Source organism: Salvia miltiorrhiza, chromosome 5 (genome assembly GCF_028751815.1).
Source record: "Salvia miltiorrhiza cultivar Shanhuang (shh) chromosome 5, IMPLAD_Smil_shh, whole genome shotgun sequence".
Lineage (NCBI taxonomy): Eukaryota > Viridiplantae > Streptophyta > Magnoliopsida > Lamiales > Lamiaceae > Salvia > Salvia miltiorrhiza.
In genome coordinates this window covers 20990456-21062544 of record NC_080391.1, presented here as the reverse complement: position 1 = coordinate 21062544, position 72089 = coordinate 20990456, and the positions used below count along the sequence as shown (strand labels likewise).

The 72089-nt window shown below is 35.5% G+C and overlaps 3 protein-coding genes and 1 long non-coding RNA gene across 5 annotated transcripts; 3 read left to right on the top strand and 1 right to left on the bottom strand.

The window, feature by feature from the left end:
* Positions 1 to 29812: 29812 nt before the first annotated feature.
* LOC130986669 (uncharacterized) lies at positions 29813 to 34684 on the top strand. Its single transcript, XM_057910135.1, has 3 exons — positions 29813 to 30335; positions 31191 to 32772; positions 33141 to 34684. Exons 1-3 carry the CDS (start codon positions 29975 to 29977, stop codon positions 34276 to 34278), a joined length of 3081 nt encoding a protein of 1026 aa, XP_057766118.1. The 5' UTR covers positions 29813 to 29974; the 3' UTR covers positions 34279 to 34684.
* A 3276-nt stretch (positions 34685 to 37960) lies between these two features.
* On the top strand, positions 37961 to 40809 carry LOC130986667 (probable mediator of RNA polymerase II transcription subunit 26c). Of its 2 annotated transcripts, XM_057910134.1 has the most exons (9): positions 37961 to 38822; positions 38905 to 38973; positions 39108 to 39190; positions 39314 to 39384; positions 39544 to 39602; positions 39757 to 39790; positions 39888 to 40027; positions 40335 to 40422; positions 40518 to 40809. In XM_057910134.1, exons 1-9 carry the CDS (start codon positions 38334 to 38336, stop codon positions 40625 to 40627), a joined length of 1143 nt encoding a protein of 380 aa, XP_057766117.1. In that variant the 5' UTR covers positions 37961 to 38333; the 3' UTR covers positions 40628 to 40809. The 2 variants fall into 2 exon arrangements, with proteins under 2 accessions (XP_057766117.1, XP_057766116.1); XM_057910133.1 differs by having other exon boundaries at positions 37974 to 38822; positions 40335 to 40809.
* A 1445-nt stretch (positions 40810 to 42254) lies between these two features.
* LOC130986666 (uncharacterized) lies at positions 42255 to 44983 on the top strand. Its single transcript, XM_057910132.1, has 6 exons — positions 42255 to 42419; positions 42525 to 42625; positions 42782 to 43109; positions 43194 to 43360; positions 44253 to 44522; positions 44626 to 44983. Exons 2-5 carry the CDS (start codon positions 42548 to 42550, stop codon positions 44517 to 44519), a joined length of 840 nt encoding a protein of 279 aa, XP_057766115.1. The 5' UTR covers positions 42255 to 42419; positions 42525 to 42547; the 3' UTR covers positions 44520 to 44522; positions 44626 to 44983.
* Positions 44984 to 52424: 7441 nt separating this feature from the next.
* On the bottom strand, positions 52425 to 55358 carry LOC130986665 (uncharacterized). Its single transcript, XR_009089338.1, has 3 exons — positions 55160 to 55358; positions 53251 to 55060; positions 52425 to 53164 (listed from the first exon to the last, which is right to left on the bottom strand). It is a non-coding gene; the product is annotated as an uncharacterized LOC130986665 (long non-coding RNA).
* Between the last annotated feature and the right edge of the window lie 16731 nt (positions 55359 to 72089).

The following is a 72089-nucleotide window of genomic DNA, read 5'->3' as shown; positions in this document are numbered from 1 at the left end:
TAAGCCTGCAACACCTATTCTGAAGGACAAGAAGACCAACTCTCCATTCATCAAAGGAGAATGAAGACAAAGAACCTGAGCTGTAGGGGTGTGCAGCAGGTCGAACTCGGACCGACCCGCCGAGTTTGTAGACCCAAAATTTTTAGAAAAACGGACCGACCCGGACCAAAAAGCGGGCCAACCGGGGACCGGACCGAACCCGAGCAACGGGTCCGATTTGGTCCGGATCGGACCCGCTAATGACCTAATTTTTTTTATTTTTTTTCCCTATTTTTCCACCTATTATATGAAGTAAACGAAGCAAAGTAATTATATGAAGCAACTTCAATAATTTTCTTCAATAAGAAGCAATAGGAGGCCAACAGCATGGCTGCACGAATTAAGCATGAATCGAGACTTAACATTGGGCATCAGAATCGAGACTTACCGGAGGAGGCCGTGGCGAGGCGGCGAGGGCCGAGGGGTGGTCGCAGGTCAGCGTCTGGGCAGGGGAACACCGCGCTGGGCGCGCGGAGTCAAGGCAACCGGCAGTGGGTGCGCCGCGCGCGGAGTGGCTGTGGTCGGCGGCGAGGTGTCTGGACTCTGGGCGCGTAGGGGGGAGACCGAGAGTCGGGCGTCACTACGTCTGCGCGTCAAGCCTAGGCTCGCAGCGGTGCTGGGCGTGGTCAGTCCGGTAGGCGGGGCGGCGGGGCGACAGGTTTGAGTGGAGTGGATGGGTGCGGCGGGGGGGTTAGGTTAGAACTTGGGTTTGATTTGATTCAAAATTCAAATTGAGGAGTCAGTAATAGTATTCTTAGGGTTAGATAAGTTAGATTAATATTATATTATTATTATAAATATTCATTATTAAATATAAATATTAAATATTAAATTTTTAATAGCACGGGTCGGTTCCGGGTTCGCCGAGTTTCGACCGGGTTCGACCCGGACCGACCCGAAAAACTTTCGATCCTCAAAATAAGACTCAACCCGGACCAAACACCTATAGTGGGCCGGTTCGGTCCCGTCGGTCCGGGCGGGTCCGGGTTGGGTTTGCACACCCCTACTGAGCTGATTTGGACCACGTCTCACAACGGCAGAATTCGAAGAGGGGATCTCCACCAACGAATCTATTTTGTAAAGCTGCCTATAAATAGCTCAGGAAAACACCCAAGAAAATGGGGTTGCAAATAGAGAGAGAGAATCTGATTCAATCATCAATGTTAAAGCTACATCGAAAGATCAACTCGAGCTTAACCACCATAAGCATTGAATCGAAGAAGAGCTAGAGCAATCAGAGATAACCCAATCAGTGCAACTGATTACATAAACTCTCTTAGTACATCTAGGCAATTAAACAAGATATATCCTTAGCCTAGTTTATGATTACTTGAGAGTTTGTTCTCAGTAATCCTAGTTGGTTTATTACATAACCTTTTCTTTAGAGTGAGAAGAGCGATTGTAATCGAGTTCGAGACTGAGACCGAACTCAATGGTTGTTTAGTACCAGCAAACTAAACAGTTAGGTTCCTGGGCACCCGCAAGCTAAGGGAGTTCCAGACCAGTGTTCTGACTCAGAGATCTTAGCCAAGCGCTGCAAAGGCATTATTGTCTTAGCGTGCTAAGAGAAGAGCGAGAAATCCAACCCAGTTTGTTGGTACTGAAAATTGTTTTTCAGTTCAAGGTTTGTTGTGCACCCGTAAGCACTAGCCCAGAGTGTTTGTCAGACTGATCATCTGACCGTGGACGTAGGAACTTGTTTTTTGAACCACGTAAAAATTCTTGTATTCTTTATCTACTTTCAGTTATTCTTATTTGCGCTAAAATTATTTACAACTGAATCTGACTAACTGAAAAGTGAAACTAAGGATTTCATTAAGTGACAAACTTTCTAAAGGCTATCTGAACTAAGTTTAAATTTCGCTGCTAGTGTTATTAGTTTAACTGATAAATCTCCGGATAATTAGTAAGATTCATAACACTCCTCTGTTTACGTTCAAACTCGACTGAGGCCTTATCTGGACTGAAGTTATCTGACTATTTCAGTTAACTGAAGTCATCCACTTATATTAATATCAGTATCAGTCGCTAGCATATCTTCAGCTGAAAACTGTTTTGAGACTTAACTGAAACCTTCAATTGATATTCTATCCAAAGCTTTTCAGTGTCAGTTAAGTTCTCTTATCTGTTTAAACATCAGTTTTCGCGAAGAATTCTCCTACAGGTGTATTCCCCCCTCCCCTCCCCCCCCATACACCTATTCAATGACCCTCCGAGACCCAAAAACAGCTTATAAGCTGTAAAAATAAACTCCAAGAGCTTATAAGCTCCCCAAAAAATAAGTTTCTCTACCCCAACTTATTTTCTCATTATCTTATAAGCAATACTCATTTAACAAAAAATACTCAACTATGATTTTTTATTTTCGTTATATATCATTCTAATTTCATTTTTCTTCGATTTTCTTTCTCTAACAAAATTTTTCTCACACTAACTAAAAATTCTCTCTCTAGCTTATAAGCTCAATTAACCAAACACTTTGACAACTTATAAGTTCTTAAGAAACTACATCTTATAAGCTCTTGAAACATCTTATAAGCTTCAAGAACTTATATACTCTTTAAAATAAGCTTAGCCAAACACCCTATAAGTTCGGTGAAAGATTTTTCTTGAAAAACATTAAGAAGAGTTTTTTTTTATGACTTTTGGGGAAGGGGGAAGCGGTCGGATTTGAACCCTAGACCTCAATGTTTGCAGACAAGAGTTTGCATCGCTTGGTATCCTTTGAGGATAACATTAAGAAGAGTTAATATGCAATAGTCATTTTTATTGTAAAGATAAAAATGGCCATAATTAATATATAAAGTAGTCATTTTTGTTTAAAGTACTATTATATCCTTAATTACCAAATTTAAGACTAAATTCACGACCAACCATATTTTTGGTTGTAGATTGTTCTATTTATAAGTCATGAATTAAGGGGTAAATAGTAGTGGTGCTTATTTTTTATTTTTTAATGACTAATGTTTATCTTTATTGTCTTAAAATACAAGGTTAATTTTTATTTGGATTTTTTTGAATTATTTAATTAAAATGTTAGTTATTAAAAAAAATTAAACATAAATCAAAATAATTAATGCTCCTTTGGTCGGCTTCAATAAATTTGTGAGGCGCGAAATCTTTTATAAATAAAATTTGAAGCTCGCGGTTGCATATAAATAAATAAACTAAATTTGCGCACATTAATATTTAGTTCATCAGTTGTGTTTGGTTTGATCTGTTCGACTAATGCCCCTATATGTGCGTAGATATATAATTAGGTTATCTAAGGTCATTTCTTAATAGGAAATCACTACCAAAGAATCTAACAAATGGGATCCCAAATTACACTACGTTTCAGCACAAAATCAGTTAAACGAATTTATTCGTAAATGGACACCATATTTCATTCAATTAAATTCACATTTTACTTCATAATTAGTACATCATCTCGTTGGATCACGATATATTTTATTATTTTTAAATTTTCAAATTATATAAAAATATTATTATTTATGATTTTGATTAATTAGTAACAAAAAAATTATGTTACTTTAGATAGGGTTAATGGCCGGAAAATACACGAACTATGATTACCGAATTTGCATTTTGCACATGATTATAGTCAACGTGTGTATCTTCGCCTAGCCAAGGTTCACCGCTTGGTTTCCGAACCTCCTGTCTTCCCCACTCGTGCTCTAGCACTTTAACCTTCGTCTTGTTCTTCTCTTCTCTGCTCTTCAGCTTCTTCTTGCTTCTCTTCTTCAAATCTGCACAAAAGAGAAAGAAAACAAGTAAAGGTGATAAAAGAAAAGGACGAAAGAAAGAGAAGAAGATAAAAAAAAGGGAGAATTCAGAGAAGGGGAAAATGTGTCCTCGGGACACTGTTGGGCTCAGATTTTCCCCTGTACTCGGCTAGCCCTTCCGGCAGCTGTACAATCATGGCCAACAGGAAATGGAATGTGGTGTGGCTTCACAGATCTCAGCGCAGACAAGTCACCAATAGCAGGAGCCAAAGATCAGGCCTCCGATAACTCAAGAGCAACTGATCAGGTAACCACCAAACAGGGCTCCGATGGACTGGAAGGCCCGGTGATACCACCACTCACACAGGGAATCCCGAATTATCAAGAGAACAACACACAGAAAGGAATAGCAGAGCCCTTCTTGCCTTTGATAATTCGTTATCCCTGGTTGAATGACCATCAAGGGTTAAAAAAGAAGGGAAGAAGAAGCTGGACAACGGTAAAGAGTGGAGTGCCATAATGGTGATGAAGAAACCAAGGAGGTGGGCGGTGGAGCGGCGGAGGAGATGGAGAGTCAGGGAGAGAGAGGACTTAGGGTTTGAGAGAGAGCGGCGCAGAGCGAAATAAGAGAGAGTGAGAACTTGGGGTGGGGGTATATCAGGAGAGGGTAGTGGGCTAGGGTTAATAGTGGGCTTGGGTTGGGCCTGAACAATAAATGAGAAATGGGCCAACATCCACATTTCCACCTTTGGCACATTGATCATTTTGTCACCAGGGAAGGGCCATCCATTGGAGTTGTCATCACAGCCCCTATTTTTACCCTTAACCTATCACACAGACAGGAAAGAGAGGGTGAGAGATAATATTAAGCATATCATTCCCAATCTCAAGCCACAGAGACCAACCCAAGATGAAATCACCATTTCTCAAACCCAAAAGTAGGTTATCATTGAAGACTCAACAGACACAACAGACAGCAGAACAGACTAAAAACATGCAGAGCAGACAACAGACAAAAGACAAGCAAAACAGAGTAAAACCATAGAGCAGAGCAGAAGACAAGACCAGACCAGAGCTCAAAACAAAAAACAAGCACAGAGCAGAAACATAAACAAGGACAAACAAAAGACAACACAAAAGACCAGAAACAAGCAACCACAAAGGCTGAACTTGTCACACAGACAAGATTCTAACCCAGACCAATGTTCAAGGTCTTTTTGCAAGATTCCAGCTTTGCAACTAGTAGGCACTTAGTGCCCATATCTGCAGGGTTGAATTCTGAGGGTATCTTATCAAGTATAACCTCTCATTTTTCAACAATGTCCCTGATGAAATGAAATCTGACATCTATATGCTAGGTTCTATCATGAAAAACAGGATTTTTGCATAGTTGTATAGCAGACTGACTATCAGAGAAAAGCACAGGTTTATCATCAATGAATTTTATTTCAGATAAGACACCATTTAACCAAATTGCTTCTTTCACAGCCTCAGTGGCAGCAATGTATTCAGACTCAGTAGTAGACAATGCAACTATACCTTGCAGTTGAGACTTCCAGCTGATGCATGAACCACATAAGGTAAACACATAAGATGTGGTAGATTTCCTATGATCTCTGTCATTAGCATAATTAGAGTCAACATAGCCAACACATTTAATACCATCTTCAGCTTTAGCAAAGGTCAGACCTTGATTCATAGTAGATTTCAAATATCTGAAAAGCCATTTCATAGCTTCCCAGTGTGGAAGTCCAGGGTTTGCCATATATCTACTCAAGCAAGACACAGCATAAGCAATATCAGGTCTGGTGCTAATCATAAGATACATGACAGACCCTTAGGCATTTGCATAAGGAATGTTTTTCATTTCAGCAGTTTCAGACTCAGACTGGGGAGATTGGTCCTTACTAAGCACAAAATGGGAAGCAAGAGGCACATTGACAGACTTATAGTTATCCATGTTAAACTTAAGAAGAACTTGTTTCACATAATCAGACTGATGCAGTAACAGGGTGGATTTCTCTCTATTTCTTTCTATGCTCATGCCTGAGATTTTCTTAGCATCTCCTAAATTTTTCATGTCAAAGTTTTCACATAAGCTTTTCTGCACATTTTCAATAGTTTTCAAACATGGACCAAGCAGCAGCATGTCATCAACATAGAGCAGCAAATACACAGAAGGTTCAGAGTTTGAAAAATACAGACAGTGATCAAATTGGCTCCTGGAGAAATTCAAGTTTTGCATGCATTTATCAAACTTCAGGTTCCACTGCCTAGGGGATTGCTTAAGGCCATACAGAGATTTCTTCAGTAAACACACATGATCAGGGAAATTTTTTTCCACAAATCCTTCAGGTTGTTTCATATAAATGTCATTTTCAAGATCACCATGAAGAAAGGCAGTAGTTACATCCATCTGTTTTAATTCCCAGTTGAAGTGAGCACACAAAGCAAGCATAATGCGAACAGTGGTGAATTTAACAACAGGTGCAAAAATCTCATTGTAATCAATGCCCTCTTTTTGAGTGAAGCCCTTAGCTACAAGTCTAGCTTTGTACCTAACATGGTCCACCTCATTCTTAATCTTAAACAACCATTTACACTCAACAACAGAGCAATCAGCAGGTTTAGGAACCAAAATCCATGTATTGTTGCCATGCAAAGAGTTCATTTCAGATTCCATAGCAGTTAACCACTTATCAGAATCATCAGAATTAACAGCCTCAGTATATGAGCAAGGTTCAGAATGATCCACATTATTGAACACATTAAAAGCATACATAGATAGATTGTAGTCATCAAACCTAGCAGGCTGCCTCACATGTCTCCTTTCCTTATCTCTAGTGAGTTGATAATTATCCAGATTTTCATTCATATGCACTTCATTGTGGACAGGTTGATGCACAATAGGTTCAGGTTCAACAGGTTCAGGCACAACATGTTCATGCACTATGGGTTCAGGCACAATAGGTTCAGGCTGAACAACAGGCTCAGGGACAGGATGAGGTTCAGTGTTAGGCTGAGGTTCCACCTCAAAAGGAACCACATGTGTGAACATAAATTCATATCTAGTATGATCATAATCATTCAAGTTCTCCACCTCACTTGGAGTTGCAGACTGTGAGGATTCAAGTAGACAAGGAAAGTTTAGTTAATTGAAAGACACATCTCTACTTATACATGTTTTAAATCCAGGGACAGACCTATCCCACAACCTATAGCCCTTGACACCCTCAAGGTATCCAAGAAAAATACATTTCTTAGCACTGGGTTCTAGTTTCCCAACATTCTGATGAACATAGGCAGCACACCCAAACACTTTCAAATGATTTAAACACACAGGCTTATCATAGAAAACAGACTCAGGTAGTTTGCCAAGTAAGGGGACAGAGGGGCATCTGTTAATCAAATAAACAGCAGTCATAAGTGCTTCACCCCAAAAATGTTTGGAAAGACCAGATGCAACAAGTAAGCTCCTAACTCTCTCAAGGAGAGTCCTATTCATCCTTTCAACAACTCCATTCTGCTGTGGAGTGTAAGGGACTGACTTGTGCCTAATGATGCCTAACTCAGAACACCAATTATCCATGGAATGATTGCAAAATTCAAGGCCGTTATCAGTTCTGATGCACTTAATCCTTTTCCTGGTTTGATTTTATATTTCATTAGCCCATTTTGAAAGTTTTTCAAACACATCAGACTTGTTTTTCATGAGAAATACCCAGGTTTTTCTGGAAAAGTCATCAATAACAGATAAGAAATACATATTTCCACCATGGGTGGGCACCTTAGCAGGGCCCCAAACATCAGCATGAATGTATTCAAGGATTTCAGAACTGACATGTTTTCCAGGGTAGGGAGTAGTCACAGGAAAAGAAGATTTATGGTGTTTTCCAAAAATGCAAGGTTCACAGAAAGATATGCCAGACACTTTGTCATTTCCAAAAGACCCAGACTTTTTCAAAATCTCCATGCCTTTATTACTCATGTGACCTAGTCTAGCATGCCAAAGTGCAGACTTATCTTCATGAACCACATTAGCAACATGCAGGGGCACAGACTCATCATTCACAGCATACAGATTTCCTTTCCTTAGTGCAGAGAAATAAGGCATAGAATCCTTTTTAAACTGGAAGCTTAAGTGATCAACAGATCCAGTTATCATGCTATCAGCAATTTGAGACACAGACAACAGACTGAATTTCAAGTTTGGCACAAATCTGACTTCAGTTAGAGTGAGAAACTTTCCATTTTCAAATTTCAAACACACATCACCCTTTCCCATGATTTCACAGTTCTGCCCATCAGCCAAAGCAACATGTCCAGATTTAACAGGTTGGAGATTATGAATCATATGCTCAAATGGGGTAACATGAAAAGTGCAACCAGAATCAATGAGCCATTCACTGGAACTCATGATTTTTGAAATAGCATTGGAGTAACTGATGAACTGAAAATCATAATCATGCATCATGTACACACCATCATCTTCATACACATTATTAGCATTCTGATTAGACTCATCTGGGACAAATTGCTTTTTCTTCTTAGGAAGTTTGCATCTATTTATAAAATGTCCAGGTTTTCCACAATTCCAGCAAACTTTCCTTGGTTTTTGGTCAGAGTTCTAATTCTGACCTCTATTTTCACCATTATGATTATCAGGTCTCATATCATTGGATTTTTCAAAATTCTTACCCCTATTGAAGTTCTGGAGTTGGTTTTTATTAACATATAGTATCTCACCATGCAAAGGTTTTGATTTTATCAATTTAAGCTCACTCTCCTTAGACTTAAGCCCATTAATGATCCTATCACATGTAACCTTAGCACCACCATATTTTAAAGCAGATTTTACCTCAACAAAAGTTTCAGGTATGGAGTTTAACAGAATCTGGGGTGCATATTTTTCAATGGAGTCATCTCCAGCAAGCTTTAAGTCATGAAGCAGTTTATTGAAAATTTTCATATTAGTGTCAACATCTTTAGAAGAATCCATTTGGAAAGACATAAACTGATTTTGCAAAGACCAAGTGGATACTTCAGAGGGTGCAGCATAAATAGAGCTTAGTTCATCCCACAGATCTTTAGCACATGCATGGTGTGACACTTTCCTTACAACAGAACTGCTTAAATTCAACAGAATTGTTGCCCTAGCATTATCATTCATGTCAAGCAGTTTTTCATCAGTGACAGTCTTATCAATTTTAGTTAACAAAGCCTTGTTAACCTTTTCTTTAACAATAATGTATTCTATTTTGGTTTTCCAGTCCTGAAAATCATCCCTGCCATTGAATGACACCAAATGCATGTTGTTCATGATTAATGCAGTTGAAACAGGTAGACAGACCAACACAAAGACAAGAGCACAATAGGCAAAAGGTAACACAGAGTAGAGGGCAGGTCAAAAAGACCCAGGGGGAAGCTACTTAGGGTTAAAGAGCAGTGGAGAGCCCAGATCTCAGCACAGATTGATATGTGGAGCAAGGGTCACACTGGTCACCCTAGAGGTCCCAGCTGACTTATCTAAGTCAGCACAACTCAACTTTAACAAGAGTTAACACAGAAAACAAACAGAACTTCACAGATCAGCAGAAAGCACACGATTTGAACACACAAATCACACAGTCAATCTTGACAGACCCTTCCCTTAAAGCTATCCAGGATACTCGCACGAGGAGACTCCTTTAAAGGAGAATCCAAACGAACTGGACCGTAGCAGTAAGGTCCGGACTTGGCTTGGAATACCAAGGGTCAGCCGGATTAAGCAAAGCGAAAGCACAAAGATCATAGGAACGCAAGATACCAAAAAAAAAAGGGAAAAGCAGCACCTTGAACCAAACCTAGATCTAGGAGCTAGGGTTTCTGCCGATTTACCAGAGCCAAACTCTTCCAGGGGGAAGAGCTGGACTTACCCTTCTCCTTGCTCGTCGGGAGCGAATCAGCGCAGCCAAAGGGCGGCGGGGTGGGTAAGATGTGTTCGGAGGGTGGCCTGGCTAGGACACCGTGGCTCTGATACCACTGTTGGGTATCTTCACCTAGCCAGGGTTCACCGCTTGGTTCCCGAACCTCCTATCTTCCCCACTCGTGCTCTAGCACTTTAACCTTCGTCTTGTTCTTCTCTTCTCTGCTCTTCAGCTTCTTCTTGCTTCTCTTCTTCAAATCTGCACAAAAGAGAAAGAAAACAAGTAAAGGTGATAAAAGAAAAGGACGAAAGAAAGAGAAGAAGATAAAAAAGGGAGAATTCAGAGAAGGGGAAAATGTGTCATCGGGACACTGTGGGGCTCAGATTTTCCCCTGTACTCGGCTAGCTAGCCCTTCCAGCAGCTGTACAATCACGGCCAACAGGAAATGGAATGTGGTGTGGCTTCACAGATCTCAACGCAGACAAGTCACCAACAGCAGGAGCCGAAGATCAGGCCTTCGATGACTCAAGAGCAACTCAGGTAACCACCAAACAGGGCTCTGATGGACTGGAAGGCCCGGTGATACCACCACTCATACAGGGAATCCCGAATTATCAAGAGAACAACACACAGAAAGGAATAGCAGAGCCCTTCTTGCCTTTGATAATTCGTTATCCCTGGTTGAATGAGCATCAAGGGTTAAAAAGAAGGGAAGAAGAAGCTGGACAACGGTAAAGAGTGGAGTGCCATAATGGTGATGAAGAAACCAAGTAGGTGGGCGGAGGAGATGGAGAGTCAGGGAGAGAGAGAGCGGCACAGAGCGAAATAAGAGAGAGTGAGAACTCGGGGTGGGGGTATATCAGGAGAGGGTAGTGGGCTAGGGTTAATAGTGGGCTTGGGCTGGGCCTGAACAATAAATGAGAAATGGGCCAACATCCACACAACACATGTGCAAATTGCAATTAAATCAAAATGTGATGTATTGTGGAGCTATTTTTTAAGGTCATGTGCAATTTACAAATTTGGTGATAGTTCGTGTATTTTCCGACTATTAACTCATTTAAATATTATTATTTGATTTAAAATAGTGTATAATAACAATATTATTAACTTAATGAATATAATTTTTAATTTAATTAGTATTGTATAATAATAATTAAATATGTATAACAATAACTAAATTTATAGCTAGATTGTATAGCAAATAATTTAAGTAAATCTTATTTTGAGCAAATAACACTAAACCATCAATATAACAAAATTAACGACTGTCATTTAATATAACAATTTTGGGCTCTTAAATTTCCAAGCTATATTATTATTAAAAGTTCATATTTAAATAGTCCAAAACTAATTAAAAAATTAAGAAAAATATGAAATATGATATATATATATGATATATATATATATATATATATATCAATAAATATATTTATATAAATAAATAAATATTTCGTACACATAATTAATAAATCTATATAATGTTTTAAATTCTAATTTTTAAATATATAACTAATTTTTTTTACAAATTCCTATTAAAATTAATATAAATTTTCTTCTCCTTAATTGCATTAAAAATTAATTTTTAAAAATATTTTGAATTTAAAATAATTATAATTAAACAAATATGTAAATTTTTTTTAATGAAATCTACTTATTTTTTCACCAACAAACAAAAAGAAAATAAAAAAAGAGTATGATGTTAACATTAGAGATAGATGAGAGACAACAAAAAAATATTTTTGACACTTACAAGTATAACTTATTCGTTTAAAAAAAATTACATCGAATTAAACATCTTTTTTTAATCTTTAATTTAATATTCATATTGAATATGTTTTCATGAATCAAAGTTAACTATTTTTTAAAAAAAGATTAAAATAGTAACAAAGGAAAAAGGAAGATAGAGAAAATTTGATTGGAAAAATTAAGAGAAGAGAGAATATTTGGGGATAAAAAACTCTTTTTTTTATTATATATATTCCCAATAAATAAATAAATAAAAGGGATTATAGCCAAAAAATACACGAACTTTGAAAAAAGTTGCAATTTTCAAATGACCTTTCAATTAAGTCAAAAAATACATGAATTTATATTTTTGTTGCAATTTTAACTTGAGTTTTATTTTCGGCGAAATTAGAACTTATTTGGCAGTCGAAAATTCACTTGATGTTAGTCTAACTAATGATGATTAATAGTATTTAGAAGCTCGGAGGTCTAAGAAAGTAAAATTAATATATTTGACTTAATTTCGATTATCAATTAAGCTCTAATTTAATTGAAAGTCAAACTTAGGTGAAAATTATAATAAAAATATAAATTTAAGCTCAATTAAAAATTCAGGTGAAAATTACAATTTTTTTCAAACCCATGAAGAAAACATGCCTTTCGTCATTTCTTTAATTTTTTACGGCCCTTTTTATCGAACTTTCATCACATTTCCTGATTTTATTCGTAAATGGATATTATATTTATTCAACTAAGCCCACGTTTTAATTAAATAGTTCAAATCACAACAAAGTATGCCTTTCTTTATTTTATTTTTACGGTACTTTTTATGGAATTTTCACCTTTCCTGATATTTTTTGGTGGGTTGAAATCCCAATGGTTTGTTAAAGTGGGAGAAGAAGATTAAAAAGGTTGATTCCCCAAATAAAGAAATTGTTGGAATAATAAATAATATATATAATAAGAAGTGACAATTCGATAAGAAATTCCATGTCACACCAAAGCGAGCACTTGCATGTGTTGGCACAATTTTGAAAGGCTAGAGAAAAAAGAAATGTTCTGCATGTTCCTCCCTACTCGCTCATGTGGTAAACTGAATTACTTTAATTTGACCAACCCAAGCAAATATATTTTAAAAGATTGTTATAACAATTTAAAAAATTTAAAATAAAATACTTAACTGCCCTCAACTACTGCGCAGTGCTAGTTAATGTATATATTTAAAGTTAATCAATTTGTTTCTAAAGGCGTATCAACACCAGATGAGATCCTCTGTCCCACAATGTTGTGTGTACCACTCTTCATTTTTTTGTTTTATAAATTATTTTTTATAAAAATAAAAATTATTATTATATTATAAACTCTAATTAGTACTTATTTATCATTGAAAAATTAAAATTTTAAAAATTATATACCCTAACTTTGAATTAATGAACTCAAATAATCTATTATTACTTCAAATAAATATAAAAAAATAATTATAAACCCTAAATGGATGAGTGAACCCTTGTTAATTATCTTTATATTATATAAAAGCATAATAAATAAAAATTGAATAAAAAATAATTTAAAAATATAAAGAAATGAAGAGTGATACACGTGGTACACCTATTCTTGAGTGCTTAGTTTGAACACATGCTTGTAATGCCTTTTCCTATTTTAGCTTAGTGAAAAAGAGTTCCACTAATTGATCAGTCAAAAAGTTAAAGCTCACTAATCGCTTAATCACGAATTCGAAATGATCAATTAGTAATCAATTTTAATTAGGATACTTTGAGAGATTCATTATAATCGTGAGTGATTTATAGTATAATTAAATGTGATCTCTAAAGTGATCTAATAAGTTCGATCTTGATTTAAGAAAAAAAGATTAATTGAACTTGTTAGAGTGATAGTTTAACTAATTAAGATCCTTTTTTTTGGTTGATAAATTAACAATTAAATAAAAATTTTAAAGATTACGGGTCTGAACTCATAACCTTTGACCTTAAACAGTAACCACCTAGGGCTAGAGCAACACACACAACTAAGATCTTTTAAATACATATAACGTGTATGCTGGATTATAAAATTTCGAACTAATGACTACTTAGTTATGCAATCAATACTCCACCAAATATCCTCTAATAATTCTTATGTCAATTTTTACCCAAAGGATGAGAAATACAAGCTAATTAAGCTAAATTATAATAGAAAAATTAAGATATATAGCTATATATATAGCTAAAAAATTAAGAAAAAATCCGTCGGTAAATCATTTACCGACGAGCGTTTTCACGACGGGTGAAATCCGTCGGTATCTCCATTTATCGACGGAATTTTGATTCTTACCGACGGAATATTCCGTCGGTGTTCGGCCAGATTCTGGCTTACGTAAGTGTATTATTTTTTTAGGGCATGTTCGATTTGAAGGATTAAATAGGATTAGATTAGATTAATCTTATCCTACGTATATAATAGCAAAATAAATCTTATCCTACGTGGCATCGTATAATCACTACATTCTAATTTTACTCCATTTTTCTCAATTCTCATTCATTCTTATTTATTTATATATTTCTAATCAATTTTTACATTATAGCAAAATAAATCATATCCTACGTGGCATCGTATAATCGTTCCATTCTAATTTTCCTCAATTCTCATTCATTCTTATTTTTTTCTAAATTTTTAATCAATTTTAATATCCAAAAAATATTAAACTATAAATACATAATTAAAGATTTGGTTTTATCCATTGCGCATATATATATACACTAACGGACAAAGGGTAAAACAAAAAAAAGGTACTATAGTAAGGACTTTATTTATTTATATTTTCTTAATATACATATAACAATAATATATCATGTAAAGCATGATAAGAATAATAGTAATAAAAGTGCATCAATATTTAATACATTAAAATTGACTCAACACATTAATCTAATTCTAACCTAAATAGTGAAACATCTATATATAATTATATAAATAATATAAATATACATAGATAAATAATTAAATATATATCTAAAAATTATAAAATTTAATTATTAACATTTATTTATTCAAATATCATGAGTACATGTATAGATAAATAAATTAATTTCATAGGTAAGTGCGTGTATTTGATCAAGATCACAATTATTAACAAATACTCCCTCTCTCCGCCAAGATTATGTCACAATTATTATATCGGGCGTCCGTCAAGATTATGTCACTTTCCTTTTAAGGCAATGGTCTCATTCTCTTTAATATTTTATCCTTACTAACACTCTTTATTTACAAAAAACTCACTCAAAATTCAATCTCAATCACACACCTCATAAAGTGGTGGGACCCATTCTCCCCTACATCAAAATCATCACCAATTTTATTAAATCATGTGCCCAAGCAATTTGACATAATCTTGGTGGACGAAGGGAGTAACTGATTGACTCAAATATAGATAAATCCTATCAAAAGAAGAATACTTTAACAAATCAACAATTCTTATATTTCATCTATAAAAAGGTGTATGATTAATTTTATTTCTCAAGCTTTCAAGTATATATATATATATATATATATATATATATATATATAGGAATGAGATCATATAGATCCCAATGCTTATATTAGATCCCTAGATCCAAATCTTGACCACACATTTATGACATGTGGCGCATCAAGATGGTGACACGTGGCAAGGATTCCAAGGCAAAATCTAGAGGGGTAAAATTGGAATGTAATTTTCGGATTTAATAATTAAAAAAATATATATATTTTTTTAGATTTTCTCAAAATAGATATATTTTAGATGCATATAGTTTCACACAAAGATGCATAAAGTTTTCACATGAAATGCATAACTTTGAACAGAAAAATGCATTTAATTTTTTCAGTTTTGGTATTTTCACCACCCCACCCCATACCACCCCCCAATCCAGCCCACACCACCCCCCAACCCTCCCCATTACCACCCCCCAAAAATATGCATGTTTCACATGCATATAAAATCAAACAAAAATGCATAAAGTTTTCACATAAAAATGCATTAAATTATACAAAAAATGCATTTCATTTTAATAAATCTGGTAGTTTCGCCACCCCACCCCTGCCCCTGCCCCCCCCCACCCCCCCCACCCCCCCACCCCCACCCCTCCCCCAAAATTTTTTTTTTTTTTTTTTTCAAAAACTGATTTTCTAATTGCTGGCCCACCCCCCCCCCCACCCCCCACCGACCCACCCCCACCCCCAAAAAAAAATTTAGATGCATATAGTTTCACACAAAGATGCATAAAGTTTTCACATGAAATGCATAACTTTGAACAGAAAAATGCATTTAATTTTTCCATTTTTGGTATTTTCACCACCCCACCCCATACCACCCCCCAATCCAGCCCACACCACCCCCCAACCCTCCCCATTACCACCCCCCAAAAATATGCATGTTTCACATGCATATAAAATCAAACAAAAATGCATAAAGTTTTCACATAAAAATGCATTAAATTATACAAAAAAATGCATTTCATTTTAATAAATCTGGTAGTTTCGCCACCCCACCCCTGCCCCTGCCCCCCACCCCACCCACCCCCCACCCCCACCCCCCTCCAAAAAAAAAATTTTTTTTTTCAAAAACTGATTTTCTAATTGCTGGCCCACCCCCACCCCCACCCCCCACCGACCCACCCCCCCACCCCCCCCAAAAAATTTTTTTTATTTTTTTATTTTTTAAAAAACTGATTTTCAAAAAAAAAATTTGGGGGTGGGGGGGTGGGGGGGTCAGTGGTCAGAAAATAAGTTTTTGAAAAAATAAAAAAATAAAAAAAAAATTGGTGGGGGGGTGGGGGTAGGGGTGGGTCAGTGGTCAGAAAATCAGTTTTTAAAAAAATAAAAAAAAAAAATTTTTTTGGGGGGTGGGTGGGGGGGTGGGGGGTAGGGGGTGGGTGGGGGTGGGGTTCTGGGGTGTGGGGGGTGGGGTTGGGGTGGGGTGAAATCTTATGCATATTTATATGAAACTTTATGCATTTTTATATGAAAGTTCATGCATTCTCGTATGAAATTTTATGCATCTAAAATATACCTATTTTGAGAAAATATAATTTTTTTTTTTTTTGAATTTCGAAAATTACATTCCAATTTTACCCCTCTCCAGATTTTGCCTTGAAATGCCTTGCCACGTGTCACCATCTTGATGCGCCACATGTCATAAATGTGTGGTCTAGATTTGGATCTACGGATCTATTATAAGCATAGGGATCCACCGGAACCCAACCCTATATATATATATATATATTAAGAAAACGTATCATATCCTACGTGGCATCGTATAATCACTTTAATTCATTTTTTCTCAATTCTCATTCATTTTTATTTATTTCTAAATCTCTAAAAAATCTCCACATCTAAAAACTATAAAATAATTAATCATATAAACTTATATTAAATCCTACACTATTAAATAAAACACCATTGTATTATTTATGTTAGTAACTATATATCATTGATAAAATAAGAGACCCGGTCGATATTTATGATCTATATGTGTGTTTATTTAGTGGTTCTTTCTTGAACATCTCCCTATATATATATATATATATATGTGGTTCTAGAGATAACTACATTATTTGTGAGAATGTGAGAACCATCAAATCTAATGCATCCACTGTAAAAGTTAATGCATTCGCTGTTAAAATCAATGCACTCAAAAAAATAAAATAAAAAAATTGCTTCCTTCAGAATTCGAGCCCAGGATCTGCATTCATCCAACAAGATGATGCATCCACCGTGGATCTTGATGATCGAATGACTAAAAATGGGTCTCCGTTCTTCTTTTATTTAGAGGTTCTTTCTTGAACCTCTCCCTATATATATATATATATATATATATATAATGGCAAAATAAATCTTATCCTACGTGGCTATATAATCATTCTACTTTAATTTTCCTCAATTTTCATTATTTTTATGTCTTTTCTAAATTTTTAATCAATTTTCATATCTAAAAAAGATTTATATTTGTATTTATTTTACTATATAATACTCTCTCCGTCCCACGAACCTTGAGTCATTTCATTATAAAAAAAAATTCCCTTTATTCACCTCTTCACTTTTTCACCTACCACACTTAACACACTAAATACTGTTTTCTTAACTTTCGTGCCGAAAAGAATTGATTCAAGATTCGCAGGACGGAGGGAGTACGTATTAGTTTGAGTTTATCACACTAAATGGCATTTTAAGTTTCAGACAAAATGATGCTCAAAACTAAGTTGTGACTTTTTCAAGTTCCACACGAGAGGGTACTCAAAAGTCAGAGATTGTATGTCAAGCTCCAAACGAGATTATTCTCATAACTTAATTATAGTTTCACAAACTCTAGACAAAATGATACTCACAAGCAAGTTATAATCTTCAAGCTCCATACAAGATGATGCTCAAAATTCAGATGTGGTATTTCAAACTCCAAAGAATATGATTTTCAAAATTTTGACGTTCAAATGTCATATGTGGTCTTTAGAGCTTCATATGATTATATGGTCTTATTAGGTTCATATGAAATGATACTCAGATGACATATGTTTAATTAAATTATTTTTTATCCGTCAAATTTAAAGAATTTGAACAAACTTAATATTACATTTGTCCCCCAAACATCTTTCTAAGAGAGTATGACACAAGTTTTAATAAAAGTTAGTTATGCATTTGATAAGTGGAGAATGGGTCCCACAAAAAAGTGAAATTATAAGAGTGATAGTTAGTGAAAGTGGAGAACGAGTCCTACAAAAAGTGAAATTGTAAGAATACTAATTAGTGAAATTGTTTCCAAAAATAGGTTAGAAAGATGTTTAGGGGACGAACCAAAATAGAAAAAAAAAAAAAAAAAAAAAAAAAAAGGAAAATGTTTGAGGGACGAGTGAGTAAATATTATCGATATATGATTAACAGCAGATGCGACACATCAATCGTACATCATATCATACTTCAAATTTACATATTTTTTTCTTCTAAATTAAATCTTCAATCCCACATCAACTTTTTATAAACTTCATCAAATAAATATTTATATAAAAATATATTTCTATTATCGCAATCTACATTTAATTGGCGAAAGTGATTAAGATCAATATTATTTTAAATATTGTACTACTAATTTAATTTGATCATATCAAATCAATTAAAGAAATAATTTATGGCATCAAATAATTTTCGTCGAATTTCGACGGGTTATACGCTAGTAATATCTTATTTGATTGGGTGGATACGACTCAATATTTAATATCGGGATAATGCCACGTAGGAATAGTGCCTACCCCTACGACAAAATTAATGTCGGATCAATTTAATTTAAGATAATTTTAGATTAATTCAATCTTGGCGATCTAACGCTCCCTAGAATACGAAATTTTTAATATTATTCTGAATCGTATGTAGTATTGGAAGAAATAGGTGCAGGCGCGTCAATGAAGCGCCTATATCTAGAGATACATAAAGAACCTAGCTAGCTAGGTAGCTAATCGTATTAGAATATCTTTTTCGATTTTGATATACTTAGCAACATAACAACTTTCTTAACCGGCCATCTTATATATTCTTTCCAAATCTTTGAGTAATAGACAACACACATTCTTCATATTCAAAAGGACAAGTGTGTGGGGGTGGAGAGGAACACCATTTATAACATCTCTATAACCACCCTTAAATGATCATCACTAGAATAGCAATGTGATTTTTGTGCATGTTCAAACAAGTATCAACTCATCACATCAATCCCAATTATGCACTAGTAGTTCCAAGAATTGGACAGCTACATTTCATCTTTTTTAGTCATTATCAAAATTTTAAGTGTTGATAACTCTATCCCTCATTTGGGCCTCCCTTTTCACACCCAATCAAACAGTATCTCGTGTTGTTTTCCATGAAATTTTTGAAAGTTACACGTAAGGATCTTAGCTTCGTGAGAGGAGGGGGCAAAAAAAAGGAAAGAGTGAAAGTAAAAGCAAATTTTAATTTCGTGAGCCAGTTTCTTGCTTCTTTCTCGAGCGTTGCTTCGTGGTCGGTTCAACAAAGCAACGCGGATGGAAAAGGAGCGTTGGCGCGCTCCTTTGAGAAGGGCCGATGGCCACTCATTGGAAAAGTAATTTTGTTTTCATTAATAGTATTAGATTAGATTAGACGTATGTAATTTCGAAACTATTCGCCCATTTTATGTAGCGTACGATATGGATCATATTTCATGTAATTTTGATATGAAAATTAAGGGAAGTGTAGTTATCTTGATCGGAATATTTTTATTTTATTTTATCGTGAATTTTAATATACACTCATATACGTGGTTGTTCATTAAGCAGTATTTTCGATCATATTTAATTTATTGGTGACTTTTGATATATCTGAAATTCTAATGTTAGAAGAGCCGATAGCCACTCATTGGAAAAGTAGCTTTTCTTGTAAAAATATAGAGAACAAAACATTAAAAAAGAAATAATAATTATTGAGATATATACTCCATAATTTATATGTATGAAAGTTGTTCATATCCGATCAAATTCATTTGATAAATAATAAATTAAACTCTTGCCACGCTCAAGAACGAAATATCTAAACTCAACTTTTCGGTTACGTCTCTTAAATATATTCCATTTAATTATTTGATACGAAATCCATAATACATTAATTTTTTAATAATTCGTATATATACGTATTAATTATAAGTATTGCGATGTGTATAAACGAACGTTTATAGTGTTGGAGGTTGTGTACAGTGTAATTATAAGCAAAAGTGGTCAATTTTATTGTATTAAGAAGTCTACTTCTTTTATACGGCATATAAAGTTTTGAGGGACCTTGTTTATAGTTAGCCACTTCGGCTTTTAATTATAGTACTTTAACATGCAAAACTTTTTTTGAAAAACATGCAAAACTTTTGACAATTAATTTTAAAGTTGGAAAAACATGTGCTCCAAAATCTAAAAGTTTAGCTTAATGATCCAATTATTGAGATGCAGGAAATGTCAGAGAAAGCCCAATGAAAATGCCTCCGAGTTATTAATTCTTTTTTCTTTTTTTTTGTGAATTGAATAACGTGATTAATTATTCATCGATCATATTAAGTGAAGGCTCGTTTAATAAAGTATGTCATGATGATATGATGAGATAATTTAAGTTAAAATAAATAATTGGTATCATTTTTACGTGTTTAATATGAATTTTGGGCTTTATTATCCTTTGATATCTATTTTTATGGTGTCTGTTTTCAACTCCAGTCTCTGGCTGTCGGATTTTGTGCTGGATTTTTGGTGTTTCGTTGAGGTCGGGTTCTTCATGTTGATGGAGCATCATTTGCTTTGGTTGGAGTTGACCGATGGGTTTTGGGGTCACCACCAGAGCTTTTTCAGGCTACATTGGCTGTCTTTCTCCTTGTCATGGCGAGAAGATGTTTTCAACTCTTCTCGTTCTGTTCATGCGTGGCCTCACCTGCCTTCTTTTGCTTCATTCTTTCTTTCTGGTTTTTTATTCTATTTTTGCTTTTGTTTTCTTGCTTTGTTTACGTCTCTCATTTTTTTGTAATGGATGGGTATTCTTTTTCTTTCAGCGGTGTCTTTTCCCCGTCGGAAAGATTTTAATGAGACTCCACCCTTAATTAGTGATTTTGTGTTTTAATTCAATCGATTTCTAGGATTTTTCTTTTTCTCTTTTCCTCAATACAGTTTTAATTCATCATACTAATTACTAAATATGACTTTTGATTGACGAATGATTAAGATTAACGAATATTTATGATTGACTACACACATAATAATATTCTTTTATGTATATAATTAATGATACTTGTTTAGATCAGATTGATAATGATAACATGCTTTGTAAAATCATTAATTAGTCACATATAATCTGAATTATCTCCTCCTTGCCAAACAATGGGAGAGCGCTCCAATGAGACCCCCTATTTTTAGTGAGATCTTAGACACGATCTCGTGTGTTTATTTTATCAATTCTATGGTTGATATTGTACCTAGAGGACGATTTTTTTTCTCAGGGTTCGAGTCCTGGAGGGAGCGAAATATTTTAAATTTCGTTATTCACCAGTATATACTGCATTGTTCATCAATATATACTACCTTATTAATCAGTATATATGTCTTATTAATTGAAAAATAAGGGTGTCAGTGTCTCACGAAAAATAAGAGTCTCGTTGGAGCGCGCCCATATATATATATGGGTGCGCTCCAGTGAGACCTCCCTATTTTCGTGAGACACTGAGTATAATGAATAAGACGTATATACTGATGAATAAGGGCCACAAGGCAGTATATACCGATGAACGATGCAGTATATACTGATGAATAACGAAATTTAAAATATTTCGTTCCCTTCAGGATTCGAACCCTGAGAAAAAAAAAAATCTCCCTCAAGATACAGTATCAGCCATAGGATTGATGAAATAAACACACGAGATCGTGTCTCAGGTCTCACTAAAAATAGGGGGTCTCATTGGAGCGCTCCCCTATATATATATATATATATATATATATATATATATATATGGAGAAAGTTCAATAGAAATACAAATATTTTCAGAGAAAGGAGACCAAATCTCATGCGTTGATCTTATCTAATATAACAGTTAGCGTTCGTTCATTTAACGTTCAACGGGAATTGTGTTGAACGTATACAGGGTTCGAACCCCAAACGTTCAACAAAATTATTAGTATGTTCAACCGCATTTACTGACATGTTCAATGTTTCTCCATTCTCTACTTATATATCCGTTTCTATGGAATTTAACGTTATATATATATATATATAAGAGAAAGTTCAATAGGAAAATAAATGTTTGCAAGGAAAGAAGAAACAATCTCAGCCATTGATCATGATCCATTGAACTGTCAATAATTAAGATTAAATTTCGCATCCAAATTTTTTATGAACATATCGATAATTGTGTTGAACGTATCCAGGTTTCGAATCCCAAAAACTCCAAACGTTCAATAAATTATTGGTATGTTCAACCGCATTACTGACATGTTCAATGTTCTTGTATAAGCTATTTTTCTTGTAGAATGCGACCCTATATATATATATATATATATATATATATATATATATGGAAAATATTCAATAGAGACAGGTAAATATTGAAAAAATGGAGAAACAATCTCATCCATTGATCATGATCCATCAAACGGTCAATAATTAAAAATAAATTCTATGCCCAGATTTTGATGAACATATCAATAAGAACATGTCAATAATTTTTTATGAATGAACGTATTTGTTGAAAATATTGCACTCCAGGATTCGATCCCAAATGTTAAATAAAATTATCGGTATGTTCATAAAAAATTATTGACATGTTCAATATTTTTAAATTTCGTAAAAAAATTAATTTTTTAATAGAAACTAACCCTATATATATATATATATATATATATATATATATATATATATATATATATCATCCATGGGCGGGTATGTACATTCTTTTTCTCTCTTTCTTTGTTTAGTGCAAAACTTAAAAACAGTATTCTTTTTTCACAAAAGCTATGGTGGGCTTCTTGGGGGATGAGCGCACCATGCGCTCTACCTTTGCGAAGCTCTTGTCAGCATGATTTTTGTGATTTTTCATAAAGAGGGAACGAGATTTGTTAGAGAAAGAGAGGTATGGGCTGCTTTGGACTTTTTAAATTTATTTAAATGAGCCCAAATGATATTAATAAACATAGGTTCTTTCAATTTATTTAACAAATTGGGCTATTATTATTATTTGTAGATTGGGCTTTTAATTTTAGTTAAGTTTTAGCTTCGTAGTAACATTTTTATTTATTGTAAAATATATTCAACATAATATCGACTTATTTCTTAATTTAATTAATAATAAATATATTTGTGTGTATTATAAATGACACTTTTAATGTAGAGAAAAAATCTTTTTAAATACCACATAATAAAAGGTAGAAGTTTTTACACACATTTATAAGAGTATAACATTTATAAGAGTATAAGTTTTTTATACCAAAATATGTTAAATTACTACATTACACTTACTATATATTAATAAGTTAAAAGAAATAAAAGAGTAATTTACGGTTTGCACACAATGGCAAGACACGGTCGTGTAGCTACCGTGTACAGCCACTGTGTGCACAATTGTGGTATGTAATTGTGCATATGATGGTTGTACATGGTGGCTACACGATCATGTCTTGATCCATCGTGTGCACAATTAGGGGTATATATACGTGCACACGATGACTGCACATGGTGGCTACATGATTTATGCCTAATTGTTCTGATTTTGGGGGTTTGTATGTGCTTGTTTTAAGTTAAATATCCTGGAAATTGGCGCAGTTATGGGTTTATTTTATGCTTTGCAGGAGATTTAGGTTTTATAGATGGAAGAGTGTGATTTTGGAGATTTTGGGTTAGAATGACGTTTGTAGGCGTAATTTGGTGTCCAGAGCTAAAAAGCCCGCGCCAGAGTAGAAAAGCCCGCAGCAGAGTAGAGCTGAAAAGGCACATGACAGAGTAGAGCTGCGCGGATAGCTCTGTATCAGAGCAGAGCTGACTTTCATAGTCAGAGCTGAACTTCCCTATCAGAGCTGAAATCTCAAGAGCAGAACAAACTTGTCAGAGCAGAGATAACTTGACAGAGCAGAGCTAAATCATCAGAGCTAACTTACGCGCCAGAGTAAACTCGGCAAAGCAGAGCTAAAGATCGACAGAGTCAACATATCCAGAGCTGACTTTCAGCTCTGCCATATTCGCCAGAGCTGACTTTCAGCTCTGTCATACCATTCCAGGGCCGAACTTCCAGAGTTAGCCAATCCTTGCTAGAGCTATGATTTCTTGCAGAGCACGATACAGCTGGACTTACCTTTGAGTTCACGATTCTATTTCCTTAAGAGTCCAGTTTTGCAAGGCGAGTTTGATGGTGATTAGGATTGGAATGAAATCTATAAATAGGGTCTTGATATTCATTGTAAAATCATTCCTTTGCCCTAATCTGTGCTCCGTCTTTTGAGAGTCATTCTTCCGCTAGGCAGCCAAAGTTTAGGTTTACAAGCTTTCTTAATTTAGTCAAGATCTCGAATTTATTGTTCTAGTTAGATTTCAATTTAGTTTTGTTTTTAGTTTCTTCTTGGATTGTGATTGAGTGACAGCGATTGCACGTTCAAGGAGTTTACGATATTTCGTATTTAATTCAATTTCTTTTGTTTCATCATGTTTATGCTTTGCCTTTACGTTTATGCTTTAATTTAAATTATGCAATTTAAATTATGCACTTTAGTTTCATGCCTAGATTAGAAGCTTTTAATTTACAAGTCTTTAAAATTCTAAGTTGCATTTACTTTAAGCGTTTAATTCTTGTCTAGGGTTTAATAGTTTATTGCCTAGTTAAATTTACAAGTTTAAGTTTACGTTTGAGTTTAAATTCACGTTTAAGTTTTAAGTTTAAGTTTACCGTTTTTAAATCAAGCCTTTACTGCTTTCTTGCGATATAATTAAAAGCCCTTTAAGATCTTCCTTGAGAGACGACTTGAGTTAGCTTACACGTTACAATAGATCTCGTCCTATTGCAAGTCAATCTAGCGTAGTGTTTAGGTTGAGTCACTACACAATCGTGACTTGAGTAAAAAAGATATAACTTTTATTTAGGGGTGTTTTAGTCTTTTTATTGATTTTTGTATGAAAAACTTATACTCTTATGGATAGGTGTAAAAAACTTCTATGTTTTATGCTTTGGTACAAAAAGATACATTCTCACTTTCATGTATGCAAATAATACTTCATCAATGATTTTTTATAAAATTAAATGATATTTTATATAAAAATAAATGTGTTGAAAAATTAATGAAATATCCTTATTGTCCTAGTTTTGATGATACCAAAACCCTTAGATTTTCTTTCACAAGACTAGAACTTTTTGAACTCAAGTGTTAGAGTTCAGTTTACTAGTTAGACTGAAGAATGAACACTGAAGACCGCTGGACTAAAGATCGAAGAACTGAAGACGCTTGACTGAAGATTGGAAATAAAAAGGGTGAAGACAAAATATTGAAGTATTTAAAAGATGAAATATCATTGAAGATTCAGTTATGACTGAATAATTCTACTGGCCACGTGAAAATAGTGGACTGATACTTGAATCAAGTATCAGTAGATATTCTTCCTCGGACTGAAGACTTAAGTTCAAAACAAGCCACGTATTCATGCCAAGTACAACTGCATTAAATGCGTAGATATGAATATCGTCCTCGCCTGAACATAGCTTCTTATTTCGTGCTAACTTCCTACTGCTAAGGACACCTATTTCTCAACCAATCAGGAGCCTTGAAGATTGAAGCATCAGCCAAAGATTCAAATTTGTCTCACAACGACAGAAATCTTGAAGATCATCTCACCAACGAGTCTATTCAAGACAATGCCTATAAATAGAGCTCGAGGATCACTTTCAATCTTCACTGATTCAAACACTTAAGCTGAAACTCTGCCAAAATTGCAACTCAGCCTACTCACTGCTTTCCAAAGTTTGAATGGAAGAAGATAATATCCAAAGCCAAATCAGTTCACTGATTACCTAAATTCTCTTACAATCTTAGGCAATATCATTGTAAACCCTTAGCCTAAGCCCCGATTACTGAGAGCTTGTTCTCTGTAATGTAGTTGGTATTCGAACCCTTTTCAAAAAAGCGAAAAGAGAGTTTGAGAGAGAGAGTTCTAGACTGTTGTCTGAACTCAAGAGTTCTTGGCCTCCGCAAGCTAGACGTGTGTAGTCTTAGCAGCTGTGAGCTGAGAAGGAGACGAGAAGTCCAATCCAGTGTATTAGGACTGAAACCTTGTTGTTTCAATCTAAGGTTTGTTGTGCACCCGCAAGCACAAGCCCAGAGTGATTGTCAGTTTGATCAGCTGGCCGTGGATGTAGGAACTTGTTTTTCGAACCACATAAAAATCTTGTGTTGTTTATTGCTTTCAGTTATTTTCTTTCTTCCGCTGTGTTCAAACTCTTTATCTAACTGAAACTGATAAACTGAAAAGTGAAACCTAAAACTGACTAAGTGTTAATCAAAGGCTATTTCTGTAAGTTTAATTTCTGTTGCTGGTTTTATCAGTCTAACTAACAAATCCCTGGATAGTTAGTAAGATTTATAACACTTATCTGATTTCAAAATACTAGACTGAAACCTTACGTGGATTATCAGTTTATATCTATTCCTAAACTGAAATCAAATACTGAAACAATTTCAGTATTAGTCTAAACCCTTTTCTAAACTGAAACATCTTTGACTGTTGACTTCGGACTATGCCCTTTCAGTATCAGTTGATACTCACTTCAGTTTTATAAAAGAATTTTTAAAATAGCCCACTGGTGTATTCCTCCCCCTCCCCATACACCAGTTCATTGACCCTCCGGGACCCAACAAATGATAATACATTAAAAATGACACTTTTAATTAACGCAAATGACACTTTTACTCACAGTAAATAGCATTTTTATTTATAGTAAATGATTCTCAATATAATATGGCTTATTTCTTTATATAAATAATACTTTTTCATATATGTAAATGACATTTGACTATATTTTTATGTCAAACAAAAATAATAACAAATCACATTTTTTGACTTTGTAAATGATACTTGTTTATATAAGGAAATGACACTTTCAAAATACGTAAATGACACAATTTAACTATGCAATACCAATGACACTTTGAATAACATAAAATGATATTTTTAATATATGTAAATGATACTTATTTTTTATAAAATCAAATGATACTTTGGATAAGAAAAATGATATGTTACAAATGACACTTTTAATAGAGTGGACTTTGAAAATTGCCACTTTGAAATAGTAAAAATAAAAATTGTCCACTAAGATAAAAGAAAAAAAAATTAAAATATAGCCACGCTTATCATTTTATCCTTCACATAAAAAACTTAAAAATATTCACTAATTTTTTAGTTGTGAATTTGAGTTTTTGAATTACAATTCACAACCAATAAATATTTCTAGATGTGAATTACATTATATTAATCTCAACTATACTCGTGTGCGTGTGTTGGCCAAGTGGTAAGGAGTTAATGTCTAAGCCAAAGGTCTTGGGTTCTCGAGTCCCCTGTGACGCGATCTTTAAATTTCTTTATTTAATAATGTTAATTTATCAAAATAAAAAATCTCAACTATACTCGTCAATTAACTGTTAACTTTTTGCTAGAATAATAAAAATACCCTTTTATATAGATTGCGTACAATTTTTTTATATTGATGAATAAAAAATTAATTTAAGATCTCATCTGTTATCTAAACATCATCTCGTCTCAACTCTTTAAGACCATATGATCATCAAGAAATCGAAAGAAGATATCTGACTTTTAAACACCAAACTTTTGAGCATTATCTCGTCTGTACCCTGAAATAATATATTTGACGTTTGTGCGTCAAACGTTCGAACATCACTATCTGATGCTTTAAATATCATAACTCGCTTCTAAACATCATTTTCATTATAAACTTGAATGACCAAGGCTGACTTTTGCGATTATACAATCTGAAGCTTGTAAGATCATAACTAACTTCTAAACATCATCTTATATGGAGCATGAAAAATCATAACAGGCTTTTGAGCATCATCTCATTTGGAGTATAAAATATCATAAGTATAAAGTATAACTAAGTTTCAAGCATCATTTCGTTCTATTACATCAAGTTAAATTAATTAAAAAATAATTATATTACCAAAAAATATTATAAATAATAAAATAAAATTTCCGTCGAATTTCAACGAGTTATATGCTAGTATAACATTATACTTTGTCGCTCCTCGTAGATTAACTCCACCTTTCCTTTTCTTAACATTAGTACTCACGTGGCACATCTTGATTGGGTAGGCCATGCCTTTCAATTTGATGACATCAATTAATCTCCTAGTACTTAAAGAACATTTAGATTCCTCAACTGACTTTGAAGATCGTTTGATCCATAAATTCATTCACCAAACAAATGTCATGTAAACATAAAAAATAAGCTTCTTAAACAATGAGTTGCAATCTAAAAAATAAAGTTTTGACATATCAATAGTTTCAGGGGTTTAGATATAGGGTTAATTACGTAAAAAATCATGAACTTTGGATCGATTTCCAAGTTTGCCATGAACTTTTTTTTTTTATCAAATTTTCCCTGAACTTAACCAACTGATCAATTTTGCCATGGTTTTCAAAAATCCCTAAATTGAGTGCTGACATGGCACTTTTCAGTGACCTGAAATATGACATGGCGCCGCCGGATGGGAACCAAAACGACGTCGTTTAGTTGGGCGTAAAACGGCGTCGTTTTACCTCAAATTCTAGCCCCCATCTTATCCTCTCTGAACTCCGGCAAAAAGCCGCCCACCGGACCGCCCCTGCCCTCAGTTTTGCAGAGCCCTAGTTTCCCAAATCTCTCATTCCTTAATCTCGCCAGAGCGATGAAAGGCGGCGCGAGGTCGGGTGGTGGCGCTGCGCGAAAGGGGGCGCAAACCCTAGTGAGGTGTGAGGTCAGCAGCGCGAGATCTGGGGAAGAAGAAGATTTTTTAGGGAGAAGAAGTCGACGTCGGCGATGGATGTTTGGGGAAGAAGAAGAACGGCGCGAGGTTTGTGGTGGACGACGGTGGTGGAGGTATGGGGAGAAGAAGAATTTCTGGAATGATGCGAGGTCTGCGGTGGATGGCGGCAGTGGAGAATTCTGGATTGATGCGAGCCTAAAATTGAAGATGACAAAGAGTTCCAGAGCTGACTAAGCCTTGCCAGAGTGCAGAGCTGCCAGAGGCAGCTCTGCCGACTCTGCCCGACTCAGCTCTTCCCCGACTCTACGACTCAGCTCTGCCGACTGTGCTCTGCCGAATCTGCTCTGCTCTGCCGACTCTGCCACATCAGCTCGGTATTACCACGTACGTGCCACATCAGCTCGGTATTACCACGTAGGCGACAGGTCAGCTTGGTATTACCACGCAAGCGACACGTCAGCTCGGAGCTTCACCGGAGCAAAAAAGCATGGAAAAATTGTTCAACCTCTTAAGTTCAGAGAATTTTTGATAAAAAAAAAAGTTTATGGCAAACTTGGAAATCGGCCCAAAGTTCATGATTTTTCGCGTAATTAACCCTTAGATATATAATCGAACATCATAATTTTTCCAATATTTTTTTCCTTTAGTGTGGGATTCTTTATATACTATTAGTATTTTTAATGTGGACCATTTCTCCACTATTAATATCTTTTATTCATTATTATCAATATATTTAATAATTTTTTTTAATTATTTTTATTAAAACTCGTATTTGAAAATTTTGGAACGAAGAGAGCAGATATAGTATGGAATAATGAAAATGAGCTAAGTCTAAATTTACAATTATCTGTGAATTAGGAAAATAGAATTCACAAACACATGAATGGCACGTGAGAAGAGAAGAGAAGAATTGACAGGTTTTAATTAGGGTTTTAGGAGCTCCCAAAACCCTTGTGCTACAAGGAAGCCGACTTCAATGGCGCCTGCTACTTATCTTCCATCCCACAAATGATCGCCATTCTCCATTCCATCTTTCACCGAATTCTTTTCCTAATCCCCAAAAATGAAGCCCATTCCTCCGAGGCCAATTCTCACCCTCTCCATTCTCACCGCCGCGAACCATAAAGCGACTAAAATCCCCCATGTTGTGGCGTTCTCCACGCTGCAGAGCCACCACCACCTGCGGCGGCAGGAGGAGGAGAGCCGCGCTGTGCGGGTGTCGGTCTGGTGGGACTTCGAGAACTGCCATGTTCCGGTGAACGGCAACGCTTTCAGGGTGGCGCAGAGCATCACTAATGCGATTAGGGCTAATGGGATTAAGGGCCCCATTGAGATCACGGCTTTCGGAGACGTAATGCAGATTTCGAGGACCAATCAGGAAGCTCTTTCAGCTACTGGGATCAATCTCACCCACGTTCCTTCCGGTAGTTTATTTATTTATTGTTCATTTGTTTTGGTACGGTTTTCGATTTCATGTTGGAAATCAACTATGAGTAGGTGGACTTTTTTTTGTTCGGTGATATGGAATGAGCGATTGGTTGAGAATGTGGTTGAAATTTGCTTGTGACACTTTGGATTGAAGACTTAAATCGGCTTTAAATTTTTTTGATGGAACGTGATTTGAATGAGTTGTTGGAGTGGACTTTAGCTAGCTAGCTTCTAAAGCTTAATTCTGTGGACATTCAGATTTTCAGTGTATACATTTCTTTATGGTGGTCATGGGCAGTGATTTTCTGTGTTTCTACTGTTCGTTCATCGGTGAAAGGAAAATGTATTTTCCAGGAATATAACTGAAGCTAGGCTACATTTAGATATCTCGGAAGTTAGGAGTTTAGTAGCTACACATTCAGAAAAGTGGTAAGATCAAATCATTAAGGAAAGTGTGTCGTTAGATGAGTTGTTGTTATGAATGTGATTTATATTTGAGTTATAGTAGGAACCTTACCTTTGTATACATGAGCTTCGGCGATGGTTTGTTGTTGATGAGTGTCTGAACTAGATGAATGTGGGAAGTCTTGATCAAGGTGGAATTTTAAGGTTTTCTAGTTTCAAAATGTGTTGTTAGTTTGTTCCGTGATTTCTTTCTTATTTCTGTATATTTTTATTCTATTTCTATGCTATGTTGATATTTCACAGAATGAAATCTAGAATGCTGTTGCGAACTCTTTCTAGAATAGGATCTTTTCCTACTTCAGTCGAAGTCAAAGAGATTTTGTTTCATAGTTCTGGCATTAGAAGATGGAGTTTCTAATACGTATGTATGATTCTTCAAATTGTAGGTGGCAAGAACAGTGCCGATAGATCTCTTCTTGTGGATCTTATGTACTGGGTTTCCAAGAATCCTCCACCGGCGCACCTTCTATTAATTTCTGGGGACAGAGATTTTGCGGGCATTTTACACCGGCTTAGGATGAGCAATTACAATATTTTACTAGCTAGTCCTGATAGCGCCCCCAATGTGTTATGCAGTGCTGCAACTATTATGTGGCATTGGAGTTCTTTGCTCAAGGGAGAGAACCTATCAGGAAAGCTCTTCAACCAGCCTCCGGATGGCCCGTATAATTCTTGGTATGGGCATTACAAGGCTCCTCTTGTGGATCCGTTTGCAGTTACGGTACAGTCTACATGCTCGAGTGCTGATCAATCATCTCTATTGGCTTCAGAGCCCAAGCTTCTGGCAGCTTCAGAGCCCAAGATTCGACCAATTCCAAAAGCAGTGATGAAGCATATCTCTCAGATTCTTAGATCAAATCCAGAAGGAGTCAGTATAATAGATCTTCGTGCTGAATTAGCTAAGAGTAATGTGGACAAAGACCTTTATGGATATAGAAAGTTCTCTCGTTTTCTTTTGGCAATGCCTCATATTTTAGAGCTTCATAGAGATGATGGGAGCATTGTGGTGCGACATGTCAACACCAAATTCTCTAATGAGCTGTCTGCATCTGAGGAACCAGGGACGGCCAATGGAGAGTCTGAAGTTTGTGGTGATACTAAAACTAATAGCCAGAAAAGCTCTTGTGAAAACGTAGCAGATAAGTCAACGGTCGGTCAAGTTTCAGGTCCTAAAGTGAAAGCAGAGTTAACGAAGTTGCAAGAAGCCCCGAAGGTAGAAAAGAAAAATGAGTCTTCTGTAGCAACGAAGATGCATGATGTTAAAATGGAAGCTCGTGCAGCAAATTTGAAAGAAGCCCCAAATGTAGAAAAGCAAAATGATTATTCTGTATCAATGAAGATGCACGATGTAAAACTTGAAACCCATGCAGCAAATTTGCAAGATGTGAATAATGAAAAAAATCAAAAAGCATCCCTTCCGAAGAAAAATATTCAAGAGGATAGGACGGTAAAACCGAAGACCCAACCACATAAAGATGAGGTGACTCCAGCTACCCCAGTTGTTGAAGTCAAGGATTTGTCTGAAAACAATGAGAACAACATGCTTGTTCCTGATGATCGCAGTTCTGCTGCTGGATTTGGTATCTTCAGAAGGATATGGATGAAGTTGTTCGGGAGTACAGATGCGAAACACAATGACGCGCTGAGTGGGAAGGAAATTGATACACAGGAAACCTTTACAACATGCCAATCTTCAGAAACTGTAGGTCCAGCCTTGTTTTCTCCTTCGAGCCATGAAGCTCTGCTTAATGGAAAAGTTGCTCAGAATGGAGAGGTAGCAGATCATCTTCAGGTCAGTATTAAACAGCTCGATGAAAGTAGAGAAGAAAAAAATGGTGAAGCAGTTCATGTTGATGCGGAGTCCAAGCAGCTTGAAATTTTCGCAGAAGAGTCAATTTGGAAGGAAATTGAGTCATTCATTAGTTCATCCCAAGGTTCAGCTGTATTTTCCAAGTCCCAATGGACCAGGTATCATTTTCCTAAACCTTTATCGTATAATAGCTCTGTCGGTCATCGAAATTTGTTCATTATGTAGCACTATACAAATAACTATGTTCTTCCTAGAATCTCACAAAATAGTAGCAATGATGTCATCATTATTAATAAATGTGATAATGAAGTTCGTTTTTGCCCGTGAGATGTTAGTTTCTATGCATTCTTCCTTGCATTTATCCGCATGATGTAACTTAAACGTATAATTGGATTCATATTGTTTTGGTAGCAGTTATGGACTACAGATGGCTGTATAGAGGCTAAATGTTCTTCTTACAGATTGCTTTACGTGCTGTATACTACTTGCATCAAGTTTTTTCTTACATAATTTCCTGGCGATTCAGGAAGCATTTGGCACAGAATTTACAAAACCAGGGACCTATGGTTCTGCGGTTACTTTCCATAAGTGATCTTCTGCACATAATTGACTTGTTAATCTCTGATAAGAAGTGGTTGGAGGAGCGTGGCACCGGGAGATATCCTTTCAGAGTTGCTTATCCAGCACGAAAACCTCTACAAAACAACCGTCCTTTAAGTTCGAGTGGGTTGAGTCATATCTTCTCGGACAGACAGCCAAGTTCACAGGAATCCAAGGAGAGGAAGCACCAAAATCATCCTCATACTGGAGTTCCACAACCTATAGTTCACAGAGGCTCTTCAAGCAAGTCCAAGACTGAGGTATTGGCCGACTGCAAGAAGCTTGTCGATGAAATAGTAAAGGAATATCCTGAAGGGTTCAACGTTGGAGGCTTTAGCAAACTATTCCTCGAGAAATATGGTTATGCTCCTGACCTCCAGATGCTTGGCCTCGAAAAGTTCACGACTCTTTTGAAGATCATGCCTGGGGCGGTGGTGGCGTCCAATTTGATTTTACCACGTGGTGCTTCCAAGAATCTTAACCTACAAAATACTGGTCTTCCTATTCAAGAAACGAAGACCGGCCCTGTGGTTGATTCACATGGAGATTCCTCGATTATATCAAAACAAGATGACGAAAGTGACTCTTGGGACGAACTGGGCCCTCTTGATACTTCAGGCTCCGAAAAGGATGAAATGGAAGCACAAGTAACTGGGAAAAGTCGAAAGGGAACGGATATGGGGCTTCCATTCTATGAACCTTTAAGAGAGGACGACTTCTCTGATTCAGAAGATGAGATGTCGTCTGATGCTAGGTCAGAAGACGAAAGCAAGTCTAACCCTTCATCAGAAAGCGCTCTGCTCGACATTCTTGATTCGTGGCACAGTCAGAAGGAAGGCAAAAGCAAGAGGGATGAATCAACGAGCAAGAATGGTTTGGATCTTTCAGCAACTTGTAGCTCCAAGAAAGGATCCGAGGTTGGTAAACCCACTCGTAAGTCCAAACTTCAAAAGAACTACACATTCGTTAAAGAGGTTGATAGCAAAGACAGGCTGATTAATGGTATATTAGGTAGCATGAACAAATGTGGTGACAAGTCAGGTGATTCCAAGGTCTTGAGCTGAACCAGTGCGCCACAAGGGGTGCATTTCTGCATGGGTAGTCGGGATGATGGTAAGGTGTCTGGTGAACGGTTGCCATACAAGTTAGAGAGATGGTAGCCTAGAATAAGCAGGTCTGGGGAGACATTTTTTCACAGCCATTTTACCAGTATTCCAACAGGTAGCATTCTCCTGCAATGTTTTCTGTTGCAATTTCAAAAAAGTCAATTTATTAGGGTATGTTTATGTGTTTGGACATTTTGACTGCTTAAATTTAGAATTTTCATCCCACCTTGATTTAGGTCGCCACGCATGAAACTTTGGAGCGGCGCTAGTAAGATTCAGTCTCTTCTGAAAATGGAAACTGTATTTCAATATTTAGCTATTAATGATTGTGATTAATTAGCTATAACTAGATGGAATTCACAGCCGTGTTGTCTATTTTTATATCAACGGTACAGCTATATCCTTCAATTTAAAGGAATACGTAAAGAACTACAACGCGTATTATTGAGATTGGACAAGCAATAAAGAAACTCAATAATTATTAAATTAAATCTAAAAATCAGACAAAAGCCAGATCTAAAATAAATACTAACTAGTACGCACTCCCGTGCGATGCACGGACATAATAAATTTATAACCTAAAAAAATTAATGATGTAAAAGTACTAATATATGGTCTTTTATGAAAAATTACGTATTTTGAAATATAAAATTTACATACAAATAAAATACAAAATTTACATATAGAATTTGTAATGGTGATACAAAAATATATATGTTCTCTCTGTCCCCTAAGAATGTATCACATATTTTATTTTCGTCTGTCTCATAAGAGTGTATCACTTTCATTTCGAGACATGACCTCATTTTTTCTCTTTTTAACCACAATCATTCATTTACAGTCAACACATTATCTACCAACCATTTCTTAAATCTGTGTCATCTCATTCATATGTAATACACGCTAAGGAACATAGATAATAATTCACCACAAAATATATTGAATATCAATAGTGTTACAATGCAATTTCAAATTTGTTGCATGACTTTTGAATTATATAAAAAATTAAATAAAGATATCTTACTCATTGTCGATTTTTTATTTAATTATGTTGTCTCTCTTTTGATTTTTTGGTCATGAAATTTTTCAGGTGTCCCTTTTTTCTATTATCAAATTTCAATAAAATTGGTAAAAGGAAAAGGAAATTCAAGTCGGACCTTATATTGCCTAATCATATTAACATATGTCAATATTTAATATTGAAATTTTTTGGTATTAACTAATGAAGTTATAAGGCAAATTTTAAGCCCCCTAATTAAACTATTGTAAAGGATGAAAAATATGCCAAAACAAAACAATTCTTAAATTTTCGCCATTTCAACAAAAACTCAACATATTAATATAATTTGTTTATGTTCATTTTTATCTAAGGATGAGAAAAGAACTTTGAATTAAAAAAATGCAGATTGAGAAATATCTAAACTAAAAAGTATACTATGAAAGTTGGCAAATTTGAAATAAAAGTGCACTTATTTATATTTTATTTTTTTTAATGAAAAATCTTGTAAGACATAGTTGGGGGATTCAAATATTTTATGAAAATTGTGTAAACGCATATCTATATATGGTTGAAAACTACATTTTCAGTGAGAATCTAAAAATACTGTATTGAACTTATAAAGTTAATATTCCATAATTTGTATCTATCTACAAAAAAAAAATTACAACACCAAAAAAAAAATTACAAATGCCTCATAGAATTTGAACAAATAAATAAAGAGATAATATATATACTTCCCGTATTTCATAATAAAATTTATATCATTTACACAAAACTATGTTTCCATGATTTCACAAAATATTTTAACACAAATAATAAAGACAAGTTTTTTTTGAAAGAGCTAACTTCCTTTTCAAAAAAACTTGTAGTATAAAATACTAAGAGAAAGGAGAGATAAAAGAAAATAACTTTGAAAGTTTTAATTTGAATAAAATTCATATTTTAAACTTATTATATATATATATATATATATATTATCAAATTAAATTTTTTGTCATGATCTTTAATTTGATATATATATTGAATACATTTAATTAATCAAAATACATAATTTGTAGAAAAAACAAAAATTCTCAAAATGAAAAGAAACCGAAAAATAATTTAAAAGAAATTACAACAAAAAAACAAATAATAAAAAAGTAGAATGAAAATATGGTCAACCCATCATCTCCATTTTTTATGCAACACGTTTTTTTTTAAATTAATGGAATTTTTTGGTTATAGATTGATTTGAGTTTTGCAAAAATTATGACTTTAATTTCTCCTTTATTTACAAAATTGCCATCTAAATCAATTTGAAATTGATTTCAAATTGAAAACTGCCTTTTTAATATAGTATAGATTTTTTGGTCATGAAATTTTTCAGGTGTCCTTTTTTTTTATTATCAAATTTCAATAAAATTGGTAAAAGGAAAAGGAAATTCAAGTCGGACCTTATATTGCCTAATCATATTAACATATGTCAATATTTAATATTGAAATTTTTTGGTATTAACTAATGAAGTTATAAGGCAAATTTTAAGCCCCCTAATTAAACTATTGTAAAGGATGAAAAATATGCCAAAACAAAACAATTCTTAAATTTTCGCCATTTCAACAAAAACTCAACATATTAATATAATTTGTTTATGTTCATTTTTATCTAAGGATGAGAAAAGAACTTTGAATTAAAAAAATGCAGATTGAGAAATATCTAAACTAAAAAGTATACTATGAAAGTTGGCAAATTTGAAATAAAAGTGCACTTATTTATATTTTATTTTTTTTAATGAAAAATCTTGTAAGACATAGTTGGGGGATTCAAATATTTTATGAAAATTGTGTAAACGCATATCTATATATGGTTGAAAACTACATTTTCAGTGAGAATCTAAAAATACTGTATTGAACTTATAAAGTTAATATTCCATAATTTGTATCTATCTACAAAAAAAAAATTACAACACCAAAAAAAAAATTACAAATGCCTCATAGAATTTGAACAAATAAATAAAGAGATAATATATATACTTCCCGTATTTCATAATAAAATTTATATCATTTACACAAAACTATGTTTCCATGATTTCACAAAATATTTTAACACAAATAATAAAGACAAGTTTTTTTTGAAAGAGCTAATTTCATTTTCAAAAAAACTTGTAGTATAAAATACTAAGAGAAAGGAGAGATAAAAGAAAATAACTTTGAAAGTTTTAATTTGAATAAAATTCATATTTTAAACTTATTATATATATATATATATATATATATATATATATATTATCAAATTAAATTTTTTGTCATGATCTTTAATTTGATATATATATTGAATACATTTAATTAATCAAAATACATAATTTGTAGAAAAAACAAAAATTCTCAAAATGAAAAGAAACCGAAAAATAATTTAAAAGAAATTACAACAAAAAAACAAATAATAAAAAAGTAGAATGAAAATATGGTCAACCCATCATCTCCATTTTTTATGCAACACGTTTTTTTTTAAATTAATGGAATTTTTTGGTTATAGATTGATTTGAGTTTTGCAAAAATTATGACTTTAATTTCTCCTTTATTTACAAAATTGCCATCTAAATCAATTTGAAATTGATTTCAAATTGAAAACTGCCTTTTTAATATAGTATAGATAAATGGGAGAGAGAATAAAAGTTGCATTCCATTCGATGCCCTCGGATATTATGCTCTACGCCGGCAAACACATGAGTAAATATGGTGAATTCGATGCCCATTTCAGTTAAATCAAATCAAAAGATAAAATCACAAAATTAAAAATAAATTATTATTATTATTATTATTGCTCTTCTCTTTCCGCCTCTTCTCCGATCAGAGAAAATTCCAAGATTTGATTCCTCATTCAATTCTCCACCACGACGTCGTTTCCACGTGCTCACCCAAAATCCTCAGATTCGCTGATGTAATAACCCTCGCAAACTGCCCCATTAATTTATCGTGATTTCTTGTTTCCTTTTTTAGTTTTAACACTTTTTTGAGATTGAAAGAGAAGAATCTTATGGATTCGGATGAATTTCGGGCGATTTTATCGAGATCGGGAGTTGGAATTTGGGCGCTGATTGATGCGGCGATCGGATTCGCCAGCTCCGACTACGGCGATGAGCTGCGCAGCCGGAGAGACGGGATCGTCGAGTCTCTTTACGCACCCGCGGGGCTGCTGTGCCGGAACTGCGGCGGCGGCACTAACGATTGTGGAGACGCCGATCAGGATCATCGGTTTTGCAATCGGAGTACCAAAATTGAATACAGCAGCGATGATGTTGACCATAAGGATAATAACTTCGATAGCAATAAGAAGAGCAGCGTTGATGATGATAGGAATTTGAATGCGGATTTTGGTAAGACTGCGTTGACTCCGGAGTCAAACCATCTGAATCTCAGCGGTGGGAACGACGAAGGCGATGCCGATCCGTACGCTGGGTTGTTTGATGATGATGAACAGACCACAATTTTCAGCATCAAAGAGCAGCTCGAGGATCCACATCAGGTTTTTTTTTTCTCCTGTAATTTTCAGCTTTGTGTGATGTTCATTTTAATTTTGATTTTTCAATTTTTCTTTTGTTGTGTAGAGTGAAGAAGCTGTGGTGGAGTTGCTTCAGACTCTTGAAGATATGGATATCACGTTCCAAGCTCTCGAGGTAAAAATTCAATATTTATTTCTAGCTGAAGAAGAACAGAAAATGGCTAAATTTTGTTCATTTCGAACTATTCAAGAATGAACCACTTGTGCTTGATTGTATCTGTGTTGAAACGAGTAGAGCTTGTGGTGTAGGATACCGATATAGGAAGACATGTGAATCGACTGAGGAAGCATTCGTCCAGTGAAGTTCGTAGATTGGTGAAGCAGCTTATCAGGTTCTCACTTTCCCTCCAAGAATAAAGATCCCTTTTTGGGGGAAAAGATGAATTTTAGTGCTTGATTAAGTTTAAAATTTGAGTTTCTTGTTTTGGAAATTTTGGTTTTTTGATTGAATGCAGAAAATGGAAGGAAACTGTAGACGAATGGGTTAAGGTGAACCAGCCACAAGCAACTACTGCAAACCTTATTGGTAAATTTTATTCGCCGTTTCAAAATTAGAAACTTGTTTCTTTGTATAGTAGTAATTGCAGATAAGCTATATTAAATAAAACTAGTTTCTGTAAATGAATAATATGAAAGTAAAGAAGAGATTCATGTGTTGATATATTGGTGGTGATGGTGGTGGCAGCTGATGTGGACTCACCTCAGCAGAACATACCCAAAAATCAGCAAAATGGCCATCACCAGGTGAATTGAAAGTTGTTCCAGTCTGTTAAGTTTGAGAAAATTAGAAAATAAAGAAAAAAAGGAAACGGAAACGAGAAAAGAAGGCAGAAAAGGGAAAACTGGCTTTAATTATTGCGGTTGAATTTCTGAAGTTTTTTGGTGTTTTCTGTCGCAGGTCCCGGATTTTGGATACTCCCCAAATCCGCGGAGTGAGTATCGAATTCGCAGCTAGTCTATCTTTTCCTCACTGGTTTCTATATTTATCGCTGCGGTAGGCTAATCTCATCAATCTTTTGTTTTTCTTAGATGGGGCTCCTACTCCAGAAAGGAATTATGTGGAATATGAGTCAAAACCTAAACCATCTCCATCTGCAGCCGCTCGAAGAGAAACTCCATCGAGGCCACCACAATCAGCATCTAAATCATCCTCTGCTCCGCCTCCCAATGTACCCAACTGATCAATTTGAATCTTTGACTACTTTTAGCGCTTCTGATCTTGTTTGTGGTTGTGTTTGGATCAAAATAACTATAATGATATTGAATCTTAACTCCTGATCTCACAAACACTTGATATATGGATAAATTTAGATTCTTGAGCTCTAATTCCCTCTTGTTAGAGTATGTCTATTTAAATGTAATGGGCAACATTGCATTAAAACATACTACACATATTTGCTGAAGATGTGTTCAAAATTGTCTTTAAAGATTTTGGCTAATTTGACTAGTCTAAACCAATGAAATGCTATTTTGCAGAGAGCACAAAGGGAAACTGTAGTGGATGACGAGAAGTTGAACTCGGCAAGAAGGCGGCTTCAAGAGAACTACCAAGAAGCTCAGAATGGTCTGATTTCACAATTTGGAATCTATAGTAGTAGTACCACTTGCTTTTATACTTATCAGCTTTTGTTTTTCTGTGGGGCATTTTCACTCGGGAAGCCAAAAAGCAACGAACGATACAAATGATGGATATTCATGAGATTCCCAAACCAAAGAACACCTTCTTTGCCAAGAACAAGGGTGGCTTTCAAGGGAGGCATCATCGATGATATGTTTGTTGTTTTGTCATTCTTCTTCTTCTTCTTCTTCTTGTACCATAAAAATGGGATGCAATTTATCCAAGGGGTTTCCAAGGAAACATTGGGTTGGCCTCGTGTTACATTTCGTGTTTATTAAGTTATATATGAACTGTTGTTTTTGGAGCTTATAATAGTCGAACAATTCTCTCTTAGCTTTTATGTTTGGTGATTAATGAAAGTACATTTTGCATAGTATTGCTTGTGCATTCATTTGTGAAATGTTGGGTTTCTTTTGCGTAATTATTTGGACATTGTTTTTGATAATGTGTTTTGAGATGGCTAGTTTTATTGTAATTTGTAAACCTAGAATGAAATGGCTTGCATGAACTCATTTTTGGTGAGGCCGTCGAGGTTGGGAAGGATGTCACGCTCATCTTGGCGACTCATATCTGATCCAAAATCAATTTCTGTTACCTCAAACAACCCAAAAATCATAAAAATCTCTCAGGAAATTTAAAGGGAAATCTTGACGCCTTAGCCCCAATTTTCCACATATTTGATAGATGTGCTAATTCTATCTTACGTATTTTATACGATTTCGGGACAAAATTATTGCTCGAGACGATGGTTCTTTTGACAACATCTTCGGCTTGATCGAACAACACCTCAGATCAGACTCTCTGATATGCAATCAAGAAAGAATAAGAGATCATGTCATGCGTTCTTCCTCATATTTTCTACTATATTATAACACTACCTCATATTTATCAATGAGACCTAGCTCAAGTAGCAAAGCTGATGAACCCATAGAGTCAAAGACTCTCCTTCACACTTGCGTGCCGTGCGGTGTAGTTTTTTTCACTTTTATATCGGTAGAGGTCCCTCTTACATGCGGGTGATTTATTTGATAATATAATAGATACCTCTTGTAATTCTAAAAAAAAAAAAATTGTTGATTATTTATTTTTAAAAAAAAACTATCTCATATTTAACTATTCTTGATCCCCACTATCATTATTACTACATTTACCACCAAAAAAAAAACTATCTCATATATGTATTTTAATTTTTGTATTATATTTTAACTTAATTAAATTTATGCAATTATACGAATAATTTAATTTTTTAAATAATAAAATATAATTTTAAAATTAATATAGTTATGCTAAAAAATTTAAAATTCAGATGCACGTATTTTTGAAAAGCAAATTCGTACAACACACAATTAAAATTAAAATTAAAATTACACACAACATGTTAATAATAATATTGTTCTTATTATTAATTTATTTATTTGAGAAATTAATTAATAATTTGCATTAAGTCTTGCGAAATTCGTATACTAAAAATAAATGAATAACTATAAAGAATTTTGGCTTACGAAATTCATACACTAGTGAGGCTTACGAAATTCATCATACAAAGCCTATAAATTTTCTTGGAAAAAAAGTGTACATAATTAAAACTAAATTAAAATTCAACTAAATAGAAAGAAAATAAGTACAATTTCACAATGGACCCATAAAAATAAATAAATAATTACAATGATGGCAGAAAAAGAAAAATTAAACATCTGCAGCTTTAAAATAAAAACGATGGCAATGTACCAAAAAAAAATAAAAACGATGGCAGCAAAAATGAATAAAAAAAAAACTTACGGTTGGAAAAAGAGGTAGAAGAAAAGGAAAAAATAATGCACAAACAAACATATGCTCGTATCGCCCCCGATGTAAAGAAAGCTCAATCACTATTCGCAACTCACAAAATCAGAACAAACGGCTTCTGCAGCAGTTTCGCCTCACCCTTGCGTCCTGCTCTTCTTGTAAGTCTAGATCGGCAATTACCATTCCATTTCTTAATTAGGGATTTCAAAATTTTTCCTATGCTCGTAGATTTATTTTTCAATTTTTCTGTACCCTTTTGTTAGGTTGTTTTTGCTCAGATTTGGAGATGGAAACTCATTCAATCCAGTGTCTTGCAGTGATATTTCTCATAAGCATCAAATCCTTCGTGCTTGCTTCGACTTATGTAAGTGAAAAAAATCCTTCGCTGCACTGTTAAAAAGTGTTTTCTTTAACAGTGAAATGTGTTAATTTGCTTAAGATTTTATGATATGTCAGTGATTTCTGTTCTTAAATATGTACATTTTATTGAGCTGCAGTTGTTTCTTGCATTTTACCTCAGGGACAAACATGTTATGTCGATGAATACATCGCAGAAAGCTATTTCAAGAAATACGATAGTTTTATAGAACGAGAATTTGACAATTTCATAGCAAATAAAATCCCACTAGGCTCGTGCAAAGTGCTTGAAGATAAAAATCAAGTTTTGGTGAAGAGTCTAAGTCGAAATGTCACTGGTGAAGGGTCTCATCGTTGGCTTTCTTCTTCTATAAGGCTTAAGTTGAAACACAAGCTCACTGCACATTCTTGTGTAGTTGTAATTATTGAAAGGCTTCCATCTGGGGTCTTTACTGATCCTTTCGAGCTGCAGCACTTTGTCCAGCGCAGTGGTAGTTGATTACTATAATTCCAATGCAATTTATATGAGTTCTCCTATGTGGTTTGGTTTATTTGGTTTATGTTTCTTGCTGCAGTGTTCACAGATGCAGCCGTCTTTGGTGACACAAATTTAGAATTACCTTCTTTCCGCTCTAACCAAACAGTTGTCGAGATACATATGAGCATCGATTCCAGAGTGGTTTCGAGAGATGAGCATGAGTCAGAAGTCAACCTTAAGGTTCCATTACATGCACGATATCAGGTTAGTGCGCTGGAGAAAATTTTATGCAGAAACCCGCGGTTTTCATAGTTGTGTTTGACTTTTACAGATTGATAGTTTATATTTCAGATGCAAACTCTCATTTTTTTTAATATTTTTTTTGTTCTTGTTTATATCTCAGTTTTTTCATTCCAGAAAATGTTTTTGATTTAAATCCTTCATTTCTAATTGATTTATTTGGAGAGATGAAATGAAAACTTTAGAATTATTTGGGTTTTTAGTCCACACTCCTATTTGTAATTGTTTTAATGTTTAGAAAAGAACTCTAATGCTGAATATGCAGGCTTCATAAGAATCAAAGCTAGTTGTAAACTCACCCTTAGATGTCTATATCTGTAACATTCCTCGATTGCCTGTTAAATGAAGGTTATTTGGATAGTCCCATTAGGGGGCATTTACTTTTGAGGATTAACTTTGATAGATAAAAATAGTAAGATTAATCCCTTGTTGACTTAGATGTATTGAAACTTTGGGATATCCCAAAGCCCTTGATCTTTTTTATCATTTAAGTTAGTTTTTTGCTTGATTCATATCAAATTAAAATAATGAGATCGAAGAAATCCTACTCTTGAGGATAAAAATATTCAATCATGCATTTTATCAATCATGCAAAGTAAATGCCCCCTTAGAGTACTATTAACAATAGCAATCTAGTAGGAGTATAATTTTTTATATAAAGATCTAGTTGTGACATATGATGACTTTAGCATTATTAGAATTTCTGATGAGCTTCTAGAGACAGGGGACGATTAGAGGAAGAACTTAGTTTTTATGTCATCGATCATTTAGCAACGAACCTTCTACTATTAAAAAAATAAAATACAAGATGTTTTTTCTCTATTTTTTCAGGCTTCTTTGTTTCCCCCTCTTTCAGCCTCTAGGACTTGGTTTCTCAAGGGTTGAGTTTGGGGCACCTGATATATTCACGTGCTGCAGAAGCACTGAACGAGACGTGCCTAAAAGGCTCTGTCAATCCATACCCACGAACCTCATCACGGACAAGAAAGCTAGTCCACTTATATGGGAAATACCATGTGGGAACAAGGAACATGCTGCAGTTGTGTCCGCTGTTACTTTCGGGTTTGCTGTATCGACTGCATTGCTTATTGTATGGACATCTATTTCTTACTCGAAACAGTGAAAGGTTAGACTGATCAAAGGGTTGGTAACTAACTAGACAATGTCTTGTTAGTTGCTTAAAGTTGACAGGATTCTTGGCCTATCCTTACTGAATTGTTCCACTGCAGATCAGCAACTACCATGGATTTCTCTGCAGTTCTCCTCATAAAAATCGGGTGAATGGGTGAGCATACTGGATGCTGGCTGATTCTGTTCAACTTCAGATTCTGCTGCTCACCTGAAAATGATGAAACATGTCTGAAAACGAAAGCAAAAGCGAAAGCGAAAGCAGTCCCTGTTCAACGGTATTGTATGAAGTGTGAGTAGCTCTTCTTGCATAATGAGATTAGAGCATGTGGATTGTGAATTTTTTATCTTGCAATGCAACTCATTAGTGTGCGTGATTCGATCTGGTTGTGAGTTCTTTCTTTTAAAGCCTGAAAGATAAAGACTATCAACGTAAAGGTGTTCAGGTTTAGTGGATTAGACATGACTTAATCTCACAATATGTTGGTCGGTTTGGTGGATTCTGACCTCTGTTCATATAAACTCTTTAAAACAATTTATAAGCCCCTTCAAAATATTTATCAAAATAAACTTGTAAATTGCCTATGAGTTGTAAAAATAAGCTTCAACAACTTATAAGTTCTCCAAAAGATAAGTTCTTTTATCCTAACTTATTTTTTCATAATCTTATATTCAACAATTATTTTATAAATATTATGATTTGTTATTTTCATTATATATGTTTTCAAGTTCATCACTTTTCAATTTTCTCTCTAATACAGAATTGAGAATTTTTATTCTAGCTTATAAGTTCAATTATTTATATACTTTGACAGCTAATAAGCTTTTAAGAAATTAAATCTTATAAGCGTTTGAAACAAAATATTTTATAAGTTTCTTTGATCTTATAAGCTCTTTAAAATAAGCTTAACAAAACTTTCCTTATTCTCAAGACAACGTTATGTAGGATTAATCTTACCTTGCGAGTCTTGACCTCCTTGTATGACAAAATTAATTTTGGATTAATTCAATCTTGAGTAATCTTATGCTAATTTAATCTCGAGTAATCGAACAACATTATAATTATAATAATTTGAATGATCGAACCTATTCATGTATGACTCCAAAAGTAAAATTTATATATTCGTCTCTGTTTATTTGTTCAGATATTTCTTATGAATCATGTATTGATCTTTGGTGTAGCATTCTTTCAATATCTTATTGAAAATGAATAGTATAAGTATGTTTAAAGCATGTTTCTTTTTTCTTTCTTTCTTTCTTTTTTTTTTTTCTTCTTTTTTATGGATAGTAATGGATAGTTTTTTCGTATCCTATACTGGTTAAATCGATAAAAAACTTTTTGCTAAATTTTTAAGTCTTTGGAGTTTGGAGACGAAAGAGAAATACTATTAGGGTTCGTTTACTTTGATGGAAAACGAGAGAAAAAATATATTTTCATAATTTTTATTATTTTTACGTGTTTATTATGATAAAAAAATTTATTTGGTTACGGTGAAATATTTTCTCAGGTAGCTCATTTTCACTCATCATTTTTTCTCCAATGTTGAACAATATTATCTTTGGATAGTGATGAAAAATATTTTCTAACATTTTCTCATCTTTTCATCTCTTATAAATATATAATAAAAAAAGAGATAAAGATAATATTTTCTCATATTTTATTATCCATCATTTTTCAATGAAAAATTTATAATTAGAGTGTGTTTTCTTTGGTTGTAAATTTATCATTAGAAAAGAAGGGATAAAAAAAAATTCATCCTTTAAGAATCAAATTTTATTCAGTAGGAAATGAGAGAAAATAAAAGAAAAATTTAAAAGGTGATTTTTTTTTTATCTCTCATTTTTTCATGATAAATTTACAATTAAAGAGAATACATCTTTAAATGATGGCAGCCTATAGTTTTTATTTCCAAAGGATAAACGAAATATAATTTAAGTTAGCATCTGCCTGGACATCGTTGAACAAACAATGAGGCCCAGCAAAATATATTTGGGCTATATGGGTTTATAAGACTTGGATGTTTGGGCCTATATCATGAATTTTCACGGGGTTTTAATGATTTTCTTTTTTTTAAGCCTCATAATTAAATAAAATATCGTCACATGATTCTTTTAAATATTTATCTTTCCTAAAGAAAAATGAAGCTCAATTTATAATTCTAAAGACTGATAATATAAATTCAGAAAAACTCAACAAAAGTTGAGTAATAAACCAATCAAAAGTTGATTCATATTGAACAAATGATGGGAAACTTTTGGACAAAAACAAAATTGGTCCCAGATATTCCTAAAAACCAAAAGTAATTAAGACTATAGATTATCTTAAAATTATAACCAACATTTCAAGCATAGTTTGACGTGTCTTTAACCTACCATTTACCAAGCAAAAATGCAATAATTATAAGAAACCTATAATTTTAAAATAGCCTAAATGTCATGTAATGTCAATTTTTCATGCCAAATTGGTTACCAAAACAGTTACATTCTACAATACGTACATGTAACATATAAAATACTTAAATTTATAAAGTAGTGCATTTTTCATATACAACATAAAGAATAGGACATTTTTGCCTATTAACGCTTATTACCGTCTCTAGAAAAACAAAATTGTGTGTTGTTATTCTGTATTTCGACCACTAAATTCACTTTGGATAATTTAAACTTATAATATCTCGGTTATGAAGTTGTTCACTGCACAAATTAGTCCACCAAATGACAACAATGACAAATATCTGGATATTTTATTTTAAATATATTTTTTATTATATATGTGAAGCTAATTTTTAATAGATTCGTTCATTGATTTCATAACGCACATGGGTAATAGTCAATTTGTCACATGTAGCAGCATTGACTGAATTACCTAAGAATATGGTCTGACTTTTTGGCCACACATGTTTCAAAACAAATTTAAATTATGTTTGGCACCTTTTTTGAAATGGTAGCTTCAAGGTTACTACTTTTTGTTTTATTTAGTTGATCATTTATTGATTAAGTGATTTTTATTATTAATTTTGGACACAAGGCATAAAAAATTATATCATATTAAAAATATACTCCCTCCGTCCCGTTAATAATGACACGTTTTCCTTTTTGGGTTGTCCCGCTATTGATGGCACGTTTCCTATTTTGGAAAAAATAAGGGGTCAATTAAGGTGTTAATTACCCTCTTAATTACCTAAACTAATTCAAACTTGGGCCTAGCCCTAAAGTAATTCATTTTTACTCCTTCAAACAAATCAGCCGATTCATCTCTCTCGCCTCTTCTCCACAATCTCCCTCACAATCCTCCCCACATCCGCCTCCACCGGCTGATCGCACACGAGGCTCAGCAGCGCGGAGACATCGCCGAGGAGATTCTCTGACTTGGAAACGACGTCGGAGCAGCGGGAGAAGAGGGCGGGGAAGTCGGAATCGCGGTAGCAGCGATGCGGAATCTGCCGTCAATGTGCCCCCCCTCAACCGTAGCACCACCTCCGCCGTTTCGCCGTTCCGCTTTCTCCGCCTCCACTCTAGCCTTCTTTCGCCGTCAATCAGCCTCCCATCCACCGCCTCCACCGATACGGCGCCAGATCTATCCGCCGTCCACAGACCCGTCATTGTTGAGGTTTTTATTTTGAGAGATTAATAGGATTTGCTATAGATGTTGATGATTTTTCTTTGTTTTCATTAGTTGCAGTGAAGGGAGGTTCATAGGATTTTCAATATCTGGGTTTTATTTTGTGTAGATCTCTTTGTTCAAAGGGTAGATAATCTGGGTTTCGATTTTTTTTTCTCTTGTCTTCAATAACAGGGCAGATCTCTTTTGTTGTTGAGTTTGTTTCAATAGCTGGGCAGATTATTGTGTTTCGATTTTTTGTTTCTGGTTTTGGAGATGACATTTCAGTGAATTGGAGATGCTACTGGGCAAATCTCTATTACCGAACAATTGGTGATGAACAAATTGTTAAACACACTATTAATCCCTTAATTTTCTTCTCCTTAATCTCCGTGCCGAAAAGAAACGTGCCATAAATAACGGGACGGAGGGAGTAATTAGTATTGGAGTGCAGTTATGTGGTTTTAGCCATACTAATAATTGAATTGAGTCTTTCTAAATTTTAATATTTGTGGGCAAAACCTCAAGCGAGAGGCCAACGTGGAGAGTTTTGGATAGAATAGTTAAATCTTTTAATTGATCATTTATGGATTTGCACACTGAAAGGAAAGATTGAGTTGGGGGCTCTAGCATGTGTGACGCGTGACAATAAGGGCATTATTGTTTTTTATCTATAACTAATTGATATATGCATGTAGTAAATATAATTACGCCTATGATACAATGGTTATTCATGTTTGCTGATTCGAGTCCAGATGATCAGGTTATTCGTTTCTTTTGACCAAATTACTTTTCTGTTTCAATTAAGTTTTATTTATTGTTTTGCCCATAAGAGTAATCATAGTAGAGAGTAAAATCTAAACCTTCTTTAATGACACCGTGACTAGAGAAGTTATAATCAGTTCCCTCCCAATGGATTCCACCCTAAACTTGCCGCTAACTAAACTAAGCTGTGAGAACTTGATTATAAATTTATTTGCACGAAGCTAAACGACGGTTTCGTCAATAACCGAAAGTTTAGTTGTAATAGAAATGTGGTTTTCAATGATGGTGAAACGGGAAACCAACACCTAAACTAGAAAGCTGTAAACGACATCGGATTTACGTGGTTCGGTCGAGAAGACCTACGTCCACGGGGTGTTGGGGATTTTTCACTATAATCGAGAGAGTATTACATTTTACAAGAGATGAATGAATAAATGAGATGATCCCCTTCTAACCTACTCCTAAGTCTCTATTTATAAGCATGTAAATAAGCCCTAGGGCCTCAAGCCCATTTACTAAGATAACTGGGCTTAAGCCCCTTTAATACATTGACCTTGGTCTGAATCGCCTATGCTTGCTTGACTACGCCGGAAGCTCTATTATTTCTTTTATTATCCCAAGTCTTCAATTAAACCTGCACTGGTTAGCTTAATAATAATAACACTAATCATAAGCATAAATAGAGATGTTCCCATTATATAGTGCACAACGCTGGTGCATATTTCAGTTCTCATCAGCTACTCCCCCCCTGGTCTGGTTGAACCGGGTATTTTTCGTGTTCAGCCAGCGAAGTATTGTTAAAGCCAGCGCTGTGCTGTTTTCCTTAATCCCTGCAAATCATGAAGATATAAGAGTTTTAATATTATAAGAAAGCAAAGATAAGCATTTTCCCCTTGACTTTGGAATTGTAGTTCCAAGTTAGATTTCCTTCTTGTTTGTTGAATGTTGACACAGATAAATAATTTCCATTTCTTTGGGCGCACAAGAAGACCAGCGCTGAAAATACCCCATATTGAATACTTTGCATAGATAAGCAATATAAATGCTTTGTGTTGGATGAACCAGAAGATTGCTGCAAGAATACCCGAATAACATAGGAAGACCCATGTCGAAGTTGAGAAATATGATACTCTGATCATGTGAGAAAACCCGTCATAAATATTTGTCGAGTCTGAACAATATACCCTGTTGTTGAGCGCGTAAAAAATCCAGCGCGTGAGAAGACCAATAGATAACAGTGGCACGCCCAAGAGGCGGCTTATTTCTCGCTGAACAGCGATTAGAATATATCAAAACAGCCCATAGAGGAGAGGCGCAAAACAGTGTAGCCCGTAGAATAGAGCAGAGAAATACCCGGTCAGAGCAGAGAAATGCCTATCAGATCAGAGAAATGCCTGTCAGAAAGGTCCGGTCAGAACAGAGAAATGCCCTTTCAGAACAGCCCGGTCAGAGCAGAGAAATGTCTTTTCAGAGCAGAGAAATGTCCCTCAGAGCAGCCTGGTCAGAGCAGAGAAATGTCTTTTCAGAGCAGAGAAATGTCCCTCAGAGCAGAGAAATGTCCCTCATAGCAGCCCGGTCAGAGCAGAGAAATGCCCTTTCAGAGCAGAGAAATGTCCCTCAGAGCAGCCCGGTCAGAGCAGAGAAATGCCCTTTCAGAGCAGAGAAATGTCCCTCAGAGCAGCCCGGTCAGAGCAGAGAAATGTCCTTTCAGAGCAGAGAAATGTCCCTCAAAGCAGCCCGGTCAGAGCAGAGAAATGTCCCTCAAAGCAGCCCGGTCAGAGCAGAGAAATGTCCCTCAGAGCAGCCCGGTCAGAGCAGAGAAATGCCCTTTCAGAGCAGAGAAATGTCCCTCAGAGCAGCCTGGTCAGAGCAGAGAAATGCCCTTTCAGAGCAGAGAAATGCCCCTCAGAGCAGAGAAATGCCCTTTTAGAGCAGAGAAATCCCAGCAGAGGATTGAAATCCCGGCAGAGCATTGAAATCATGCCAGAGCATTGAAGTCACGGCAGAGCATTGGGGTCACGGACGGCGGCAGAGCATTGGGGTCACGGACGGCGGCAGAGCATTGAGATCACGGACGGTGGCAGAGCATTGGGATCACGGACGGTGGCAGAGCATTGGGGTCACGGACGGCGGCAGAGCATTGGGGTCACGGACGGCGGCAGAGATCACTGTAGAGCAGTGAAATCACGGTAGAGCAGTGAAATCACGGCAGAGCAGTGAAATCACGGTAGGGCAGTGAAATCACGGCAGAGCAGTGAAATCACGGCAGAGCATTCCTCAGCTGCTTCCCTCCTTTGTATGCATTCCTTTGCTGCTTCCCTCCTTTGCTGCTTCCCATCCAAGCTTTGAGCACTCTGCGCGGAGCATGGAAGACCCGGGGGGTGCAACCAACTTTCGCGGCTTACGATTAAAAGAACCCCCTGCACGGAGCATGGAAGACCCGGGGGGTGCAACCAACTTTCGTGGCTTACGGTTAAGTGCAACCTCTGCACGGAGCATGGAGGACCCGGGGGGTGCAACCAACTTTCGTGGCTTACGATTATGTGCAACCTCTGCGCGGAGCATGGAAGGCCCGGATGGCACGACCAACTTTCGCGGCTTACGATTAAATAGTAACCCTCTGCGCGGAGCATGGAGGACCCGGGGGGGCGCAACCAACTTTCGCGGCTTACGATTAAGTAGTAACCCTCTGCGCGGAGCATGGAGGACCCGGGGGGTGCAACCAACTTTCGCGGCTTACGATTAAATAGTAACCCTCTGCGCGGAGCATGGAGGACCCGGGGGCTGCAACCAACTTTCGCGGCTTACGATTAAATAGTAACCCTCTGCGCGGAGCATGGAAGGCCCGGAGGGCACGACCAACTTTCGCGGCTTACGATTAAATAGTAACCCTCTGCGCGGAGCATGGAAGGCCCGGATGGCACGACCAACTTTCGCGGCTTATGATTAAATAGTAACCCTCTGCGCGGAGCATGGAGGACCCGGGGGTGCAACCAACTTTCGCGGCTTACGATTAAATAGTAACCCTCTGCGCGGAGCATGGAAGGCCCGGATGGCACGACCAACTTTCGCGGCTTACGATTAAATAGTAACCCTCTGCGCGGAGCATGGAAGGCCCGGATGGCACGACCAACTTTCGCGGCTTACGATTAAATAGTAACCCTCTGCGCGGAGCATGGAAGGCCCGGATGGCACGACCAACTTTCGCGGCTTACGATTAAACGATGATTTCTGCGCGGAGCATGGAGGGCCCGGGTGGCGCAACCAACTTTCGCGGCTTACGAGCGCTTCCCTCTGTTCTGGTGGAGCATGATCCCTCTGTTTTTCCCTTGACTTGCTGAGAAACAATTTTTGAATTTGAAAATTGGGGACTACGGGTATACACCCTACTCCCCCCTCTGGTGACATGTGCAATACTCTGTTATGAACATGTTAAGTGTGTGTGTGTTTGGTGCCCATGCTTGTGATGATTGTGAGAGAGTTAACATAACTACAATTCCCGAGTAACATAATTCAAGTTGCATTTCAAGCCCTAAGCACATATGCAGAAGTTGTGCAGCTTGGTGTACTTAGTCAATTCATAATCTAGCCCTAGGCACATATGCAGAAGGTGTGCAGCTTCCAAGACATAATTATTATTGCATAAATCCCAGCACAGATCATATAAGTCATGGTTTTGCCCAAGTAAAGAAGTAGAATATTTCCCAAATCCCTATCATACTTACATGTTCCCATAAAAATACCCTAAAAACATAATTTTGCCTAGTAAAAAAGCATAATACTCCCCCATCATGCTCACATGCTTCCACGAGATCAAGTTCAGCGAAGTACCTGAATTACCACTTACAAGTGGTTTACCGTTTTCACGTTATGGCGGTTCCCATATTTTGTTCAAAGCTTTCTCAAATTTAATTTCCCTGTGCTACAAGATCTCTTAGGCACAGATATTAGTATAAATATGAAAGCCCCTTTAAGACAGGGCTGCAAAGAGAATTCGAACACTAGATTATATAATCCATTGCCACAACTTGATTCCCATATTTATATCCCGCTGAATTCATTTAAATTTTCAAATCCCATCAAAGACCATATAAATCATGCTTTTGCCCAAGTGATAAAATATCACATATCCCAATCATGCTCCTCCCATTGATAGAGTTCAGCGAAATACCTGAATTACCACTTACTAGTGGGTTACCCTGTTTTACATTATGGTATTTACCATAATTGTTCAAATCATTCCCCAAATTTGTTTATCCTGTGCTACAAAAATTCTTAAGCACATATATTAGTAATAATATGAAAGCCCCTTTAGATAGGGTTGTAAGCCTGTTAATAATAATAATAAAAAAGTGTACACCTTGCTTTTACTGAGCAACAATGTTGTTCTAAACATTTATTCCACCGAATAAAAGTTGTGAGAATCCCTTGTACTACAAGAACTTCTTCCCGCACATGTCATAGAGCAACTCTGTATCGTCGTCATGCCCAAATAGTATTTCGTTGAGCTCCACTTCCTCGATCAACAATTCCTTAAGGAGATCAAATCCGACTCTACTTTTCGGTGTTGATATACCCTCGCACAATGAGTATAAGAAATTAAGAGATTAAATCCTGATTAAGGCAAGTTAGTTGTCCAGCCAACACGATATATGAACACAAATGACCCTAGTCAAGTATTCCATTCGACTGATATGAGTACATGATTTGTTTCAAATATGAGCTATAAAATAGCATACAATCACCCGATTAATCCCCAAATATGTATTCACCACACAATTATATAACAAAAACATGCCCAGAAAAACATAAGTAATCTCATTGAGTGAGCAGGAAAAAGTTTCTATTTGCAAATCTTGTTTAAGTCACCCAAATCAAAATATAAATTGATTGTTAAATTATGAGAATCTAAGCACCCCATTAAGGTACTTAATTGTGAAGTATAGCTCGATTTCCAACGACCACCTGCTTGTCCGTCATGATAACTATATTTCAGACTCAATCAATGTAACAAATATACATATAATATGCATGGATAGCTTATGTATCCCATCACATAAAACAACGAGCATTAATATAGTTCAAATTCCAACACGTAGTAATCTGCTTATTATGAATTCTCTACAGCCAGCTGCTCAACAATCAGTACACATCCAAACACCTTCAGTTAACCCAATAAACGTTCCAAGGTTTGTTAAGTCCAACCCAATATCATGTGATGATACGAGAATTTAACTCCATAATTATTATTATCGTCAAACATAACTCAGCTTTTAACCCCCAATTAATTCAAAACCAGATTCCATTTAGAGAAAGAAGTAACTTAGCTTGATATGCGTACGCTACCATATTCAGAATAAATTTCATATGGCGGTGCCCTGCTCCGTCGAGCTGAATTGAACGACGGCGGCAGTATAGGACTGAGCATCGGCAACCCACCGAGCCCGGGGTCGGCAGTGCGACGACGAGGCCACCTTCGCTGTTTCCAGGCGGCGCTGCCGAGCAGAGCAGCGATAAGGGCGAGGGGCGTCGGCGCTGACTGCTCTGCCGAGCAAAGCAGCGACAAGGGCGAAGGGCGGCGGCGCTGCTGGCTGCTTGAAGTTCTCCTGACGACATCGGATGCAACGGATCCGATTGGGATTTGCGATTTATGATTTCAGAGTTGGAGCTGTAAGTTTCGATTCACATGGGGTTTCAAGAGGACGATGGGTGAGCGAGATCTACAGTAGATTTCTAAGAATTTTTCTGGTGTTTTACGAGAGAGAGGGAGATCAATTTTTTCGAGATTTTTCTTCGCGATTGGGATGGGGGCTGTCGGATCTGTGAGAGAACAGCCGTGGAAGTCGGCGGACCGTGATTCAACAAGGAAATGAAGGCATTTCAGATATTTTCTGGTGAAATTGGTGATCGAAGCTAGTGAGAGCTGCGGTTGAAAGATAGCTGCGGTAGAGAGAGAGAGCTGCGGAACTGAGAGTTTCAATTTTTTCACCAGAGATTCTCGGTGAGAATTTTTAGATTTGTGAGAATAATGACAGATCGATGGATGCCGGAGAGAGGGATGGCCATTTTGGGAGAGAAAATTGAAATTGAGATGCCTCGGCCATTGTCGCCGGAAACTGGGAAAGGAACAGCCGGAATATTTTACAGATCCCCCCTCGATGAACAGTATCCTCCCGATGAACAGTACCTTCGATGAACAGTAACTTCGATGAACAGTATCCTCTCGATGAACAGTGCCTTCGATGACTGTAGCTTCGATGAACAGTAACTTCGATGAACAGTGAATCTCACACATTAGCTCGATTTTCCCACAGACGGCGCCAGTTGGTGAAACGGGAAACCAACACTTAAACTAGAAAGCTGTAAACGACATCGGATTTACGTGGTTCGGTCGAGAAGACCTACGTCCACGGGGTGTTGGGGATTTTTCACTATAATCGAGAGAGTATTACATTTTACAAGAGATGAATGAATAAATGAGATGATCCCCTTCTAACCTACTCCTAAGTCTCTATTTATAAGCATGTAAATAAGCCCTAGGGCCTCAAGCCCATTTACTAAGATAACTGGGCTTAAGCCCCTTTAATACATTGACCTTGGTCTGAATCGCCTATGCTTGCTTGACTACGCCGGAAGCTCTATTATTTCTTTTATCATCCCAAGTCTTCAATTAAACCTGCACTGGTTAGCTTAATAATAATAACACTAATCATAAGCATAAATAGAGATGTTCCCATTATATAGTGCACAGCGCTGGTGCATATTTCAGTCCTCATCAAATGAACATGTGATGTACAAGGACAGATTAAAGGCATCAAATTCTAGCAATTCTGCATCTCAAGTGATCAAGTTAAACATCTCAAACTCAAGTGGGAGAAAGGAAAGTCATAATGAAGAAGAGGTTCTTGAGGAAGAGCAAAGAACCCCACCACTAAATATTACTCCCTCCATCTCTGAAACATCTTCCTAAGAGAAAGCGGCATGAATTTTAATAAAAATTACTTGTGTATTTGATCAGTGGAAAATGGGTCCCACAAATTAGAAAAACTGATGATAGTGACCAATGGTCCAATTAAAATGAAAGAGGTGGGTCCATTAATGGCAATGTGTGTAAATATGTAGAAATTGTAAGGGTAATAGTTACTTGAATTGTTTCCAAAGATAGATTAGGAAGATGTTTTGGGGACGGACGGAAAAGAAAATAAAGGAAGATGTTTCAGGGACGGAAGAAGTATGTTGCTAGAGAGAAACGTCCCATTGATAAGTAGTCGCCATCTCTATTATTTGTTACTTACTGATGATGGTGAACCTGAGTGCTATGTAGAGGCAGAACAAGTTGGTGATAGACATGAGTGGAGAGTTGCTATAGACGCTGAGTTAACATCTTTTCTGTTAAATGGTATTTGGGAACTTGTTAGGCCTCCAAATACAATAAGGCCTTGTAATACAAGTGGGTCTATCAAATAAAGATTGAAGCTTATGGTAACAAAAGCTACTAAGCTCGGGTGGTTGTCAAATGGTCTGAGAAGTGCACTATATTTATAAATACTAATATTTTTACTCTTGTTGTTAAACTGACTATTATTCGTATGGTCATTGCATAAAACTTATTGTTACATCAAATGAATGTAAAGACGACATTCAGTCATGGTGATTTGGATCAAGAATTGTACGTGACACAACTTGATGGGTAATGACTTATGTGCATATTGAATGAGGGTTTGTATGATTTGAAGCAAGATCTGTACCAGTGGTACAGAACTTTGACAGTTTTATGCTTGGGATAGGCTATGATAGATGTTATGTTGACCATTGCTGCTACAACAAAAGGTTCGACAAATGTTATCTTATTATACTACTATGTGTTAATGATGTGTTAATTGCAGGAGCTTATGCAAGAGAGATGGATAATTTGAAAAAGCAATTGTTCGGATGATTCTCCATGAAAGATCTTGGAGAGGCAAAGTAGATTTCGGGTATAAGGATCGAGCATGAGAAAATGGTGGGAAAGTTATATCTTTCGCAGGAAAATTACATTCAGAAGGTCCTGGAAGGATTTAACATGGATGATTCAAAGCATGTAAGCGTCATGTTGTGTAGTTAATTCAAGCTTTCGAATGAGTCATAGAGTAGTAAGTAGAAAGTGCCCAAATGAAGAAGGTTCCCTATGCTCCAACAATTGGTAGCATCATGTATGTCATGGTGTGTATGAGACCAGATATTGCTCATGTATTGGAAGTGGTGAGCCGATTCATGGTTGATCCAGGCTAGCAACATTGGGAAAATGTCAAGTGAATTTTATGATACTTGAGATGTACCACACATAAGCTGTAGCCTGTATGTTTCAATGACAAGAGTGTTGAGTTGGTGGGTTATGTTGATGCAGACTTGGCGTCGAATGACCTTGATGGGAGAGGAAGTACAACTATGTATGTTTTTAGTTATGGTGGTATTGTTATATCTCATACTTCTAAGTTGCAGAAGGTTGTTATGTTGTCTATTGCAGATGCTAGGTATGTAGCCGTAAAGGAAGCAAGCAATGAGATGGTGTGGTTGCAAAATTTCTTGGGTGAGCTTGGGAATGAGCATAAGAATAACACTCTCTGAGTGATAGTCAAAGTGTTATATTCTTAGCAAAGAATCCGATGTTTTATTCGAGGACGAAGCATGTTGACTTGCAGCATCACTACATATGTTACATATTAGATAAGAAAACCTTGCAACTAATGAAGATACTTGGAAGTGAGAATGCAACCGACATGTTTAATAAGGTGGTGTCCTTAGAGAAATGGAAGCTATGCATAACTTCAATTAGCTTTGAAACTTGAAGATAAGGTTTAGCGATGCTAGGCAGATACGGGAGGAGAACAAGAAGATATGGTTACTTGAGAGTTCAGTTTTCAAGTGAGAGATTGTTAGAGTATGGAGCCTGAAAGTACTTCACACTACAGTGAATTTTTGGGCTAATCGTACAATGCATGTGCGTGACTTTTTGCTTCTTTTTTTTAGACGGAATTATGATGGGCTTAGGATTTAGAGCTCGGTTAATTGATTATAAATACTCCTATTGTATATTATATCAAAAGATATAGTGAAAAAATTATGATCTGACATCACTCCTAGACGTAGTCTCATAAAAACGCATTGAGTAATCAATTCTCGTATTGTTTTCATTTCTGTGATTGCATATGTGTTATTTCCGTATATCTCATACTCCTCCGTCCCAATTCAATAGGCCACAAAACTTGGACACGAATGTTAAAAAATGAATAGTTTATAATAAGAGGAATAAAATAACTTTTTTAAAGGTATGTTCGTCAAAAAAGTAGGAGAAAGAAATGAAGATATTATTTTTAAATGAAAAGAGATACGCTTCTCGTCCACAATAAAACTTTCTACGAGGGAATGACACAGATTTTAAGATGGGATTGTGAGTGTATTGAGAATGATAAAAATGTGTTGTAATTAGTGTTGTGTTGTTTTAATTTGTATCGGAGGTGGTGAAAAGCTGAGAAGGTGAAAAAGTAAGGGCAAATAAGGTACTCCCTCCGTCCCATTAAAGTTGGCCACATTTCCTTTTTGGGTGTCCCACTAAAGTTGGCCACTTTCCAAAAATGGAAATATTTATTTTAGTTAACTACAATTAATTCACTTAATTAAAATTTGCTAATTAAATCTAAACCCTCTTTATTTAAAAACACACACACAAAACACACACTAACACACGCACACAGCAACCCCCCTCCCCCAGCGCCCCACCCCCTTCTCTCTTCTTCTCCGGCGGCCGCCCCGTCCCCTGACCTCCCTCTCACTCTCCCTCGCCTCTGCTCTCTCAGGATCTGGCCCTCCACCGCCTCCCTCCACCTAGCGCCGCTCCACACCTCCATTTCTTCCACCTGCGCCGCCTTCCTCCACCTCCTCGCCTTCCTTCACCCGTCTCCTCCTCCGCCTCCCTCCACCTAGCGCCGCTCCACAGCCTCCATTTGGGGCTAGAGCTTTGCCTCTCCGCCTCTCCGATTTGGGTCTAGGGCTTTGCCTTCGCCGCCAATTTGGGCTAGGGCTTTGCCGCTCCGCCTCTCCAGTCGGTTGCATCTGCGATTTGGGGCTAGGGCTTTGCCGCCGCCGCCGATTTGGGCTAGGGCTTTGCCGCTCCGCCTCTCCAGTCGGCTGCATCTGCGATTTGGGGCTAGGGCTTTGCCGCCGCCGCCGATTTGCCTCTCCAAGCAGCGCCGCTTCCTTCGGGTTTGGAGATTGAGGGGATTTCGCTGCGATTTGGGCGAGCTGCTGAAAATCGAAGCCTGGGTCCGCCGATTTAGGGGTGAGCGATGGAGTGTCGATTGGGTTATCTCTTTCTCCCTCACTGCGCGAATAGGTTGAAGAATTAAGGGGTTGTCGGCGTCGCCGTCTCCGTCTCCCTCTCCTCTGCTCAATGTTTTTTCAAGAATTTGGTTTGATTTTTTGGTGAAAATTGGATTGATTTTTTGGAATAAAAAATGGTTTGAATTGATTTTTTGGTTTGACAGCCAATTTCTTGGTTTGGATGTTGACAGTCGTCGCCGGAGCTGACAGCACCGGCACCGGTGCCGGCGCTGGCTTGAAAAATAGAACAGAAACACTTGGAAGAAAAATATGGACCACAATTAATTAATTCTTTAATTTTGATGGTCTATACTTAATTAAAACATACTTAAAACATAACAATCTTTTTCTTAATCTACGTGCCGAAAAGAATGTAGACGACTTTAATGGGACGGAGGGAGTATTATTTATGGTGGAGTACAATTATTTGTGGGCCGCAATGACATTTGAGGTAAATAATGAGTTATATTGAGTAGGAATGAGATCATGTAGTACCCAAGTCTTAGGTAGTATGTAGTACCAATTATGGACCACACATTTTGTCCATATGATGCATTGAGAACGTGACACATGGTTGAGGACTTCCAAAGCCTTCCAATGCAAAATATATGTAGAGGTAAATCAAAATAAAAAAATTTGGATATTAAAAAAAATTGATTTTTTTTAAGCTCATATGTTTTTCATGCACAAGTTTGCACAAAAAATGTCTACCATTATACACAAAAATGCATAATATTATACAAAAAAATGCATTGCATTTTACGACCGATCAGGTATCTCTTGCCACTGACCCCCACCCATCACCTGTCAATTTTTATTTATTTTTATTTGTTAAATTTGACATGTTTTTCATGCATAACTTTTTACATAAAAATGCATAACATTGTACACAAAAATGCATTGCATTATGCGATCGGGTATTTCTCATTGTTGACCCCTTCCCCCCCACCCCGTTTGAATCATGCATTTTGTGTGCAATGTTATGCATTTATGTGCACAAAGTTTTGCGTGCAAAGTTATGCATGAAAAACATGTCAGCTTTAAAAAAAATTTAATATTCAAAATTTTTATTTCGATTTTACCCTGTGTGTATTTTGTCTTGGAAGACTTTGAAAGCTCTATGTCACGTGTCGTGTTCTTAGCGCGCCATATGTACAGAATGTGTGGTTTAGATTCGGCACTACATACTATCTAAGGATATGATACTACCGAAACTCAACTCTACTGGAGTGATTATTATATGTTGATTTTTCACTTTAGAAAGTAATTTAGTGATCTATTGAAATAAAACGTCCAAATAAAATAATATGAGCTATTGAATTCAGATGAATAAATTATAATTTAGGCACTAAATATGTAACATCCCAAATATTTAGATTTATATATAAGTTGAATTATTAGTATTTTTCTTATATAGCTTATTATTTTTAGATAATTACATATGGATATGCACCATTAATTTCATCTAGATTATTATTATTATTATTATTATTATTATTATTATTATTATTATTATTATTATTATTATTATTATTTTTCTATTAAGATTAGAACTTTTTTATTATCTTTATTCTTTATTCTATTAGGAGATATACATAGACTACAAATTCTACACCTATCAAACTCTTTTAAAAGACTAGTATAAATAAAGGCATAATATTTACCCTAAGACACACGCACACGCAATAAATTTTTTTTTTCCGGTAATTCTCATCTCTCAAGTCCTTCATCAATATTCTGTGATCGCATCTATTTTTTTTTGGGTAAGCTTCTTATTCCTTTTTTTTCGTATTTACACCCACTAGATCCTTAAGAAGTTATTAACCAATCTATGCATATAATATATATACGAGTAAAAATTTGTTAGAAGCCCGATACTATTTAATATTGCAAATCAATGAAGTATAATACTACGCAAGTGTTTCCTTTAAAATTTCAATTGCTAATGATAGTCAGTTGAGAATAATTTTTTATTTAAGTTGCTTTGGTGTTCGAAGTTGTTTTCTGTTAATAGTGTGTTAACTACTATTAATTAGTAATTCTTTTATTTTCTAATCACATCAAAGTGGCTGCTCTTTTATTAGTTTACCAAGTCTTGATACTTTCATGTATTTCAAAAAATCCATTTAATATATATAGCTAATTGATTAAGTTAATCAATTTTTCTATAATTTAATTTATTAATTTAGATCACAGACGGTAACTGTTAGTATAAGATTATTTCTATTTTGAAATTTATTCAATTTCTTTAATTATAAAAGTTGGTTTAATTCTTAGATTTTCGAACAATTAGTTTAACTCCAAATTGTTTAGATTTTGTTATGCTTAAGTATTTATTTTCGATTAGATAAGTTTTAATATAGGATTTTAATTAAGTTATTGTAGGATTTTTTTAAGCGTTGTATTTATTGAATTAGGTGCGGTGCGATTAAGACCCTCATTCCGAATTTGATTTATAAGTTTCGACATTAAGGTGAGGGATTATATGCTTGTGGTTATATTCATGTATGTTTATATGCTTTTATTTTCATGTTTGATTATACTTGCTCAGTCATGTAGAAATACATGTTCAGAATTTCAGCCATGTAGAAATACATGTTCAGCCATGTAGAAATACATGTTCAGAATATCAGTCATGTTGAAATACATGTTCAGCCATGTAGAAATACATGTTCAGAATATTAGCCATGTTGAAATACATGTTCAGGGGCTCTCAGTTCGCCCATCAGATTATCAATATATGTGTATGACAATGTGAATTGTTTGCATGTTTAAGCGTATGTGAATATGTGCATGGTTCCTCACTGAGTATATTTTCAATATGCTCATCCCTTATCTCTTCAGTTTTGCAGTCTCAGAGTCGATGTGGCTATGGAAGTGGAGAATGACTAGGGATAAGGATGTTATATTGAACTTTTTAGTTGAACTTGTTAAGTTTTAGTTTATTGTTTTATTTTATGTTACTACTTTAGTTTTGGCAAATTGAATTGGTTTTTAAATTAGTTTAAATTTTTTGATAGTCAAGAAATTTTATTTTTATCTATTAGTTCTTCAAAATTTTAAATTGCAAAGTTTATGAAAATTGAGGTGTTACAAAATAAAATGTCCGAAGATTTTTTAGCCTGATGCAAAAAATAACCGAGACAAGACTACAAGTAGGGTTGTCTAATTGGTTATCGGATTTTGGATAATCAATTAACCGAACCAAAATTTTTGGGTTTGGGTATCCAATCGGGTTCGATTATCGGTTTTTTAGAAATTTCGAGTATCGGTTAACCCGATCGGTTATTCGAGTTAACCGAATAATTAAAAAATATTTAATTAATAATTTATTATATATATTTCAATTCTAATAATTATTTAAAAATTAAAAAAATCGAATTTTAACTAAAATAGAATTATGCTATATTTAAAGTTTAAGAATGAGCTTTGATTTAGTGGATAAGTTGTTCTTTAAATTTCTTGGAGACCAAGGTTCGAATCCCTATAACTAGCAAATAATTGTTAATTTTAATTTTTTAAACCGATCACCTAAAACAGTTCGGGAACGGTTAGTGAAATATGACATATTTCGAGTTCGGGTAACCAAAAATTTGGATACGAGTAACCGAACCCGAATCGATCGACATCTCTAACTACAAGAGTGCTCTCATTAGATATAAACGCACTCACAAATGGACTCATTAGTTACAATAAAAAGGATTAGTAAAGAAGACTAATTAGATTAAAGTTTACATCGATTTTCTTCAACTTTAGAAAAGATTCCATGCTTGTTTGAGAATTTTCATGTCTAATCCAAAATCAAAGATCTCTGACTTTTAAAGATTGACACTACGAAAATGAAACTAAAGTCTAATAGGTGGACCAATTATATTTAGGGGTATTAATTAATTAGTTGTAATAATTGATTATTTTGCTTGAACTAAAAGTTTGTTAGTTTTGAGGTTTCGATTCATACTTTGGTTTCACGATTTATCAAGTTTAGTTTTGGGATGCAGGTTGTCGTAGCCAGTTATGTTGTAACACGTTTGATTGAAGAGTCACAATTTTGATTATATTACGAGCGCGTATAAATTATTTTTTTAAAAAAAGATAAACTATATTAAAACGCACTAGAATATACAGTATCTAAAAGTTAAAGAGGAAATCTCAACTCTCAGGTGTGTGTTGGTTTAGTGGTAGAGAGGTTAATATCTAAGACCTGAGATCTTAGGCTCGAGTCCTCTGTCGCACGCTCTTTAATTTCTTTATTTACTTATATAATTCGCCTCCCTATATGACAAAACTCAATCAAAATATACTTCAGTTCCGAGCTTCAAATACATAGAAATGTGTATTCAAACACTTCAATTCCCTTGGCGAGGAAGATTATTTGTGATAATAGAAAGGTTTAGAGTTCAATCGTCAATATCTCATCTTTCTCTTTATGATAAATTGATTATAAAATATGATAAACTTGTTGAAAAAATGGAATTTCCACCTTTATAAAATTTGAATTTTTAACTTTAAAATCATTAAATAAAGTGAATAATTTACCGTATAAAAAATCAATAGGCGGTTGTTTTTCCAAAATTGAGGGATTCCAAATATCATCTGAGGCAATCAACAAAGCTTAAATATCCAAGATATTAACAATATAAAATATACATTATAGTGTGCTTCATTTTATGAACGAGAAAAAATGATTCATTTTTTTTATCATAAAATGATTCATGTTTTAAAAATATAATCCAGCGACATTGTGCTTCGGTATGATTATCCATACGTAAAATACACAAATCGCACTATGTTGTTATTATTATTATTATTATTATTATTATTGGCTATATAACACATGTCCCAATTCACAAATTTGTCGCCGACCGCACCAACTCCATTAAGGGTGCGTTCTCTTTGGTTGTAAAATTATCATGAGAAAATAATGGAAATGAAAATGTGGGAAAATTTTATCATTTCCACTCTTGTTATCTCGTGTTCTCTTTGATAGATTTTTTTTTTATCCTATACTTCATTTATCCTATACACATATTCTCTTCATTGGAAAATGATGGATAAATTGTTAAATGACTATATTACCCTTATTATTTACTTAATTATTATGTCATAGCCATACTTTTAATTTTGCCGCTGACCCACCACCCCCTCCCCCCCAATTTTTTTTAAAAAAATTTCTCACCAGCCCCACCCACCTACCCACCCCCTCCCCTCGCCCATTTTTTTCTTTTTTCAATTTTTCTCGTCACCCTACCCCACCCAACCCACCCGCCACCCACGCCCCACCCCCTTCCCCCCTAATTAAAAAAAAATCTCGCCTCCCCCACCCCAAACCCCCCCACCCCAATTTTTTTTAAAATTTTTTCTCGCCACCCCCACCCTCCCAGCCCCACCCCAACCCCCATCCAATTTTTTTTTATTTTTATTTTTCTCGCCACTCCCATCCAATTTTATTTTATTTTTTCCCGATTTTTTTTAAATTAAAAAAAATTAGTGGGGTAGGGGGTCGTGAAAAAAAAATTAAAAAAAAAATTGGGGAGGGGGTGGGGGGTGGGGGCGTGGGGTAGGGGGTGGCGAGAAAAAAAAATCTTTGGGTGGGGGGAGGGGGTGGGTGGCCGTGGGATGTGGGGGTGTGGGTGGGGGTGGCGAGAAAAATTAAAGAAGAAAAAAAAAGGGGTGAGGGTGGGGTGGGTGGGGGCGTGGGGTAGGGGGTGGCGAGAAATTTTTTTAAAAAAATGGGGGGGAGGGGTGGGTGGTAGCATGGGGTAGGGGTGATGAGAAAAATTAAAAATAAAAATAAAAATTGGGGGGGCGTTTGGGGTAGGAGGGTGGGGTGGGGTGGCGAGAAAAATTAAAGAAAAAATAATAATGGTTCTGATCTGAATAAGACCCATCCACTGACATTCCTAGTGTTAAAGGTAAAATGAGAAGATCAAAAAAATATACATTATGAGAAAATTTTATCACACCTACAGGTCATGATAATATTATCATGATTTGGGATGGAAATGTGGAAAAAATGACTGCTCGGAAAAATTTTCCCTTCTGTACGAAGAAAATTTGCTAACAAAGAGAACACATGAAAAAGATGAAAAATGAGGGAAATTATTTATTTTCCACCCTTTACCCACAAAGAGACGGAACCTTAAAAAGTTACAGACAATGATTAATCACTGGAAAGATATTTGCTAATGATGGTACCTTTTCTAATCATGTTCCATTTGCAACATGGGCCAGCTTAGTGAGATAAATATTTAGTTAATTCGTAAATTTTGTTTGAATTAGAAAATCTCTATATACAGTAAGAATTATATTTAAAAAATAAAAAATAAAGATATATAATTAAAATAATGTATTAAATTAAGCTATATATTAATTAAGTGTTTTGCAAAATAAATTATAATATATAATTTGTTGTTATTTTATATTAAATACATAATTTCCTATTAATAATTATTTATATAAAATAAATCGAACTACGTAATTTTTTTAAAAAATAAAACACTAAAATTAAGGGGGGGAAAAGGAGAACTAAAAATGAGATTAGTTTCAAATACTCAAAAAATATAAATTATTTAATACTCCCTCCATCCCATAAAAGTATATCACATTTTTTATTTTAGTTTGTCTTATAAGAGTGTGTCATTTCAATTTTTGGATATGACTCCACACTACTCTTTACATTTTGATCCTCCACGTATTATAAAATTACAAAAGTACCTAATTTAACCTACACTTAATTGAACTAATTTCAGACATTTAAAACTAACGTAATTACTACCCATCGATTAACACTAATTCTACACCCATCGACTTAATATCTTCTCTCTCTCATTCTTCTCGAACCCAAGCCCCCTCCCTCCCCGTTTTGAGATGTCTGAATCGACTCCACCAGTTGAATTGCCTTCACCTGTTGAATCGCCTCCATGGATTTGGGAGGGTTTGATTATTTGCGATGTGTGCTACGATTGGGTGTGGAGCAATGTGGCCGATTCCATGGATTCCAACGAAGAAATCATGCCAGAAACCTTCGTTCCGATTGATGAAATCGTGCCTGAAACCTTCGATCTGATCGATGAAATCCTACATCAAACCTTCACGGTGGCTAATGAAGACGTTCTAGATACATTTGCTCTGACCGATGAAGATTTGCCTGAGGTTTGGGCTTCTCGCATCTTCGGTCGTTCATCCTTCAGATGCTTGTAGTAGAAGTGAAATATTAATGCTTGCTAGTTGCATTTATTAGGGTGGTTTGGCTGTATTTATAGTTGGTGTAACTTAGTATGAGCAAAATTCAAAATTATAATTATTTAAACAACATAACTCATAATATTAATATTATATGTAATCAAAGTAGTTCATTAAAAGTAATTTGTGACTCGCATATACAAACATAAAAGATTAAATTTTCACCTTTAAAAATTTGAGGACATTATAGAGTAGCAGCTCTCAATCAAGACACGTGATTTACTACATTTGTTGTCAATTTTATAATTTTTCTGTAGACAATGCGACTAAGAGGTGAGCGGGATTAAAAAATTTAGAATAAGATCAAATTTGTTATTATAATTTGAACTTATGAAGATGATCAATTTTGTTTATGAAGAGTCTATTTCTATATAAAAAGAAAGCAAGAATGTGAAAAATGTCAATTCAAAATAATTTCACTTCATTGAATTTTTTTAAAAAATCATTTACTTTTTTCAAATAAAATTTAAATTTTTATATTATCTTATGTCATTTTCCTCATTCAATTTATTCCATTAAAAAAATTAATTCATTTTAGTTTCAAATTTATCTAAAAAATTCATAAATTCACACCGAAAAAATAGCATAAATTTTTGTGTGCTTGTCAATTGTCTCACCTCTCCACCACTTAATGTGTGCTCCTATAACCAAGATTAAAAATGTCTTTATTGGTCCCCTTGGGATGGCCTAGTGGTTGGGGTGGTTGCCTGTTGTCCAAGAGGTCACAGGTTCGAATACTTTCGGCCACAATAACCACTAGGTGGGGTGTGTGTGTGGTTTGTATTATTTATAATGTAATTTTATCAAAAAAAAAAATGTCTTTATTGAGGGTTGTAATGTAGGCTCTTTGGTAGGGTAGGATATATAAGTGACTAAAAGATACGGATCAAAGTAACACAATCACCAACCTTATAGCATTCTTACTCAATACCATCCTCCACCTCTCATAAAACCAGATTTTTCAATATAGAATCTATCACAACTCATCAATTATTTCTCATGACATTATGACTTTCTTAAAGCATCATTTGCACCCATTTTTCCAATTCTTTTCTCTCTTTTTTTTCACAATCACAATTTTTTTTTATCTTTTTTTTTTTCAACAACTTGTAGGGTACTAGGGTTTTTTCCATCAAGATCAAAGTTCATAATCTATAATCACACATCTCCACAAACCAACTATCCCATATCAACAATTTCCAAGCTCTCACCCAAAGCTAAATCAAAGAATATGGATAATAAGGCTCAAAGGGAGCGAACTAGGATCATATGTAATAAAAGGACAATTATGGGAAATATAGGCTAGCAAAGATGGCCTTCTATCATCTCAAAGTTATTAAGCACACTATGTGACCTCGAGGGAGAAACCAAGACAAGTTCTAGTGAGAAACATGCATGCTCGAACAATCACTCAATAATAAGAAATAAGACTGTAAAAATGGAGACAATCAAGGCTCAAATCTCACAGCTTATTTCATTTATTGCAACATCAAAGAGACTATGCTTATCATACATCAATCATGCTCAATCTCAATAATATCAACACAAACACATACAACTTCAAAAGTTTTAAACAGAAATCATCATGAGCCAGTTATCCAACCAATCTCTACACTACTCGCATTATCATCAAGGTAACATCACAGAGAGAACCATCAAAGCAAGACTAAGAAAACTCAACGACAAAATAAAAATAAAAAGTGCACCCACAAAGACACATTCCCCCAAACTTAATCACCACTAAGGAGAATAAGTTTGAAAAGGAATTGTGGAGCACGAAAACAAACAAACAAACAAAAAGAAACGAACTAACCTAAATTGGGTTGCCTCCCAATAAGCACTATTTTTAACGTCGTTAGCTCGACTATACATCAAATCCATCACGGGGGCTGGTACAAGCAGTGCACCAAGCGACTGCTCCCTGCTCCATGCTTTCCATCCAAGTCTCATCCTTTAAATTTCTGATCAATTGGGTCCTGCCAAGAAAAAGAATCCGTAACAAATGTATTAATAACATCAACACTTACCTTGCCCGGATCTTTAGCTTTCTTGGGCACTTCGTCCTTGTGGATGCGGCACGGTTCATAGACAAAGAACGTTTGGCTTTCATCATGAACTCTTAGCGTGAGCTCTCATTTCTCCACATCAATCAAAGCTCTTCCCGTTGCAAGGAACGGGCGCCCCAAAATCAGCGGAAATTTGTTGTCGTCCTCAATGTCTAAAACCACAAAATCGGCAAGGAAAATAAAATCCCCCACCTTCACGAACACATTTTCCACAATTTCACGAGGATAAGTGACCGACCTGTCTGCCATCTGCAATCTCATAGATGTAGGCTTTAACTCCTCAATCGTCAGCTGCTGAAAAACAGATGAAGGCATGAGATTGATGCTTGCGCCCAAGTTGCAAAGTGATCTCCCGAAATGCTAGCCTCCAATAATGCATGAAAGTGTGAAACTGCCCGGATCCTTGACCTTCGCCGGCAGCTTCCTCTGCAGAATTGCGCTGCATTCTTCATTGAGCCTCACGGTCTCAAACTCCCCCAACTTCTTCTTTCGCGAGACTATGTCCTTGAGGAATTTGGCATATTGCGGCATCTCCAGTAACATCTCCACCAACGGAATGTTGATGTTCACCTTCTTAAAGATCTCTAAAAACTTAGAGAGCCGCTATTTCATTCCCTCTTGGCGCTGAGGGAATGGTATAGTCACAGTTGCTGGCGAAGTAGCTTTCTGCTTTTCATCATTCTTTTTGCCAGAAACCTCAACAGTGACCTCCTCAATTTTTTCCTCAATCGGTCGTGCACTCTCATACTCTGCCGTCTTGGCCCCTTCCTTTGTAGCCCCGCTTGGCAAATCGACGATCTTATAGTGACGCTGGGAAAACGACATCCACCTGAGAGGACGCAGATGAGGTGGAACTCGTCGGCTTTCCTCATAGCTTTGTTTTGTCTCATCTCCCATCTCACGAAATTTATGGCTGCTTTCAGAGGTGGCTATACTCTTCAATCCAATGGCCATGCACTGCTCCTTTGGGTTCACCTTGGCGTTGTTTATGAAATTGTCCGACTGTTAGAGTTTGTTGACGGACGTGAGCCATTTGGGTCTCGAACATCTTCATTTGAGTCCCCAAAGCAGCCGTAGTGGATTCTAACTTCTACATCCTTTCATCGGCCTTGGAGATGAACTTCATCATTAGCTCCTCCGTCTTTGGCTTCTGCTCTTCATTAATGACTCCATTGGTAACAGAGAAGCCTGGTGGATGCTGAATTGCGTTGTTCGGGTTTCCATATGCCAGATTCGGATGTGCGCGCCCTCCGTGATGAAACTACTGTCCACTTATATCCGCTTTGTTGCCCATGCTAAAAATTCCCATAGTTTCTGCCATCGATGTAGTTGACGTCTTCTACGCCTGTCGGGATCTTTACAGCCGGCTCAGGATTGCCCAAAGCTGTAATTCTCCAGTTCATCTCTGCCAGCTGAGTCGAAATCAATGCCACGGGATCTGAGCTAGACGCAACAACAACTTTCTTCAACTGCACAATCTCGAATGGCCATTGGTAACTTGTAGCGGCCATACTTTCTATGATCTTCATTGCTTCCGACCTCCCTTTCTTGAGCAGGGAACCTCCAGCTGCGGTATCCATGAACATCCTCGTGCGCTCTCCACATGCATTGTAAAACATTTCAATTAGAGTCCCTTCATCAAAGCCATGGGACGGGCACTTCCTCAATTTTATCCTAGTACCGTTCCCATGTTTCTGCTAATGATTCCCCTTCATACTGCTGAAATTGAACAATGTCCATCTTCAGCTTTAACGTGAGACCAGGAGGATGAAACTTTCTCAAAAATAAGTGCGCCACTTCCTCCCATGTAGGAGTGGGTCCCAATTGTAGAGTGTGGTACCATGACTTAGCCTTGTCCCTTAGTGAGAAGGGAAATAGACGAAGGCGAATGATGTCATCTGCTACGCCGTTCATCTTTATCGTACCGCACAACTCCAAAAACTGCCTCAAGTGCGCGTTGGGATCCTCTACGGCCTTACCTCTATATTGATTTTGTTGTACCATTGTAATCAACCCAGTCCTCAGCTCAAAGTTATTTGCGTTGACTCTTGGTGGCTCTTGGTACTGATACAAGGGAGTAAACGCCTCGTCAATTGGGGCTTGTTTTTGCTCACCAGCATTTTTCTGAGCATCCAATTTTATTAAATCTTGTGCCCAAGCAATTTTATTAAATCTTGTGCCCAAGCAATTTTACATAATCTTGGCGGACGGAGGGAGTACAAATTATTGAGAATGTTGTTGTAATAGAATGAGTAAGTACTTGAAACGATGTCTATTACTCTCTCCGGCCGCCAAGATTATGTAAAAATTACTATACTTGGCATCCGCCAAGATTATGTCACTTTCCTTTTATGGCAATGGTCCCACCATCATCTTTAATATTTTATCCTTACTAACACTCTTTATTTACAAAAAACTCACTCAAAATTCAATCTCAACCACACATCTCATAAAGTGGCGGGACCCTTTCTCCACTACATCAAAATCATCACCAATTTTATTAAATCTTGTACCCAAACAATTTTACATAATCTTGGCGGACGGAGGGAGAGTATTAGATACTCAAATGATTTAAGCAATGCATACTCAAAAAAATCCATAGATGCATAACCATTATTATCTCACAATCCACTACAAAAATTCCTTCAACTCATCGAATTCATATTTTGAAGTCTCATGTTTAGTCAATTGTAACACTGTGCAATTGAGCAGTAAATATACTAACTAAATGTTCAAAAAATAATAAATAAATAAATAGATATGTTATAAGTCTATGTATAATCATAAATTTTGTCAATATCAATATTTTAGTAATTTTATTTATGTTTACTAAATATTTTATTTATATTTACTGAATATATGTGATCATTTTAGATAAAATATATTATTACATATTTCATTTAAAAAGAAATTATTTAATTTGCTAGGATTATAATTGATATACAATTATAGTAAGAGATAAATTTTTTTAACTAATATAATAAATTATAATGCTATGATTATGTAATAATCAATTTGCTAGGATTATAATTGATATAGAATTAAGTGATTTGGTTAATTTTAAATATTCAAAATTTATCTTACACTTGCTGACTAAATGTTCATGAAAGAACAAATAAATAAATATGGTAAAAATTTATGTATAATATTGATATTAATATTTTAATAATTTTATTTATGTTTATTGAATATTTTTTTTATATATTTTACTGAACATTTGTGATCATGTTATATATCAATATAATTAACATCTATAATATATTCAAGAGATAAAAAAAACTTAACTAATACTTTAATTGAACAATAGAAAAATTTATAATAAAAAGTATACGCATTATTTGGAGTAGACAAAAAAATTATTAAAATAAAAATTAGAAAATAGTAAGGTGATTTTGGTGGGAATACACAGCTTACAATTTTTGGAAATGGATCTCAATTTATATATATATGTATATTATATATATATGTATATATAGATATAGATTTGTGAAAATCAAGCCACTAATTATTTGTAAGATATAGAATAAAAATA

Coding starts and splice junctions, on each gene's coding strand:
- LOC130986669 (XM_057910135.1), top strand. CDS start 29,975: ATGAAGCCCATTCCTCCGAGGCCAATTCTCACCCTCTCCATTCTCACC. Junction 30,336..31,190: donor TCTCACCCACGTTCCTTCCG/GTAGTTTATTTA, acceptor TTCAAATTGTAG/GTGGCAAGAACAGTGCCGAT. Junction 32,773..33,140: donor TCCAAGTCCCAATGGACCAG/GTATCATTTTCC, acceptor CTGGCGATTCAG/GAAGCATTTGGCACAGAATT.
- LOC130986667 (XM_057910133.1), top strand. CDS start 38,334: ATGGATTCGGATGAATTTCGGGCGATTTTATCGAGATCGGGAGTTGGA. Junction 38,823..38,904: donor AGCTCGAGGATCCACATCAG/GTTTTTTTTTTC, acceptor TTTGTTGTGTAG/AGTGAAGAAGCTGTGGTGGA. Junction 39,385..39,543: donor AACTACTGCAAACCTTATTG/GTAAATTTTATT, acceptor TGGTGGTGGCAG/CTGATGTGGACTCACCTCAG.
- LOC130986666 (XM_057910132.1), top strand. CDS start 42,548: ATGGAAACTCATTCAATCCAGTGTCTTGCAGTGATATTTCTCATAAGC. Junction 42,626..42,781: donor TCGTGCTTGCTTCGACTTAT/GTAAGTGAAAAA, acceptor ATTTTACCTCAG/GGACAAACATGTTATGTCGA. Junction 43,361..44,252: donor CATTACATGCACGATATCAG/GTTAGTGCGCTG, acceptor CCCCTCTTTCAG/CCTCTAGGACTTGGTTTCTC.